Source organism: Chiroxiphia lanceolata, chromosome 3 (assembly GCF_009829145.1).
Source record: "Chiroxiphia lanceolata isolate bChiLan1 chromosome 3, bChiLan1.pri, whole genome shotgun sequence".
Taxonomy (NCBI): Eukaryota; Metazoa; Chordata; class Aves; order Passeriformes; family Pipridae; genus Chiroxiphia; species Chiroxiphia lanceolata.
Genome location: NC_045639.1, coordinates 31,721,052 through 31,790,453, shown reverse-complemented (window position 1 = coordinate 31,790,453; position 69,402 = coordinate 31,721,052). Strand labels below are relative to the sequence as shown.

The 69,402-nt window shown below is 52.2% G+C and overlaps 3 protein-coding genes across 3 annotated transcripts in view; 2 read left to right on the top strand and 1 right to left on the bottom strand.

Moving 5' to 3' along the window:
* Positions 1 to 5,261, bottom strand: part of MRPL14 (mitochondrial ribosomal protein L14) — a 10,434-nt gene extending 5,173 nt beyond the window's left edge. The window contains exon 1 of the mRNA XM_032683268.1: positions 5,198 to 5,261. The gene's annotated coding sequence lies outside the window, so the exon portion shown is untranslated. The remainder of the gene's footprint in view (positions 1 to 5,197) is intronic.
* Positions 5,262 to 34,443: 29,182 nt separating this feature from the next.
* Positions 34,444 to 53,494, top strand: TMEM63B (transmembrane protein 63B). Its single transcript, XM_032682883.1, is given in 23 exon segments — positions 34,444 to 34,616; positions 35,221 to 35,302; positions 40,740 to 40,830; positions 41,631 to 41,668; positions 42,405 to 42,515; positions 42,517 to 42,545; positions 42,816 to 42,867; positions 43,140 to 43,248; positions 43,799 to 43,869; positions 44,649 to 44,729; positions 44,844 to 44,967; positions 45,061 to 45,194; positions 45,339 to 45,476; positions 45,612 to 45,765; positions 46,031 to 46,137; positions 46,877 to 46,963; positions 48,470 to 48,537; positions 48,676 to 48,836; positions 48,998 to 49,103; positions 49,239 to 49,406; positions 49,547 to 49,662; positions 49,890 to 49,970; positions 50,992 to 53,494. Coding segments are annotated over 22 exon segments (2,238 nt in total). The 5' UTR covers positions 34,444 to 34,616; positions 35,221 to 35,267; the 3' UTR covers positions 51,169 to 53,494.
* A 2,695-nt stretch (positions 53,495 to 56,189) lies between these two features.
* On the top strand, positions 56,190 to 69,150 carry CAPN11 (calpain 11). Its single transcript, XM_032683345.1, is given in 25 exon segments — positions 56,190 to 56,266; positions 59,234 to 59,340; positions 59,343 to 59,515; positions 60,108 to 60,207; positions 61,507 to 61,625; positions 61,766 to 61,899; positions 62,070 to 62,095; positions 62,098 to 62,237; positions 62,641 to 62,728; positions 62,814 to 62,898; positions 63,115 to 63,189; positions 63,601 to 63,761; positions 63,841 to 64,010; positions 64,217 to 64,228; positions 64,491 to 64,589; positions 64,591 to 64,703; positions 64,830 to 64,869; positions 65,136 to 65,201; positions 65,550 to 65,607; positions 65,705 to 65,769; positions 66,643 to 66,711; positions 66,842 to 66,920; positions 67,375 to 67,491; positions 67,567 to 67,625; positions 67,875 to 69,150. Coding segments are annotated over 24 exon segments (2,145 nt in total). The 5' UTR covers positions 56,190 to 56,266; positions 59,234 to 59,270; the 3' UTR covers positions 67,902 to 69,150.
* Positions 69,151 to 69,402: the final 252 nt, after the last annotated feature.

Genomic DNA, 69,402 nt, shown 5'->3' with positions numbered 1-69,402 from the left:
GTCAAAGGGACAGCAACATCAGGACCAGCATAGCCAGATATGCTAAAGGCACATCTAAAATGTCCTAAAGTGCTGCTTAAACTCTGAACTCGCTCCTGGGTGGAGTCACTGGTTTTTTCTACCCTATGGCAGCAGTGAAGGTTTGAAGTTACAAAACTACCAGCAGAAGCATCAAGAGCATTAAGTGTCTAAGGACTGTTTATTTTTCCTGATGACTCAGTACCCCTTTCTTAGCTAAGAATTATTTCTCGGCACGTTAGGATGTGTCACAAGTTAAGAAACTTCACATGATTGATTATTTGGTATGAAGCATCCTGTTAGGAACTTAGTAAACAAGGGGGATGCTTCCAATTAGCAGGAAGGTTCAGGGTGGAGGGAAGAGAAAAATGCATCTGTGGCATGGAGTACAGCATTCAAAGGTGCAAGTGGGTCCACAAAGAATGAGTCATAACTTCAGCTATCATAACATGCCAGTTTCCTTTCTAGAACCGAACAGCCAATAGTTTGGGTCTGTCTCCAGGTGCTCCTCAACCAGACCCAGTCCCAACTTGCTCCCTCTTGTGGCTGTGACCTTGATCTCCCCTGCCCTCAGTTTTCCCCTCTGTGAAGTGGCTAATTACTAAATAACTAAACTCTAAAGGGCACAGAGGCCCTTCACTCTGTCACACTCGGTGCTGCCACACGAACACTCCGAGGTGGTGCCAAAATTAAAGAGCCTCTATAAATTGATGACAGCCATCGGCCCCAGCGCTCCTGGCACTTTTCTCCTTCCCAGTGCACGTTGCCTCACACCAGTAGGCCTTAAAAAGGCTCAGAGGCTGCACTTAGCACAGGCACGGGGAATGCATGTGACTCGAGTATGCTTCTGAAGGTGGCTCTCCCCAGGTTTCAGTGCTCAGGGGTGTATGGGAAGAGTAACACCTTAACCTTCAAGCACAGGAAGATTTGCAAGAATTCCCAGTAGTCTTGCCTGGGAGTATTGCCCTGTCAGTATTGCTCAAGTGACACAGGAATGCAGCCCACAACACCCTGGGACAGGCAAAACACCACCACTACTTAGTACTTAGTCACCAATACATCCCAGACCAAGGATTTATCTTGGAAGAGACTTTTGGAGGTCACCTAGTCCAATCTCCTGCTCAAGCAGGATTAATTCCCAAGTTGTTCATGCTAGGCAAAAGCAGTATTTAAATGGACACTATCCTCAAATGAGAGGCCTAACACAAAGATTGATATAATATTGACCACTCATAGCTGCACCAAAGCAGTGATAAAGAACTGTGCAGAGAAATCTCCCAGTTCCTACCCTGCTGCAGTGGCTCTATCTCATAGTTAGACTAATTTTTTTAAATCAGCATCACAGAGACACTCGGCACCTCTCCATATATCTGTTAAAAGTTAGCACAGACCTCAGACAAAAGCTCAGAGTAAGATTCAGAAAGGGGTGAAGAATTTCTTAATCAAATATTCACTAAAATGACCCAATTTCTACTTCATTGAATAAGTCTGAGTACACAATAACCTGCTGCAGTAAACACTCTCCTCTCAAGGGCCCTTCAGTCTTACCGCATTAAATGCAACAGACTGACATCAAATTCCAATACTGCACAACAAAGAACTCTTCACCAGTTATAAACCTCTGGAAGTTATTTATCCACTGCACCATTTTGAAGTGCTAAAGCTATCACCTTCACTATTTTTTCTTCATATTAAAGAGCTAACTTATATTTACTGCAATTTTTAGTTGTTTTTGAATGGAGAAATTCTGGAAAACTTCATCCCAGCTAACAGAATTGGGCCACATACAGTATTTTCGTCAAATGTGTGCAAACACATGAGTAGATGACCTCAGGGAACTGATATAAAGCAAGGGCATCTTCCAGATAAGGAGAGCAGGATTACATACTCACTTTGAATGAACATCAGGGCACATAGTACAAAGAAAGGAAGACCTGTGTCCCCCCATCACACATTTCCAGCACCTCCCTTATGCTGGCTTTAGCACTTATGTAAATCAGACAGTTTTCAGCTAGATCAGTTCCCTGATCCAACTCAACCTGCAGCCACGTGAATGCTGGGGGCAAAACACAAGACTGGGACTTCTCCTTTCACTGCCAACCCAGGCTTATGTGGTGACAGTATCTCCAAAGAAACACAAGGAGATCTGGACAAGAAAAGGATCTCTTTCATTACAGCACAAACAACAACGTGCTTCACAAGAATGGTCTGCATGAATCTGCGCTACTAACACGCCATGGGAGCACTGAAAAGGTCTGTGTCTGAGCACTCAAGAGGCCAGTGCAACAGCTCTGACCAAGGTCTTATCAGTGGTGCATATCCTAAAAAACATTCCTACCTTGCCTGCATCCTAGGGTGAAGGTAATTTTAAAGAGTGCTGTTGCCTAGCAATCGAGTATTACTTTCCTTTTTAATCACAAGTTTGGAAACTGACACCTGCTCCCTATATTCCCAAGACCTGTAGTTCCATAACCATTCAGCTATTTCTTTTCCTTCTTTCTGCTAGTAACTCATCCACAAAAATAGGCCCCGTGGAAAACCAACGGATGTTGCAAAGCAAATGCTGAGGCCTACTACCCAAAAGTCTGCTGCCAAATACACAAAATAAACTAGGGAAAAATATTCTTCACTTTAATAGTAGTAGCTTGATCTGCACAAACAGTGGAGACCAACATCACCTTTATCCTTCTAAAAGACCAAAACAGACATGCTCCAGGCACCATAAAGATTTGAACTGCATCTGTCATCCATCATTAAAACACAGGAAATAAACCCAAGACAGTACATGCAATGCAAATACCTAAACCCCTACTCTGCCACTGCAGGTTTATTTATAGACCAGCTGCCAGGGTGAACTACAAATGTGAACTATGGGACTCAATCCATTCACAGCTCTCCTCATAAAGGAAACAATGTGATTAAGGGCTGTGTGTTAAAAATACACAAGCTATTCATTACCAAGACATAACTGGCTTTACATTAATGACAGACAAGTAGGCCAGGATTCACAAAGAGGAATTAAGTCTTTTTTAACTCTATTTATGAATAGGATTAGCTATTAAACAGGATATTTATTGATCCAAGCTACCAACAGAAACTCATTATAGCTACATGTGTTAACAATTTGGAAGCAAAACAAACCTCATTTTCCAGACCACAATCAGGAATGGCAGATAAAAAGAGATCTGAATACCTTTAAAAGAAAACTTACTTTTGATATTTTAAGTATCCAGAAGTCCCAACTTTTGTAAAGTAATTATAGCACTTACTGTTTTAGTATTCAAACACCTAAAGCCATTCTATATATTCATATTCACAGCACTGTACTAAAATAGGGAGGGATTATTCCCAGTGCACCATCACAAAATTAAGTTACGGAGAGGACAACTGCCTGTGTGAAGTCAAAGGAAATGAGCTGCAGAGCAGGTGCTGGGTTAACCCCAGAGGCTCTGCTCAGGTGTGATCTGTGGGGCTCAAGGTGAAGCCCAGAAAGGTCCCTCTCTGCCTTTGGAATTACATATGAATTCAGAGAACTAGCCACACTCCCATACCTTAATGCTGCCCACAAATGTATCTTTACTAGTTTTAGAAGTACTGAGGTCTCAAGAACAGGACAATGGTGGAAAGCCACAAGCTCAGATTCTGTTCCCGGCCCTGACCTGCGTGACCAGGAACCAATCAGCAAGGTGCCCAGATAGCAGTAACCACGCTGGGGGGAGCTGGGGCAGGAAGAATGACACAAACAAGAAGGAAGGGAAGGTGGGCAGCTGTGGCTCAACCATAAAAAAAAAGTCAAGAACCACTGACCTAGGCTAGCTGTTCACAGAACAAAGAGCAGCAGTGGCTCTGGGCCTTCCTGATAAAGCTACACCAGAAAAGCATGCCTAATAATGACAGAGTTCAGGCTTAAGAGGAATCTGATCTGGAGACAAAGGCATGTTTGCATCACAAGGCAGCAAAGAGCTACCTGCAGCTTTGCTGGCACAAGCCTTGTTTCTCACTCAGAGACTTCCCTAAACGTGAGAAACTTCCCTAAACTCGGTTTCTCTCCTTCCAAACAAGACCCTCCCAGGTTCTCCAGAGCCCCTGGAGAACTCTCGAACCAGGTAAGTGAGGACAGCTCAGATGAGCATCTCTCTACTGCTGTTAAAAGGCTGGCTGCCCACCTGCTTTTACTACAGAATTATTCACACTTTTAAGAAATCCGTCACACATTCTTCTCCCTCAAATTGCCTCCCCTTACTCACAGGACCCCCAAAGGAGCTTTCTGGAGAACAACCAGCAAAGCACAGAGTAGTGCCCACACTTCCCGAGTCCCCATGACACAACGCGAGTAAATGCCACACTTGTCAGGACACAGGAATTTCGGTCCTAACTTTGCTGCATGACTACTCGTACCCACACAAGCCTAACTCCAGCAGTGCAGCCCCACATGAATTCTGAGCAAAGAAACTCTACTCTCTGAAGGACAAACGAGCGGGAGTTTCAGAATGGGGTTTTCCTCCTCCCTCCCCCAGGCCATACTGCTAGGGCGTGGACTGCAGCCCAAGGGAGCACAAGGTGCTGCTCTCAGTCACGCCGTCTGCAGAGTGCAAGCGACACAAGGGCTCCAGGCTCGGCACAGCCCAGGCTCCGGCTCCCAGCTGCTTTCGCGCGGTGTCACCACTCTGCTGCGTCACGTGCCACTCAAACTTGCCCCGTGCATCTTCGGGGATAGTTTCTCAATCCCTTCAGAGCAGCAGCCCACGCTTAGGGTTTACACGTTCCAGGCCCTGTGCACAAAGCATCGGGGACACCCCGCAAGAGGCTCCCTACGAAGGGCGGGCGGCAGGGCCGGGACGCGGGGGCACGTAGGGCCCGGCCAGCCCCGGCGCCGCAGAGCATACAGGCGAGCATGGCCGCGGCATAGCCCCAGCGCCCGGGGGCTGAGAGGGGCTGTCCGCGCCCCGAGAGGCGCGACCGCAGGGCCGGGTGAGGGCCCGTCGCCAGCGCCGGAGGAAGACCAGCGCGCCGGGCCAGGCGGGCCCAGCATTGCCCCGTCGCTGGGCCCTCCCTTCTCCCGGGTACCGGCCCTGCCAGGCGCTACAGCACCGCAGCGCGCTGCGCTGCGCTTCGCTCCCACCGTCCCGTCCCGTCCCGTCCCGTCCCGTCCCGTCGTTCCCGGGGTCACCGCGCGCACCTCCGACGGGAGCGCGCGCCCCGCCGCCGACCGCAGCCCGCCGCGCGCACGCGCGGCCCCGCCCCCCGCGGCGCTGCAGGGCCGGCGGCTGCGGGTCCCGCCCCCGCCGGGGCCCCGCCCCCGCCGAGCGCAGCCGAGCCCCGCCGGACCGAGCCGAGGCGAGCCCCGTCGGACCCAGCCTAGCGCAGCCGGGCAGTCGCCGCTCGCTGCCGAGCGCGGCGGGGGGCAGCGCGGTACCGCAGCGCCCAGCCCAGGGGGAGCCCGTCCGCGCCTGACACGGCCGCTGGTAAGCGAGCGGGGACCTGCGGCACGGCGGGGGGGCGCGGCGGCCGCGGCTCCTCTAGGCCCGGCGGGTGCTTGCCGGCGGGGGCCGGGGGGGCGGTCGTGGCGCCGAGGCCGGGCCGGGCCCCGGAGCCGATGCGCGGAGCCCTTGTCGGGGGCGGCGGGGCGGGGGGCGCCGCTGCCATCTTGGGGCGGAGCGGGGCGGGGGGCGCGCCCGGTGCGGCGCCCGTGCGGCGGCCTGGCCTCCCCCGCCCGTCCCCCAGGGCTCGCTGGGGCTTCTTTCCGCCTCACAGGAGCCCGTCCTTTGCCGTCCCTCTGCTCCGCGGCTGCTGGGTACCGTGGTTTGAGCACCCCGGGGGTCACCGGCCCCCTTCCCGCGGGGCGGCACCGGCCCCGTCTCGCCTGCGCTCGCCGCTTTTGTGCGTGCTCGGGGAGCTGCTGCCCCCCCTCCCTGCCGCTCGTCCGGGCGCCGCTGCCATGGCGAGCGGCAGCGAGGCAGCAGAGATGTGTCGAGGGTTGGAGTGTCGAGCAGGTTTCTGATACCGCCCTGCTTCTTCTACCCTGGAATACTTGGCGAAGGGCTGTCGGATGGGGTTCGTGTCCCTGGCCAGGTAGCCAAGCAGCCCCTTTCTGCTCTTGTCTCGATTGCCAGCCCCTCCCCATCAGCAAACCGTGTTTTTATCTCCTGTCCTAGAGTGCGCCCTGTATGTAGCTACCTGCTGGAGAAGGCATCACGCCAAAAATCTGCAAGGTGGCTGCAGTCAACCTGGTGTCCGTAGAAGGTTTGGTAGCTCTCAGCTGGATGGAGACCATGTGTTTTGGGGTTCTGAGCACCTCTCTCCCTTGCTCTCCCCTTGAAAGTAAAGTAGGAGTTAGCAGGAAAAGGCCTATCAGTGTGTGTTCAGGGTGGCTAATTTAGTTGTGCATAGTCCTCGAGGACTCCCCTCTCTCCTGGATTTGTCTGTTTCTATGAAAGTGTCCTGCTCCATCACGTCATGCTCTGGACTAAGCACACATGGAAAGCCAGGGGTTGCGGGGCAGGAGCATCCCATTAGCAGCAGTCCCATTAGCAAAGCCACTGAAGGGTTGCATGGCACAAGTGCTTCTTGGATGATCCTGCAGATGCCCTACTTGAGTGTGGGACAGAGCCTTTGCAAGTGTATTGCAGGAACCAGTACCCTTCCCTTCCAAACACTCGTGCTGTATGGTCCCTAATAGCTTTATATTCTCTTAAGGCTTCTGAGAGAGTGGAAAGCCAACCACTCGGCTCCTAACTGACTCCAGGAGGACTCTGTTCAGGCCAGAAATAGCAAAGCATTAAGGACTACTTCTAATGACTGCAATTAGCTGGTGTCTACCTAGGAAAGGCCTTTTTCCTCTCGAGCTTTTTAGTAGTAGGAATACACTATCTTTATGGGGAGAGAAGTCCATTCTACAGTCTTCGCCTGGATACCATAAGAGCAAAATAAACATGAAAGAAGATGCCTTTGAGGGGGTTGGGAAGAGGCTCTGGTTTGGCTCATAAGTATGTTTTGTTGCGCTAAGTTTGCTCTATTTTTGTCTGTTCCTGTCTTCAATAACCTTGGAAGGAACTGAAGCTACTGTATTTTCTGAGGGTGTCGGTTTTCTTGTCCAGAAGACATTGCCGTGAGGCTTTGCAATGCTCCGTTTTGTTGCCCTTTGACCAGAGTGTGGTGCGACTATCCTAAACTGTCCTGGAGCCATGAGTTGAGCCAAGAAAAGAAAAATACCGAGTGTGCTTTGCTTCTTGTTTGTTTGAGTTTCTAAATTTTTTTGTTTCTGGGTTTTTAAAATATCCTTGGTTATATTTTTTAGCTTTCTTCAGCAATAGAGTGGGTTAGGAACTTGCTCTGAGGCTTTTCTCATACTGTTTTTGTAAAAAAAAAAAATTTTTCATGAAATTATTTCATTCTTGGAACTAGAACTGTCAGAAAATCCCAGGTAGCATAAGGTTTGCAGTAAAAGCCTGAGAGCTGGCAGTGCCAAGGCCCTGCTTTTTGTCTGCGGCTAATTACACTTTCCCTGAGCCTCCTGTCATGGTGAGCCTTGCAGCGTCCTGCCAGCGGCTCCTCTGACACCCTCCTGTCCATACTGAGGGGCAATGCCGGCCTGCATCCTTCCTATAAGTGCCCCATCCTGGCAGCCAGGGTGAGGCTGTATGCTGAAGTCCCAAGGACTCCGTGGGCAGCACCGCCCGCTCCCAGGAAAGGCAGCTGCGACCTGCATTGTGTCTGACGTGAAGCGAGGGAGGAGGCCCCGCATGTAGGATATTCCGTGTGCGCTGCTAATTGCAGACAGTGCTGGTTATGGATACTGTGCATGATTTGCATATCAAAGCATCTGAGAGCTCTGCCATGGGTAGGGATGGGCAAGGATGATAAGGATTGCTGGAAGCTGGGCCATATCTTCCCTGAGGCTTTTCGTGGTAGGCTGAAGACGAACAGAATGTTTGGAAAATGAAGTTTGTCTCCATGTCCTTGAGTGACAGCACCGTAAAGGCTTTTTTAATCTAGGTGCTCCTTTTCAGGGGTTGGGAACCAAGCAGTTCTTGGTGGCAGGGTACTCTGCTTCCTGCTCCTCCTGCCACTGAGAGCTTGCTGGGCAGCCCACAGTGTTGAGCCTGGGAGCCGTCCCCTCTCCCGGTGGGTCCTGCAGCAACTGGCCGGTGTGCCAAGCCCGCTGCCTCTTCTCCACACTGCCTTTCACACAAGGAGGCAGAGGCCCAGCTTGGAGCTTTGAAGCAAAGGAGCAGGTTTGTTACTGGCTGAACTGGCTCTGCAGGGTCCCAGGCCTTGCGTGGTGGCTCAAGAGGCATTGAAGGGGGGACAGGGAGCGGCAGAGCCCCGAATGGGCCATGGCTTCTGAGATGCTGCGTGAGTCAGAGGAAGGTTTGCCTATGTCTGGTCTCAACACAGCTGTCTGCTGTTCCTCCTTATTCTGGAAATGAACCTGGGGAGCTTGGAGCTTTCTTGTAGGCTGAACTGCAAACTGAAATGCAGATTTCCAGGAAGGGAGAGGGGTGGGAGGGAGTCCCTGCATCCCTCGGCCACTTTGATCTTAGCAAGTTCTGATGCTCTAGCTCTGAAGGACCACACTGTGGGGCAGCTGGCCTCTCTGAAGGTAGCTCTACGTTCATTGTGGGAGTGCCTGCTGCCTGGAACTGCAGCCCTTGCCCTGTCTCCTGTGCCTTGTGCAGCTCAGGCTGTTGCTGGGAAGGACTGCTCACCTCTCTATCCATATGGGGACTTGATTTGTGCAGGAGCTGCCTTGAGCATGGCCTTCTTGGGAGTCAGGTCTCTGCCTGCAGCCTTCATCCTGTCAGCAGCCCTCTGGTTTGTTCAGGGTAATGAGTTAGGGGGCAGGCCTGATGCATTGCCTAGAAAGTTGGTTAAAAGGAGAAAAACAAAAATCAGGAAAGGAAAAAGAAACACACGTGTGTACGCACTCTGCAACAGAGAGAGGGTGAGATGCGTGAAGTCAGTGCCGAGCTTGTAGAGCAAAGGCTTACAGTATGAAATGGCTTTTCTCTGAGTCTGCAGGCCTGTGGTTGGCACTGCCTTCTCTCTTCATGTCCTTCCAGCATGAAGCTGGGTGTCTGCCCTCTGCTCCAAATACAGATTAGCTGCAGGAAGCCTAGGACTCGCTTGCTCGTGAGATGCCTGTGAGAGTTGCTTGTGAGATGCAGAACCCTTCCCTCCATGTTTTTCTGCACAGCGCTTGCTGACCATTACAGGGTTATCTTTGCATGCTCCCTATGTGTTCCCAGCACAGTGCTAAGCAGTGCTGGAAAGGCTTCTGTTTTCCCCATGGCTCTTGCATGTTGGTGTTGCCTGCCTGCCATTCTTCCTCTTGTTTTCAAGTCCCTTCCTCCCCTCCTTCATAAAGCCAGGCCAGGGAGTGGAAAAGCTTTCCCGGTATCTCAGTGCTCTTCTCAGGCCAAACTCTTAGAGTGGCTACACAGCTTACATGAGCAAGATAGGGCTATGCTGGCATAGCCCACTGCATCTTTTGAGCAAAATCTCCTGTTCTTGATGTACTTTGGTATAATTGTTGATGCCAGCAGCCTTTGCCCTCATGGTTATTGTGCTGGGAAGAGAGAGAGGTCTTGTTTTATGCATGCTGTTTTTCCCCAGAGAAATTAGCAGTTGGTAGTACAGGTCTGGCTTAAAGCAAGGTTTCAAAGATTCTCATTTGTGTTGGCTGTTTGTGCTATTGCATTAAAGAAAAGGGCTGGATCTCTTAAGGGACTGTGTTTGAAAGGTGACACATTGCATCAGCACAAGAGAAAGCGGTCACAGGCAGGATTCATGCTGCTTGTTTTCAGTATGTTCTGCAGTTGATTTCCTGAACCACCACAGCCATCGTACCTCTGAGCAGCAAGCTGAAAAACCTCCCTACCTTTCTCTGTCTGGAAGAGCGGCTACTGCAGACCTTTCCTGTCCTTCTGTTCCCTCTCACCTCCTAGAAGGACTGTATGCTGCCAGAGCTACTTGTATCCCTTCCTTGGATGTGCTCATTCCCTCTGCACCCCTGTAGTTCTGTGTGCAGAGCAGTTGCTTGCTCTGACACCCTCTTCCCTTTCCCCTAGGGCTGTCATCACTGGTTTCTGTGCAGGTCTCTGTTCCCAGCTCAGTGCAGAGCATCATTGTGCAGACACCCAACTGCCACCAGTAATGTGACCTCTGGCTCTGTCACGCCAACAAGGAGATCATGTGGTATTGCCTGTGGGGAGATGTGCGCTCTCCTGTTGACCAGCATGGAAGAACTGCTCTGACAGGCTCCCTTAAATCATCCAACTGTCTCCTGATGTGTTGCTGACATGGGTCAGGGGGAAGAATGCTACTCTTACAAGTGCAGTTTCGCGTGAGAGTGCATTTAGTAGGAGAGTTGTGTGTTGGCCTGGCCCTGCTTTTGCCAGTTAAACAGTGGCTTTTAGTAGACTGTTGCGAGTCCCTTCAAAGTGGGGGGATGAATCTTGGCATGATCTTGTACTTAGAGGAAACTCAGATGGCAGCAGGCCTTGTCTTCTGCTTGAAATGATTATCAACATCTGATGTCTTCTGCTGGAGGGTAGAGAGTACTTGGCAGTGAACCAGACTGGGGATGGTCTCTGCAGATGGCTTCAGGATACTTGGGCTCTTGAGCCAAAAATTTAATGTCTTTGGGGGTCCCAAGGAAGATCTTAAAAGGGATTCATCCCTCTGCTCTGTGTGCTAATGGTCTGTACTACCTTTGTGTGAAGCCTTTGAGCTCTCGAGGCTCTCAGGTGATGCTGGTAAAGCTGACATCTTCTCCAGGATGACTGTGTATGCAAGTTGGTGATTTTGCTGGGCTTTAAGTCTATGCTTGAGGCATAGACCTGGAAGTGAATTATTGTGTGTCTGCTGAACTGCGATAGCTGCCCAGGGACTTGCTATTACTCACAATGCAAAAAAGGCAATCTTGAGTTGGCGTTAGTCACAAAGTTATAAATCTGAGAGGAAGGAACTGGGTTTGCAGTGGATGCAAAACTCAGTGTGAACTCCCAGCTAGGGCAGAAGGAGCTTATGCAGCTATTGGGTAGAAGAAGGAATTAGCTCCTGGCTACATGGAAAAGAGGAACAAATAAAATGTGAGAACTGTCTTCACCTTGCAAAGAAGATCGGGATGACATGTTAATTTTAAAAGTAAATCCAAGCACAAATCAGAACAGGTGACGAGACCATTTTGGTAAATTAGATGTGGTCATGTGGGCAAAGCCTTATGAAATTTCCCTGAAAGTACTTATAGACTAAGGCAACTTTTACACAGTAAGCAGCCATCTGAGACACCATTTAGTAAAGGGAGGTTCTGAGGTTTGATGCAGGGGAAAGAATTGGACTACATCCAGCCTGTCTAAATAATCTAGCATAAACAGTTAAGTAGTTAGTGTTTCTTCTGTTAAGGAGGTGGGAGAATATGCTGCTTAAAAATCCACCAGCATGCATTCGTCTGGAATGTACTGTATCAGGTCGGTCAACTCCCTTGCCTGAGAGGATGGCCTGCCTCGTAGGTGAGCGGGGGCGATGGATGTAATAGATCTTGAATTAAGTCAGTCTGTGTCACTGCCCCAAGTGTCAGACTTATAAACAGAGGAGGAAGAGGTAGGAGGTGGGAAGCATCCCTTATGTGGGCCTTCATCTACTTGCAAAGCTGTACTCAGAAAGGTTCCTATCTGATAAGGAGACCCTGGCTAGGCAGGGTAGGGGAAGATGATGTTATTGCCAAAGTTTGGGAGTAGGGTGAATTAGTGCTTTTTTGGGGAGCAGAAAAACACGAGGAAAGCCTTGTGCCAGGCCATGTGAGGAGTGACCTCTAAGGTGCAGGAAGCAATTAGTGCTCTCCTTTACACAGATGAGGTGTTGCTGAAGGGCCAGACTCAGAAGTAGTGCAACTCTTGGAGAAGGATGTGTGCAAACAACAGAGTATCCAGCAAAGCAACAAATTTGCTTTAGAAGTCTTTAGAAGTATGTTGCGGGAGGACGGATGAGAATAACTAGGGCTGTGTAGCCTGAGGAAGAAAAGGTGAAAGAGGGAACTTCCTGGTCTTGAAGAATGTACAGCAATGTACTTTTGTAGAAGTCTGTAGTTGTGATGAAGACAGGGTAGGAATTCACTTTACCTATAATGAGGGAGTCCAAACTTAATGGTTTTCTGTAATATCAGTTGGGATACTGAAGCAGAAATTGAGACTATCTTGAAGGGTTTTTAGTGGAGTTGAGGGGGTGTGTTTGTTTTGGAACAAATTAGCTAAAAGTCTGTAGATATGGATGACTTGCAACTGACTGTGCCTCAAGCGAAGAATCTTGTCAGATGACCTGTTAAGGATCCTTCAAGCCTGGCAATTGTATGAAACGTTTTACACCTGGAAAAGCAGCAGTGAGTAGCCCTAAGAATGAGACTTTACTGCTGTAGGTGATGCTGGGGAGACTGATACTAAAATATGCTGTCTAAATCCAGTGTCAGTGCTCAGAATAGGCTGCTGAAAAATTGAAGAGAATGCAGAAAGGAGTTACAAGATAATCTGAGGCTGGAGAGATAGCTTTGTCATGGGAATCGTAAGGAGATCAATCTGTTTATCTAATCAAGGAAAAGATTAAGGTGAGACTTGGTTATCCTACATAAGCATAACATACCTTATGACTGTGTATCATAGCTTGGTAGGGTAGAAATGACAGACCGTGTACAGTGGCAAAAAAACCCCGTGGTGAGATGCTAGAACTGCAGTCATCTTCAGAGCCATGCAGCCAGCTCTGCCTTCTCCCTTTGCACATGTGGAGATCCATGTCTTTGCCTGTTAATTTTTTAGTGCACCTCTGTTCTCTGGGCTTCTTGTTCTTGCTTGTTGTTCCTGTCATAGTATCTGTCTAAAGTCTTTCTTTGAGACCCTTCTACCTTATGAGGAGACATCTCCAGTAAAAGAAAGCACTCACTTGGCCCCAGCTAATGTAGGGTGCTGCCCTGACAAACGTACGTCCACTCTCTGTGTATGTGCCTCTGGAATTGTTCCCTGCCTCTCCTTGCCCCAGCCTGTTATCTGCTTCCAAATGATTGATAGCATCCCTTCTTCTGTGGTGCATGCCTTCTTTGCCAAACCGGTACCTGGGAGCAGCTAGCACCTAACACCCATCCAAACTCAGCACCCTGTCTGGTGAAAATGATGAATGAAACCAAACGTCACCCTTGCCTCTGGTTCCTGCCAGCCTGTATTGCAGTGCTCTGTCACATAGAGCTGCTGGTTTATTTAGGGTCATTATGCCTGTTTGCAGTCCAGGAGATGACATTTCTTCCGTAGTCCAGTGCAGAGACCTCAAGAGGGAGACTGGGTGAGATGCCGGAGCAGATGGCTCACTAAAATCTTGCTACATCCATGATTTCCCTTTCACCCACTAACGTTGTAATGCTGTTAAAAATAAAAATGATCCAGTGTGCCTGACAGGATGTATCTCTCCTGCTGCCTAGTGCTTCTGGAATCTTACGCTCTCTGTCTTCATGTTTTATTACCGCCTGGGGTAGGAGGGGAATTTCAAAGCTAGTAGATAGATCCTGACTATGGTTTCAAGTCGGGGAAAGCAAATGCTTTGATGTGCTTTAAGGAAGAAGGTGGGGGGGAGGAACCCAGCGTTTTACTTCTTTATTTTGTTTTCTTTAATGCTGTGTTCAGTTTGATGAGAGCAGAGCTCTGGTTTGCAGGGAATAACCCCAGTAAGCCTTTGTGTTTTCCTCTGGGGAGTTGAATGCTACAGAGTGGAACAGCTGGAGTTGTTCCAGAAGGGTCTTGTGGAGTAGGAGCCATAGTTCAGCTTTCCTCTTATGGGTAAGGGGTGAGGAATGCACCTTGGCAAGTAAAAGGCATAAAAAATGTGGTGTGGTGGCAGTACTTGAGCATGGGCTGGGTCTTGTCTCTAAGGTGCTTTAGGTGCCTCCTTTAAAACACCTGCAGCTTCTGGCCTACTTGATGCGTAGGACTGCCTGTTTTGATTGCTCTGCTGATACATTATTTTAGCAAAAAATGCTCCTGCTTCTAATGTCTGGTTTTATTCCACCACCTCAAAACACTGAGAAGTAGTTTTGCCAGTATAACTGCACCTCCATCTGCAGACTTATGCCTGTGGAGACATGTTGATTGCTTGGGTCTTTGTGTCTGACACAGCTGTGCTTGCAGATGTCTCTGGGGTTGGCTGGGTACAAAAGATCAAACAGGATCTCTAGCTGGAGCTTGGAAATCTAGGGAAGAGAAGAGATGGGGCAATCAAAGTAGAGGAGGTATGCGGTTTTATTGAGCCTGTTTTCAAAATACATGGGAGCGACTGATGTGTGGATAGAAAAGCACTGCTGGAAATGTGTGGCTGGTAAATAGAGCCTCCCGGCTGTTTCCATCCTGTCAGTCACCCTGATCAACCTCTAATTGCCTCCCAGCCCACTCCAACATTTCAGAGCATCCCTTCACTTGGAATGTACATTTCTGATAGTGAAGCCCGCCCTTCCTACAAGCTCCTCCTTGCTGAGCTGGCTCTGGAGACTCCAAGCAGAGCTCTGGGGCAACACTCTCTCTTCCTACCCCAGTGCCAGGGCTTGGTAGCCTTGATATTCCTGCTCTGCCTACCTGCTTAGATAGGTGTACATTTTCATACCCTTTTTGCCTGCAGGAGCCATGTGCCAGGCAGATTTCAGGATCAAACAGGGTTTGAAACTCAAATATGGTTGGAGGGGGTGGTTTGAGTTTGGGCTTTTTTGGTTTCTTGGCTTGTTTTTTTTATCTGCCCCTTCTTCTTAAGGTAGGGGATGGGGTGGGACAGGAACAGCTATCCCATCCCTTGCTAAGCAGGCAGGCAAGAAGGTCCAGGAGGAGGGCCTGCTGCTGCATAAAATCATAGAATATGCTGAGGGACCCATCAGGATCATAGAGTCCAACTCCTGGCCCTACACAGGACACCCCAAGAATCACACTATGTGTTTGAGAGTGTTGTCCAAACTTGAACTCAGACGGGCTTGGTGCTATGTGGGAAGAACCTCCTACTCCTTCCCCAGCACTGTGGTGCTAAAGCAAATAACAGAGGGAATAACCAAGATGTGGTTTCTACTCTCCTAATCTGATGGTTGTGGATATAGGGGGAAAAGAAAAATTGTCAGGCATATGTGCTGCCCATGTTGGGATCCCTCAGAGGGCTGGGGACTGGCCTGGCGCTAATGTGAACTTGAACCCTACCTCTCCTGGTGGGAAAGAACTAAAGGAGAAGGCGTGACAGTGGAGACAAGCAACAGGTAGCAGGAGGAGACATGTAATAGCTGCACCATGTGTACAATGAAAAGTCCATGGATGGGGAGCAGCAGCTGGGTGCACTGAGCACCCTGCAGCCCCACTGCTCCTTGCAGATACGCAAAAGGTGAATGCTGCCTGCAGGCAGGAGGGGCTGTGCCAGGGCTGGCAGGGAGTCCTGTGACTCAGGCCACAGGTGGATGGGGAGTGTTTTATTCTTCTCATTCTTTGAGTCAAACTTACTGCTAAGTGCCACTGCCCCCTCCCACTTTACCTGGTCCTGAAGAGTCTAAGTGCTGACCTTGGATGGAAGATTAAACTAGCAGTGGCAAAACTTTGTAAGGTGTGCTGCTACCTGCCTGGGCACCTCCCTGGGTGCTTGGAGATGACCGAGCTGGCGGAGGCAGCCTGAAGCTTGTGCTCTTGCAATTACCCTGGCAAGCAACTGGGAAATAATCCCAAACCATCTTTGGTTATAATCCTGTGGCTACTTACAAGACAGGTGTTGCTTATCTAGGAGTTTGGTAAGTCCAGAAGCCGCTACAGAAGAAGTGGTAGCAGGATAGCGAGAGTCCCCTGGCACTTTCCTGGACCTTGCCAGTGGGAGCAGAAGTCTATAGCTCCAGGATGTACCCTTAACTCCTTGAAAATCAACAGGGATTTCAGCTGACTGTAGGTGGGGGTGCAAGCAGCAAGAAATACTTGTGTGCTGCTAGTGTATCTCATCTGGAAAGTGGAGTGTCTTTCCAATGCCTGGAAAATAAGTACGTGATCTCCCTGGGAGAGGTTGTATGTGGTTCTGATGGACAGAGGCATGGACCAGCATGCCCACAGTCATGCAGCTGTGTGGGATGCAGAACACAGCCAGGTTCTCCTGTGTCATGGATCCACTCTTCTTCACTGCTGCTCTCTAAAGCAGAGTGCTGCCACCTCACCCTCTGTCTCGGGGTGGTGGGGATGCCAGAGGCAGGCTGAATGCGTGGTCATGAGCAGTGGGGAGTGACTCAGTGCTGGGGGTGGGTGAATCGGTGCTGGGAGGAGTGAGTGGGCTGGGGCATGGGTGGGGATGGCCGGGAATGTGTGGGAAGCTGAGAGTGGGGACCCAGCAGCAGGTAGTGAGGTGACCCAGGAGGATGAATAAGAGCAAAGGATTATCCTAGGCATGGGCAATGCTGCTGGTGCCTTCACCTCTTGCAGTGGATGGAGTGCAGAAGCCTGTACCCCCACTGAGCCCATGGCTTGTTGGTGAGGAGGAGCCATGCTGAAGGGTTGATGGCACATGAGGGCAAGCTGAGTGAATGGCTTATAGCCAAAACTTGTTATGCAGTTGACCAGCAGTTCCTGGGCCCTATGTGTGACAATGCCCCGTGCTCCTGCAGCTGAGGTGGTGTGCTCCAGGCATGCCTCTGAACTCCAGGCCTTGGCTGAACATGCACCAGAGCTCAGCTGAGGCTTTCTGGTAAAGTCCCTGACACCAGCCCTCCCTTGTCCGTTAGGAAAGGTTAAAAACTCAGAAACTGATCCAGCCCCTTAATGTAAATGTGCATCCTAGTCAGCCCATTTGGGGCTGGTAAGTGCAATGGCATAGGAGATAGATCTGGGAAATGACAGAGGGGAATGGAGCCAGGCAGTCCATTACCAGTTTGGTAGGATGGAAGAGGTGTTGGCTATTTGAGGACAGGAAAGCAATAACTTTCTTAAAGATGGAGGGGAAAATGTGAAACACTAAAAATTTTCCTGGCATCAGGAGATGGCTGGATGCAGCTGCAAGGGAAAAATGGAAAATGCGGTGATGGCTCTGGGAGGAGCCAGGATTGGTACTGTTTGTTTCACCTGGAAGGACTTCAAGACTGATCTGCCACCATATGGTTGTGCAGTTCAATAACATCTAGTGGGGTCTCTTCCTAGCCACCCAGGACACGGGAGAAAGTCTACAAAATTTAAGGAGCCTTAGAGGCACTCGTTTCTTGCCTGCTGTTGCTCAGGAGCGTATTCTTGGACAGTATCCCAAACATGAGACAGTGCCTTGGGGAGCTGGAGTTATAATCCCTCTCCTCCTCCTACCCCACTTTGAGACACATAGCAAACTTTGTAGTGCTCATCTCTGCCAACTGCTGAAGGCTGGCATCACTAATGCCTCAGCAGTCAGGTGTCCTTGCATTATACAGCCCTGCTAATCTAACTCTTCCAAGGGGCACTGAGCAAATGGAATGACAGAGTGACCATCCAGAGCTGAGGTGGGTGAGGGTAAGCAGTGGGGGCTGCCTCCCCACCCACCTGTCAGAAGACAGCTGGCTGGCAGGGTCATGGTTCCCTTGGAGATGCATATTGCCTGAAGAAGCTCTGTCAAAGCACTTTAGCAACCAGCAGTGCTTTGAGCTGCTGGAAGAGGGGCACAGGAGCTGTCAAGAGGTTTTCAGAGACTTCATGTTGAATTGGTACTTCAACACCTGCTGGCACTTGGTGCTTCCCAAGCACAGAGCAGGCGGCAAGGAGATGTTGGCACGGTCATTTGTGCTGGATCTGATCTCATCCTTTCACAGGAAGATAGTCCTAGAGCTTAAGAGTCTGATGTTAAAAAAGGTTAAGTGTGCCCTTGAGTTTCCTTGCATTGGTGAGAGAGCTACAGGTGGTCAGCCATGCTGCAGCACCCAGCCCTTAGTGACCCTCCCATGGTCCCATCATCTTCCCATGACAGAAGAAAGTTCCCTTGCTCATGCTCCATTGAGTCATCTCATCCTCCACTTCCAAGGAGAGAGTGCTTGGTGTTGGTAAACAGCATGTTATAAATAGGCAACTGATGCTATATTGGAAGGAGTTTTCTCTACTGGTGAGCACAGGCTTAGAAGGACTGTGCCTGGAAGCTCTGAGCTCAGCTGAGGCATGCAGGGGCACTGATGACCCCTCATCGAGGGGCTGCTGTGTGTGTGGCTGAGGGGATGCTTCCTGAGCTTCAGCTTTGTTTCCCTGGCCCTGGGAAACCATCCACAGCTTCCCACCCCTACCAGCCCTGCTGGGCCTCTCACTATAAGGATGTTGAGGTGTTGGAGCATGTCCAGAGAAGGGCAATGGAACTGGTGAAGGGTCCAGAGCACGGATCTTTTGAAGTGTGGTTGAGGGAGCTGATGGTGTTTTAGACTGGAGAAACAGAGGCTCAAGACACCTGAACCTTCCTGAAAGAAGTTTGTAGCCAGGTAGGGGTCAGTCTCTTCTCCCAAGTAAGAAGTGATAGGACAAGAGGAATTGTCTTTAAGTTGTGCCAGAGGAGATTTAGGTTAGATATTAGGAAGAATTTCTTTGTTAAAAGAGTGGCCAGACATTGGAACAAGCTGCCCATAGGTGAAATCACTGTCCCTAGAAGTATTCAAAAAACGTGTGAACATGGCACCAGGTTTAATGGTGAACACAGCAGTGCTGGGTTGATGGGTGGACCCAATGATCTTACAGGTGTTTTCCAACATTAATGATTCTGTGAATCTGTGATGTGTGGATGGGGTATTGGAAGAGCCTAGAAAGCAGGTAGGATTCAGGAGGAAGGAGTGAGGTGCACATGGCTGTGTTGGGCTACAGTTATCCTTGAGGGTCTGCAAGTGTTTCATGTAGTGACAAATGTACTGCCACTGGCAAGCAGTGGGGTAAAACTTGGGGCTTGATAGATGTCATCTTCCTCCTGTTGAGATGGTCCTTGACTTGGGAGAAGGTGTAATAGCCAGCATCTGTGTGACTCTCAAGATGAGCAGATAACTGCCCTGGGATGCTTTCCAGTGCCCACCGGGCTGCTGGGTGGAAGGCACCAAGCAAGGGATCTCTCTTCCATTGCTGTCAAGTCACACACACACATCCCTATGCCTGTGCCACTTGGAGAGCAAGCACTGACCCTAAAACACTGCTGGGGCTGTGGATTTCTGATGAGCTGCAGTAAATGAGTCACACACACACGCCCTGTGTATGTGCATGAGGTGGAGCCCAGCAGAGCTGCATGTGGCAGAGCTGATCTCAGAGCTCTCGTCACTGACTCTGACAGGACGTGTGTCCCTGCCACCAGACCCAGCAGTCAGTTCCCAGCGGCCATGCCTGGTGGCTGGCAGCACTGCATCAATGGAGACCTGATTTCCGTATTTAGGGATTCTTGGAGTCTTTAACTGGGATGCCAGTCAAGTGGCGTAAGCAGAGGGCAGGGTACCAGTTGTGAAATTCCAGCCTCCTCACTCACAGGGCTGTAGCAGGATTGCTGTGGCAAGCCTTGGGCATAAACAGGTGGGCAGGGCAGCAGCAGTGGTGCTGGCTGCCCGGGAGGAGAGGTTGGAAGAGGTGCTGCTCTCCTGCATACCTGTACTTTCCCCTTTCAGGCCCTGGAGGACTAAGTGTGGCTGTCAGGTTTGTTCTGGGGGCAGCCACGTGCCTTCCCCTCTGGATGCTGGTCTGGAAGGTATGTTCAAAGCCCCAGCAGTGTAGGGTGCAGGCAGGATGTACCCACTGCAGGAGGCTGTGATTCAAGGAGCAGCTGTGAGTTGGTATGCCTGGGTGATTTTAGGCAAGGGACAGCTGACTTTGCAGCCTTCCTCCCTATTAAACAGGAGGGTGACTGGGGAAAAGAACAGCTGGGCTTGCCAGGGAGCTCTCGGGGGGGCGGCGGTGGTGGTGGCTTGCAAAGGGCAGACTGAATCTAAAAGCTCCCCAGTTTGAGGAGTGGAGTCTGCTGCTCAAGTAAGCGGTGTTGTCTGCATTGTCTGGGCTCTGTTTTAAGCCATGTTACACCTAAATCTGCCTAGGGCTTTCCTGTGAAGTATTGATCTACCTCTTCTGAGGTGATTGGGACATGTTGGAAGAGCCAGGCAAAAGGCATCCCAGGAATAGCCTGACTGGCATGTGAAATGAGGCAGTATGACTGCACTTTATCCATTGATAAAAAGCAAAATGCCATGTGAGAGACTTCTGCCTCATCTGTAGTGTGTAGCACATCTTTTTGTGCCCTGATCTGAAAAGTGAATGTTAGGAAGTCTCTCCTCCTTAATACATTAATGGAGTTTGCCTCTGCCTTTGGTATCTGTAGATTGCCTGCTCCATTAGAAGTGTAGGAGACTCTGGATCATACAGCTGCTTGGGTAACTCTGAGGGAACTTGAGTGCTTTAGTGCAGGAGACCTTTCCAAAATACTCTGTAACAAAAATGGAGACACAAAGGCTTTGTTGATTGTGTTTGTTTCCCAAGAGCCAGGCAAGCCCTGATGCTGATGATGAGTTGCAAGTCTGGCAACAAGATTCAGGTGTGTCCCTCTCTGTAAAAATGAGACAAGTGTGATGTTTTAATGTTTGTTGATATAAATGGGAAAACTGAAGTTCACCATATAACAGTTGGCACTTGTCAAACTACTATGTTTATTTGAAAATTAAAAAAAAACCTAGCTTTCTCCTCTCTCTGTGGACAGTTTGGGCACCATGGGAAGCAGCTGTGCCGGAAGGAAATGGGAAGCAAGAGGACGAGATAGGATGACAGGGTGTTGGGGTTTAGATATTTGGCCACGATGTGACTGAAAGAGAACCCTTTGGCCTCTCAGGCTCAGAATGCAAAGAGGTTGTGCTGCAGAGCAAGGAGACTGCAGTACCATTGTCCCTCTGGCTCCAGCCATATCTATGCTTCAGATGTTTGGGCAAAATATGGCTAGAAAGATGCTGAGCACACAGACATTAGCTGTAGAGGTGTGCTTGGAAAAGTTACAGGTGTACAGGGTTTAGCTTGAGGAGAGTGAAGGCAGGAGCAAGGAATCTTCTGTCCCCTTCATGAGAAGGGAGAGAAGTATTTTTGGAGGAGCAGCAAGAAGAAGAAATAATGAAATTTGGAAGCAGAACTGGGAGGAATGGTATGCCTTTCCAGCCTACCAAAATCATTTCCCCAGGAAGGGAAGAAAGCTTTCTGGTCTAGGATCATTTATTTAATCAGTTGCTATGATGTGTATGACAGGAACCTATTTCTCATCATCAAAGAAAATTTTTGATTAAGATACTTGGTCTTTGCTGCCCCTACCCTGAGACACTCAGCTGGGGCTGGGTTGGTGACTGGTGCACATAGCCAGAGTTCAGAGAATAGTCTTGAAAAAGATCTGGTGCTTGAAGTAGAGCACAGTGCTCAAGTCTGTCCCTTTTTGGGTAAACACTTTAATTTAGCCATGTACTTATGTTACAATGGGTTCAGTGAAGGTGTTCCAATAAAAGTATGTACTTAGGAGCTTTCCTGAGCAGGGGTCATTTCTTTTATATGAAGATTCTTTAAGGAATATCTTAAAAAGCTGCCAAAGATAGATTTGCACTGGGAGAAATACTAAGTGTTAACCTCATCTGGGATATTAATTAGTAATTTATCTCAGACTGCCATAATCTACTAATTGTTTTTATGCTCTTGCTCCTGTGGTATGTTTGGGAAGGCCAGGCAAATTTCATGCCTATAAGGAAAATTCTGGAGGAACTGCTTGTTGTTCTGTTGTGTTGTATCAGAGGCCTCAGCCACAGCTTTCGGTGGCTTGTCTTTTTGTGCAATACATGTGCTATGTTGTCTTGATCATCAAATGAGGTATGGAGCAGCATGTTCACTCATGCGAACCACCAAAAATCAGTTTTGTTGTTTCAAGGTACCCTGATTGCCTTTGGGGTCTGCTGGCTCCTTTTTATTTGGATGTACTGCCCCTCCTGCCTGTCTCTGTGATGCTGCACTTCAAATCAGTCCATACAGGCAGATTTCCCTTCCATAGAAGATGAACAGCCAGGAATGTGGTTCCTTGGTAGAAATCTGTGGCATGCTTCAGTGCATCCTGCCTATGTTTTGCTGTCTGCTGGTACCTGGGGAAGGTTCAGGGTTGTACAAGGTGACCTTCAAACTTCAAGGCTTCACGCAAGGTCAGAGATGAGATTCACATCAGGCTTGGGGAACCTGAACCCACCACACTGTTTTCTTTTGGCATTAGAAGACATCTGGAAGCACAAAGAGGGCTTTAGGAAGGAAAAGTGGTCTCAGGAAACATGGCCAGAATAAGGGATGGGTCTTGGCTCTCACTGATACATGAGGATTGAGGCTGAAGGTTTAGCCTGGCAGCGGAGGTGGCGGGATGGGAATAGCATAGGTTTTCTGAGCATGTCCCTCTCAGGGCTGCTGCTACGGCTCCCAGCAGGCTGTTCCCCACTGATTTGCACTCTGTTTAGCGCGGTGCTTTCCATGGAAAGCAGCCTTCAGATGTGCAGGCTGCTTTACAGTAGCTCCAGGCCACGATGTTTAGCTGCTCCTGAGTGTTCTCCAGACTCAAGCCCATAGAAAGCACCTGCTTCTGTTTTCCTTTCAGCACAACAGCCTGGAGCAGCAGAGCCCAGGAAATGCTGTGGCCACCTGGCAGGCATGCCTGAGGGGGCCGTCAGGTATCTGTCTGGTCTTCTGTGTGATGCTGGTGTGTCTGGTCTGGAGGGCCATTCATGGCCTCACCTCCAGAAGCCCTTGGTGCACAGTGTTTGGTGTGCTCCATGTTGGTTTTGAGGTGACCTCCCAGCCATCTGCTTCTTATCAAGTTAGGATTTTGGTGGTCTTAGTAGACATGAGCACCCTGGCTTGAGCTGGGGCTGCAGGCAAGAGGAACCCAGGTTACTAACTGTAGGTCTTCAGTGGACTCTCATAGGCTTGATGTTTGCTCTTGTGGAGCTGTGCTCCATGGATAAACAGTGACTCAGAGCAGCTTCATCCAGTTAAAGTACTCTTTCTTTGTTTGTCCTGATGTTGAGATAGAGTCTGGATGACTTGAGGCTCGCACTGCCATATCTTGCCAAAAATTCAGTGTCCTCCTCCAAGCCCAAACAGCCACTTTATCTCGCACACCTTTATCTGCGGGTCTGGGAGCCGGCCTGCTTGCCTTGAAGTACCACTTCAGTGTTCCTGGTCTCTGCTGAATGCCTCTGTGCCCAGTGTCGGACCGGCGCTTTGTTCCCTGTGTTCCCAAGCCAGGCCCAGCTCCTTGCCAAGCCCTATGGATTGGAGAGAAACCACTGAAAAGAAGAGCTCGGTCAGCATCTCTCAAGTGCTGGTGGCTGGCTGAGAGCCTGGCATCCCCAGCCTGGTGCGTGCCAGTGCCTCCTGCCTGCGGACCCCAGCCCTGTCAGTCAGAAGCAGGCAGAGCTGCCCTGAAAACTCAGAGGTAGATGTTCAACTCTCATTTTTCCCAGCAGGTAAAGGTTATTGGGCAGATGTATCTAGATCACTTTGGCAGCATCAGAGCAAATATCCCGCAGAAGAAGAACTGGGACATCTCTGGGCCTTGATGTGCTAGTGAAATCCAGCAGATCTCTCTGTGGCATGGGGCTTCAGGGCAAGGACTGTTTAATCTCCATCTCACTCTGCTGTGACCTTTGTTATTTATTCAGGGCCCAGCAGGAGCTCAACATTGGTCTCCAGCAACATCTGTCTCTTAATGGCGTTCAGTAGGTGCTGGAACAAAGTGCATTAGGGGAACTCTGTGGTTAGACCCTCAAGGTTTTTCCAGTGTCACAGTGTCCTAGTTTGGACATGCTTGGGGCCAAGGTTGCCCTGCTGCACTTTGTTGTACTGGGTGCCGTGCCAACCTTGTGTGTACTGCCCTGGTGCTGTGCCATGGGTTGGGCTGTACTGTTGTTGCTGGAGCTCTGACTGCTGTTGTGATTTCCCCAGCAGATGCAGAAAGCAAATTCCTAGATGTTCTCCCATAACTGTCCTGGTTTGCTGGCCGTATCCAGACCTCTTGCTGTGAGTGCGCTTTGCTGATGTCTGCTGTTCTTGAGGAACAATTGAAGACTTTCCTCCTCCTGCTGCAGCTGCCAAATCTCTTTACAACTCAGCATGATGTTGTAAAGGGAGCTCAATTCTGCTTGCCGCAGGGCTATGATTACCTTGACCTTTGGTGCTTGGCTGTGCTGTGGGTCCTTTGTAGACCAGGGTTGCAATGCAAGCACTACCTTAGGAATGCTATAAGGATGGTGAGAAAAGGTGAGAACATCTCCAGCCTGCAAATTGCAAACACTTGAGGCTGCAATCTGCTTAAGGACCTTGGAAAAGAGTCAGCCTTTATTTGTTATAGGAAGGGTGCAGGTACCAGGATTTGGAGTAGATGTTCCTGTTGTTGTAGGAGCAACACGGAGGCTGTTCCTACTGAAGGTCATGCAGCACCCTGGCAGCACCCTGGCAGCACCCTGGCAGCACCCTGGCAGCACCCTGGCAGCACCCTGGCAGCACCCTGGCAGCACCCTGGCAGCACCCTGGCAGCTTGTCCCTCAGTGCCCAAAAGGGAAGGGGTTTCCCTCTAGGCTTCCTGGTTTGCATCCTGGATGTTGCTGCTGGATGAGGGAGCCAGGCTGGCGGGCCCTTCCTTGCTAGTGCCAAGCTTCCTCACCTGATGTGTAGGAGGGTTTTTGTGTGTGCCTCTAAACACCATCTCCAGGGATGCTACTTTTAAGCACATGCACCCACTTTTTGCCACTGTTCCTGGATTGGTGCAGGGTTTCAATTTTTGCATGTCCATATAGAGCACTTGCTAAAAGAAGGGACATGAAGCTTTTCTGAAGTAGCATCCAAGAGAGGTAATGCCCTAATCCTGTGTGGTGTTGTCAGTGCTTGGGGCAGGAGGACTAGGCAAGAGAGAAGTTTACCCCCAGTAACCGCAGAGTGCTCAAGCAGTTTGCATACTGCAGAGTAAGGAGTAGGGGTGCTTCCAGGGCTGATGCATTGCCACCCCTGGGGGGGAGCCAGCTGTGGAGCCCTGAGAGGTGACTTGGGCTACTCTGAGAGGTGCTCCTTGCCAGTACTTGGTGACTTGCATCACCAAACAATTTCCTGGGTGGGAAGTGCTGAGCATACTGCATAGGTAAGTGATTGTAATTTTGCCAAGTGAACAAAATTCTTCTGGTTTTGAATGTTGTGCTGCAAAGAGGTAAAGACTTCTGTCATGTAGAAGTGAGGAGGAGAAAACAGTCAATGTGACCTTGAGAGACTAGCTAAAACCTGGTTTTATGAGAGACACGCACATATGTTTCACTCAAGAGGAAAAGCTGGGTGCAGATGAGAATACCCAGTCTGCAACTGGTAGGGGACAGATATAAGGCTTGAGGGAAGACAAGTATGTTAATACTCCCCTATGCACAATAGGATTAAGATCAGAGATAAATAAGAAGCCTTAAGATGAGGTAACTTTTTGATAAACAAAAGGAAAAGGAATAAGAGGTGCAGAGGTCCTGCTCAAAATATGTGCCTGTGCAAAAGGGACAAAGATGGCATTTGTTCACTTGAGAAATGGGGGAGGCATGAAAAAATTCGGAGTAAATAAGATCACCAGGGAGATTGGTTCATGTTTCAGCCAAGCCAGATGTCATGCACCTGAACAGCTCTCCTTAACAGTGCTTGAAAGCCAAAGTGATATTTGTGCAGTAAAGATCTGGTATGAATACTCACTCTCACCTAAAAAAGTGAAGTATGAGAGAGCCAGCCTGGGGCAGGCCCACAGATATTTTGTAGGGAAAGTGCAAACCATGTGCAGGTAGTGTAAGTGATAATAATAGACATGCAGGAGACAACTAAGAAGGCAACCTCTGAGGAACACTCCTTGTGCTACTGAAATCCATAAACTAGAAGCTGAAAACCACTGGTGTAGACAGATGGTGAAGTCTCCATCCTTGAGTTTGCTAAAAGTCCATTGGGAGTTGGTGGAGTTGCTGCTACTGGGGTGTTGGGTGATAAGTGAGGAAGCCCTGTTTTCTGGGGCTTACTCCCAGCCATGTGACTTGGTTGCCATATACAGAATATACAACGTGAAGTCCAGCATGTCAGTCTTACTGCTCAAATTATTTATTGCATTTGCTGGATCACTGTCAGCATATGCCTACAGGAAACAAGGAAAGCCAAACAGTAAGCAGTATTTCTTTATAAAGTACAAGCTGGCAGACAATCTTGGTTTCTTTCTGAAAGATTTACAGCCCAGGAGCTTGAAGGGAAAGTGACAGGTAGATATATTTGGAACTAAAGTGTTTGATTTGGTGACTCATGAAATCTAACACTCAAAATTCAATGTAAATCACAGTGACTGTGACTGCCATGCAGGCTGAGAGCTGATTGATGTGGAGAACTGTTTGATAGGTTTGGGTTTTTCTCTTGATGGCAGAGGAAGAGATGAGTTCTTACCATGGACTAGGATGGGACACATGGAGAGGTCCCTATGGGACATCACTGGGGGTGTCCATATGGCATCCCTAGTGGTAGGCAGACAACATGGGACCAGGAACCTCTCCTTCATGGTGCAGAAATGCCATGGCTGTGTTGGTTCCTTGCAGCCCAGTGGAGACAGTTGGGCTGCCTTCTTGGCAGCAGAGCTGCAGCGTGGTGTTGTGTGGGTGCCACTGTTCCACCAAACCTCCCTGGAGGGGAAGGGGACACCATCAGCCCTTCCCTGATGGCCAGACAGGGACAGAGACCCCTTGCCCAGGAGCACCCAGTCCAAAGGGATTTGAAAATTGAGGCAGGAGGGCAGCAGTGTGCAATGTGGGAGCAAAACACCAAATTGCCCTTAGGCTGAGGACAGATTAGCCAGCTGAGATGAGAAGAGCATGAACCACAGTGTACTAGGGTTTCAGGCCATGGTACAGCCCTTCTTGGCATTGTACATTATGTTCAGGGCACCATACGACTTGAAAGCACTACCAGCAGATTGGAGGGAGTTCCTGTAAAAAACAGGCATAAAAAAAAGTAGCTATTTGGAGCTAAATCCGTATCACTTGGCAAGGTAGACAGTTTCCAGTGGGCGAAGGCATCATGAAGGGTTTTGCTGATGTTCAAAGGCAAAGGCAGGGCTTTGTGATTGATTATCCTGAGTGATTTTAAAAGGGGCAGAGTTGTGAAATCAATGGTTCCCTGACCTTTATAAAACTTAGCGTTCAAAAGTTCTTCTTAATGAAAAGCATGAATGAGAAAATAAACTTCCAAGGGATAAGAAGTGTTACATGGCCTGGTCAAAGGAGGACTGTCAAGATGAAGTTCTGGAAATAAAATGGCTTGGTTTCACCTGAAACTTGAAGATTTGCCTAATACTTGGATTCCCCAACTTGTGGATTGGTTTTTCCCGGGGAGGGGAGTTCTTCAAACAAAGGAGCATCTCTGTACTGAGCCCCAGGAAGTAAGCAAGGGACTCCAAAGTAGGTGTCCCTCCAGGATCACCCTCTTAGCAGGTTCAGGATGAAATGTAAAGAGAAGTTCTCTTCCTCCTTTCAGGTAGGGAAGCCATGCTTCGGTCCTGTTTTACTCTTGAAGTTTTCTGTGGAGGTCTCTGCATTTAGGAGAAACTAAAGCCCAGATTTCTCATGGATCCAAATGTTCCCTGCTGTAACAGTCTACTAGCATCCCTGCCAGGGACCATCACAGCAGAGTCACTTGTGTGGTCTGCAGTGCTTGCAGTTGTGGTGGGAGCAGGACCAGGGGTTCCCGAGCAGCGGGATGTACACAACCAGCAGTGCAGGACTGCCACGAGGCGGTGCTCCGAGCAGCGCGGGGCTGGCTGGCCGTGATAGTGACACCTGCCAACACCAGGGCTGGGAGCTGATATGCACAAAAGAAAGGTGTAATGCTCTTTGCTTGTAGATATTTGAGGCCTGGTGCAAAGCCAGATGGAAGGACTTTGTACCCAGGGCAAGGGTGCACTTAATTTTTGCTTTGAAGAAGCCAAGCCTGCCAGATCAAAGCTTTGGAGGCCTGATGTCTGGTTGGCTAGCTCATACAGACAGTAAAGTATGCAGGGAGCTTTGTATGTTGACTGGAGGAGATGGAAAGGAGGCAGAGAGACATAGGACTTTGGCAGGCCCTCTTCCTTCCTGGTCACACAGGACTGATCCTTATTGTATGCTTGTCAGTGCTTTGCCCAGGCTTGTTGGAAATGCACCGGTAGCACATTTGCTTCTTCCCTCGGCCTGCAGATGGTGTTCCTCCTTGCTGCACCCATCACATCAGCACTTCTCCAGCCCTCAGCTGCTTGGAAGCCCCATGCCAGGTCTAAAGCATGGCACAGGGCAGTTTTCCCACTGCTGTGTCTGCAGCAAGAGTGCTATTTTCCTCCTTTTTTTAACTGCTGTACTTTTAGAAAGGCTTTCAGCTAATTTGCAAGCCCCCTTCTCCCCATCTCTCCAGAGGCCATTCCCTGCTTGCTTGCAAAGAGTCAGTCTTCCTGTGGTCTGTTTGTGGCTGCAAACAGTTTGTACAGAGTTCTACTGGACTGTGACATTGAGGGGCGGGTAACTGAGGTGGCTTTTTGGGGGTTGAAAAGGCTCCATCAGCCTTGGGTGTCAGGTGCTACGTGAGGGTCCCCAAGTGCCCAGTGCAGACAGGTCTGTGCTGCCCTGGCAGGTAGGGGCTCAGGGTGCCACATCCTCTGGGCTCAGGTCCCCTGGGTCACAGTAGGGGTTACTTATGGTGCTTGGGAGACCAAGAGGACCCTAGAGGAGCAGGTCTGCAAGGTACTGGCCATGCCTGCAGCACCCTCTGGGATTGAGAACCAAAACACACCTTACATCCCTGAATGCCATGCCCCAGAGATTTAGCAAGTTTTGAGTTGCTTTTTTTAAATCTGGAAATCTCTGGTATTGTAACCTCAGACCTGCTGGTATCTGGTTGCCCCTCTCTGCACCTCCAGCCTGCTGTGAGACTGTCACATTCTGATAAAGAAATGCTCTCTACCAGAGCACAATCTCGCTTTTCTAATTACAGATGGAGTTATTAACATTTACTGGTGAGAAAACACAGGAACGTAGCTTTTGTGCTTACGTCGTTCCGGCCACAAGCTCAGGCATATGCTTTATTGATTTATATTTTCCTGCAAGTGTCTCTCAGGTCACCTCCTCACGTCTGGCTGACATCAGTGGTGTGGCTGGAACACAAATAGACACAGATAGGCACCTGCCCATGTCAGTGCATCTGTCTGCCAGTGAGCTGGCTGCCTGGCTTCTGCATCAAGAGATATGCTTTCTTTTTCTTCTTTCCCCCTGGTGCCAGGGGTTTGGCAGAGGACTGGAGTGCTGAGTGTGAGAGGCCGAGACTCCAGGGTGAGCTGGTGAGGAGAGTTGGAAATGCTCCATTCAGGGGGGCCTGCAGTGCTCTTTTTATTGTGTGCCCTGGCTACACTGTGACACAGCAGAGTTAAGTGAGGCAGCCTCCTCAACAGGCTGGTCTGCTGCCCTGCAAGAGCCCCTCAGACCTCTGCTGCGTGTCACCTCCTGCCCAGACTGCAGGATGACTCCATAAGCATCCTGATACCCACTCTGCAGGCTGAGTCACAGCAGTAAAGGACCAAGGCATGTAATCCTGGTCTTCCCAGCCTCACTCCGCCTTCTTCCCTCTTTATCTTTGCAATGGATGGATGGAAACGTGGAGGCTTGCTTGGCTGCTTGGATGGGTGCTCATCCAAGAGGAAAACCCAGTGATTTATGCTGACCTGCAAGCCAAGGACAAAGGCAAGGAGGAGAGGCCCTGCCCTGCTGAGGCCACCAAGCCCTCGAGAGCAGTGGTTCCCAGGGCTTTCTTTGCACAGGGCTTAGCAGGCAGGAGCTGGGGCTGCAGCACCTGGTGGGATGTGCTCTAGGTACTTCACCTAGGAAGCAGGATGCCTCTGCTAGGTGTGGGTAAAAACGTGGGACAGTGAGGACATGCTGGTCCTGTTGGGGATGTAGGGGCTATGGTGCAGGGCAGGGAGCAGGCTTCTCTAGGGACGAGAAGGGATGGAGTCCAATATTGCTGAATAAAGAGCTGAAAATGCCTCTTGGCAAATTGTCTTTGCTGTTCATGCTGTTTGAGGAAGTCAGCATTAAATGTTCAGAGTGCAGGAAGGGAAGACCTTAGGCTCACATGGGACTTAGTTTGATGTCCTGCTATTGCTGCTTCTTTGGCTCCAATATCTGCTGTGGTGAGAAGCTGCACTTATGGTCAGGAAAGGGCTTGGACACCTTGAGCTGGTTCCCACTGCAGCAGCTTCACAGCAGCTTCCCACCAGCTCCCTGTGACGTGGCTCTGAATGCTTAGGAGCTCATGCTGATGTTAGCATCTCAGCCCACGCTGATCCAAGCTTGCCCTGACCTCTATAGCCTTTGAGGGGAAGGAGGGGACCAGGAAAGGCACCTTTAACCATGGCCCAGTGCAGCACTGATTTGTGTTGTCACAGGGGCTTCCTTACCTGTGGTGGCAGCATAAAGTGTAAGGAAACATGCAGGGACCTTCCCTAGAAGCAGGCAGTGGGATCTGAACAGAAAGCTTTGCAAAACCTGCCTTTGGTGGAGGCAGGGATCAGGTGTGCATTTGGGGAGGGGAGTAGCTGTTGCTTGAGAAATCCCCATCTCCTCTGCCGCTGCAGAGAGATTTCCTTTTGTAACTGGGAAGTATGCTGCTGCACCACAGACTGTGCTTGCTGCAAGTGCCGCCTTTCCTCCCTGCCTGTGCTTTGCCTAAAACACTGGCACCCAACATCAGCTGCCTCCAGGACCCAGCCCTGTGCACCTTGCAGCACAGGACACATTGCAGGGTGCCCTACCTGTTGAGGGTGGAGGCAGAGCGTCCTCCTGGAGTGAGTATCTGAGACCAAAGTGCAAACCGAGTGCAAGGACGGAGGTATTGCCAGGCCCATGGGTTGCAACCGTGCCTGGGAAAAGCAAAGCAGCCAGTCTCCTGCTCAGCTGAAAGGCTCTTGGGAAAGGCCTTTGGTGAAGGATGATAGATAGGCACTGTTGATCGAGACTTCAGTTTGTTACCAAAGTAGTCTTTCTTGGTTGTCTAATTGCTGTTGCAGTCACAGAATAACCCTGGTGGGGTCTGACCTAAAGTGATGTGATGGCAGGTCACCTCTAGCCTGTTGCCAGATGTTACTGCAGCTGACGGAGCTGGAAAGAGCAGAAGTGCTCTGAAACATTTCCTGGGAGCTTTTCCAGTCTCCATGGGAAGCCCCTTGTGCTTACCAGCTAGGTGGGAGGTTGCATACCTAAGGATGGTGCTGACTGCTACTGTGCCACTGACTGGGCTGATGGAAGGGCATATGCCACATCTTTTCCCATTACTGGGTGTTTCTGGTGGGTTACTGGAGAGGCTAGGAAGGTTTACCTCCAGTCCATCCTCCAGGCTTCAGGGAAAAATATGTCTCTGGGACCTGCCTCTGTGAAATGTGGCTTAAATTACCCATAGGCTTGCAAAATTTATCTTCACATGTAAATGGTTTGTATAAATCATGTTTATGATAGGGTTGTGGGCAATGTAAGCATACGAGCCTGTTTTCTTTTTAAGAAAGACAACCAGAAAATGGGGCTATAAAACATGCAGAAATGAGGTGAATAGTTGGGTGTCTGCAGAGAAAATCATTAGTTCCCTGATCTGTTGCAAGTCTTTCAGTACTGTGGTAAAATTAATAGGTAGTATTCAGCAAACTTGTGTAACTTGCTTGGATGTTCAGAAAACCTCTGAAATTTCTCACAAAAGACTGTAAGAAAACTGCCACTGGAGGAGATGTAGAGTTCTGGATCAAAAACTGGCTGAGGTCCCAAGAAACGAAGCCAAGGAGTGAATGAGCAATTTCAGTATGACAAGAGCAGAGGGATGAGGTCCTTCGCCTATTAATGATTCAGAAGAGGTAATATGCAGCCAAGATACCCAAAAATCTGCTGATACCCTGGAGTCATTCAGATTTGTCAAAATGAAGCGACTCCAGAGTGACACCATGTGAAGCAAAGTGGTGTGAGAAGATGACAAACATGCAAACCAGGTGTATTGGAAGGAATTATTTGCTCTGGAACTTGCTGGCTTCTAATTTACTGTGGCTACTCAGGGCAGCAGGATTGCAGGCTGGTTACAAAGAATGCTTTTTCCCTCAGTATGCAAAAGATGCCATCAGAGAAGTAATCATGCTCAGCCACACGAAGAGTAGCGCATAGGAGAGATGCTGAGAGCATCAGGATGCTGTTCAGGCAGTCAGGTCGTTTCTGTACCCAGGATGTTATTGCGGTTCTGGTCACCTTTCTGTAGGGTCAGAAGAGAAGGTATATTGAGGATATGTGGTGAGAGTGGTTAGGCTAAAGACATCTTGTGTCCTGGGAAGGAGAAGGCACTTAGGAGTGAGTAGGTTAGGAAAAAGCAAATGCTTTTCTTCTTTGCCTTTTCTCACTATGCAAGGAAGAACTGAAGGCTGTGGTGTTGCAGTGGACTATAGTCCTTTTATTCACCCAGTCTGGAACTCATTGCTGCAAATACTATTTCCAGCCTAAAAGTTTACAAGATTCCCCAAAAGAGGATGAGAGGTATTTCTCTTTCAGTAAGTCCATCTAGTATGTACTGAGGAGTGTAACCATGTCATGCTCCACAATGAGTGACTTTCCTTTGAGTCTTATCCCACCATTTTTTCCCATCCCTCCCTGGAGCTTCCAAGTTAATTGCAGGACAAGGTGAATTATCCTCCCCTGGCTTCCCAGTTTGTTCCCAATGTGATATCATGGCTTGGTTTTTTCTCCTGCTTTTCAACGCCCTTGTTTTGCTCTGGGCAGCCCTGCTCCAGCTCTGTACCTGTGAATTATCTCTTAACAGGCTGCTTGTGGCTTTTCCAGTTTGGCTGCCCCCCTCTCAATGCCTGTACCCAGATGGGCTTTTGCTCCTCAGTCTGCCTTTTGTTCATCGGTGGCTTCAGCTGGTTTGCAGCTGTGCATCCATACCAGCTGAGCTGGGAGGGATCACTTTGAAGCCAAGCTCTCTAGGTCACCGCAAGCAAATAGTTTTGTGGTCATTATCCCGCTAGCATTGTGCTGTGATGCTGATAAATCTCTGCAGCCGTGGCAGGAGATTGCCAGGATATACCCGTGAGCTGGAGCTGCACCCTCTCTGCTAATGTCACCATCCAATGCAGAGCTTGAAGGGCAGGGCTGGTGGGATGAGAGGCTGAAACCAGCGCAGGGCAGTGATGGTGGTAGCTTTCTTATCCTTTGGGCAAGTGATGGCTCTTTTGCCCAGCCCACCAGGATGACAATTTCTGGGCAAGAAACCCCTGAACATTGCCCAGAATGCTACTGTGCTACCCAGCCTTTCTGCACTGTTCATAGTAGTAGTGAAGGATTTGGGGTGGTTTGTGCATGCTAGATAAGAGGAATGGCTTAGGGATCAGCAGCCTGAGTAGATCTTCCTGTTATCACTGTTCCTTTTTAGAGCTGATGGGATTTTTCTTTCCCCTGTTCCACAGAGTGGTTGTGTTTCTGCTATTAGTGTGTCCTTTTAAGAGACCATCTCCAATGATGTTCAATTTGCATTTATCCATTCCTAGCATGGTCTTCTCTGTTGTTTCCCATGGAGTTGCTCTGTACAGGAGGAGGATCTCCCCATGTCCAAGCAGTGATGCTGACACTGCATGCCACTGTGGGCCTTGTAACAGTTTGGGGAGGCACTGAAATAAATAAAATATTTGACCAGTAAATAGTGGAGGCCTAAGCCTCCTCTCTGCCCTGTGTGGTTCCATCTAAATGCATCCAAATCAGATGATGGAAAGAAACCAAGCAGGGGGTGGGACCAAACCCCTGATGGGTACCCTGGGAGCTGAGGCTGAGGCCTCAGTAAGCAGAGGGTGAATGATTCAGCCTAATAAAGCTAATGGCTTTATGCAGGCAGGCAACAGGAAAATTGTGGGATCATGATGCAGCAGCTGTCCCATAGCAGTTTGTTTCCATCATTTCAGACGTGATTTCATGCTCCACCAACCCCACCCTTTTGTTCTTTCCTGTACCTAATATTCTCCCTGCTGAGAGCGGGGAGATGAGACACTGTGTTCTCAGGAAGAAGAGTAGTCTTTGGGGAAAGAGGTGCACCTGTATGGCATGAGAGCGGGCAAACAAGGAAGGGAGCTCTGTGGCTGTGCGTGGTGGGACCACAGCTGCTGAAGAACTTGTGGTCTTTAGTGCTCCCAGACTCAGCAGGCTTCTCCAGATGACCTGTCCCTGGACACTGGTCCCAGGAAAATCCTGTAGCGCAGAGAAGCCGGAGCTAGTGGGCAGGTTGGCCCCCTAATTCCAGCAGGGCTACATTGTCATCCAGCTGGCACTGGATGGTCGCGTCTAACCAACTGTTATCTCTCCTTTTCCTCAGGGAAGAACGATGAAGCTGTAGAGATGCTTCCTACGTCATTGCCACCCTGGGCTCAACAGGGGCCACCTGCAAAGCCTCCACCATGCAACAACACCAACAGCACCAAGGACTATTGCTACAGTGCCCGCATCCGCAGCACTGTCCTGCGGGACTGCCCTTCGGCGGGGTGCCACCGTCCTAGCCCTTGACTTTATGTGCTTTCTTGTAAGTCGTGCCTGCTGTTTCTTCAGCAGCTTCTCCCCTAATTAACCAAGAACGGATGACTGTGGTCAGATGGTTAGAATTGAGGGCCCCAAATGCCATCTCTGACTTTGCTGATGGATAACTTTCTGTTGCCCTGATCATGTACCTAGCCACTGTGGGCTAGCCACTATTGACATAACCCAATGCAACCACATGAGCCTCATGGAAGGTGTGGCAGCCCTATAGGAAGTGGGCCAGTCCTACATCCCAAACTCCCACCTTATGGTGCCAAATTCCTGCAACTTTACCAACCCCAAAGGCTTTGCTTGTTCCTCCTTAGAAACTGTGGGACCAAAGATGCTGTAGCCATAATTTCAACTCCTAGAGACCTCAGGCCGTTGATCTGTGAGGCTACCTTAGTTACTGTGTGTTGCATCCTGCACCTCTGCCTCTACAACCATCCAAGATAGTCTGATTAACAGTCCTGGGGAACTTGTGCTGTCCTGCAGTCTCAGTGTGCTGTTAGCTGAGGACTCTGTCCCTCCTGTTCCCGTGCTCTGCGTGCAGAGGCAAGACAGAGTTGGACAATGCCTTTTCTCACAGCTTCTCTTTTGGTCTCTTCCAGGTACTGTTGTTTGTCTTTTCAATTTTGCGGTAAAGTTGCTTGGGACTATGGACGCCTGGCCCTGGGTGACAGATGCTGACAGGTATGCATGGGAAAGGGGCAGGGAAATAAGGTATGAGTGGTACCCTTCTTTTCCACAAGGCAGAAGAGAGAGATCCCATTGTGTGTGCCTGTGCAGCTGAGGAGGAAAAGGCAAACGTGCCGGTTGCATCCCCTGAGCTACTGGACAGGAAAAAATTCCCTGCTTACTGGCTTTTTTTCTTACAGCATCCTTCTCCCAACACATGGAGTGGTCCCCACTGGCTCCATATCACCTATGTCCCCTACAGTGACAGAAGTGTGCAGGGCCCCTTACAGAAGAACAGCAGATGGAAGGAGGATAGAGGAACATGAAGTCAACAGGAAGGGTGAGGGCTGCCACAGTGAAGGCTTTGTTAAGCCTCTGAAGGTGTCTTTGTGACTCTGCTGCGTGCAGTTCTTGTTAAGAGCACTTGAAAGTGGTGTGCTGTATTTTCAAGTGCAGTATTGCTGTGCTGACGTGAGTTTAGCTCGCATCCCAAGTGCTGAGGAATGGGTTTGGATGTGGATCCTTCCCGCCTGGTGCATTTGCGGGCTCCAGTATCTGTCAGGAAAAACCAGGGCCCATTGTGGATGGCAGCTCCATAGCAGAGTGAGATGCAGTTCTAGTCTTTGCTGTCAGCAGCAGGAAGGACAGTGATTATTTTGTTCCAGTGCAGAAGTAAGGAACTTTCCTTGACTGAGCTAGAGGGGTTGTGCATGTAGTCCAGCTTTCTCCAGGGGAGAGATTTGCTGTGCCTGTGGTGCTTTGTGACATGCTGGAGGCAAAGTGTGGCTTCTGAAGGCTGGCTATGGTAGGTTTTTCCTTCATCTTAATCAGCTCCGTGAACTCATTTTGCCCAAAGGCTCGGATGGGGCTGAGCTCTAGCCACTTTGGTTCCTTTGACAATACCAGATCAAGTAAGCTGCTCTTCAGCACTCCCATGCACAGCAGTGGAAAGAGTAAGAGTAATTTTTTTTCCACCATTGACAGCAGGAACTCCTCCTGGTTTAGATAAGTGGCCCTCAATAGGGTTAGATAGCAGCTGTAGCTGTGTCCTTGTGGCTCTTCTGTCCTTCCTCTCCTGGCCTGGTTGGGGAAATCAGCCTTGCAGAGGCAGTGCAGGGAAAATGAGGAGAAAGGGATAAGCCATATAAGACCTCACATGCAGAGGGCAGCCACTTCTCAGGGTTTTAAACAATCTGGACCCAGGTGCTGACTGGTAGCTACAGGGGCTGCACAGCTCTGGCCTCCAGTGAGGAAAGAGGGCTGGACTTTCTTGGAGGCAATGCTTGAGCACCTTGGGTGTAAGGGAATGGGAAGCCAGTGGCTGTAGGCAGAAAGGCAGAGGGGTGCCAGCTGTTTGGAGAGGGAGAGCCGATAAGCACAGGGGGATGGGACAGCATGACCATGGTAAGGGCTGTGGATCAACAGGACCGGGATTCCAGGGAGAAGCCCCTGCTGCTTGGCCCATCCATGGGGTAGGATGAGAATTTTGGGAGAGTGGGATGCAAATGGGTTGGTTGCCCTGGATGGAAGAAGACACGGATGGGGAACTCAGGCAGCAGCCAGGCAGTCCAGACAGGTTCTCTCCTATGCCCTCAGGAGCTCCCTGCGATGTCCATGGTGTGGAGCCAGGCCACCTTCCCAGTGAAGCCAGCTTCCCCTTAGCTGGCAGCAAACCATTCTGCCCTGGGCCCAGTGGGGGCTCTGGATCCAGAGGCATTGCTGGGCTCTGGAAGGAGGATCTTCTCCAGCCTGCCACTGGCAAGGTTTCTTTCTTCAGGATTATATGGAGCTGTGTTGGGTGCATAGCTCCCTATGAAAGAGGAAACCCAGCACCCTACCTCCCTGGTTGTAACCTCTCCCTTTCTGTTTCTGTGCCCCCAGGCGCCGACGCTGGGAGACGGAAGAGAGGAGCGGGAATAGTATGTGTTTTTTTCAGGGTCTCAGTTCTTCTCTCTTTCTTACTCACAACCTCTCTCCTTTTCTCTTGCAGTTTTCTGTCTTGCTCTGAACTAATCTAAATGGCTGGAAGTTTGGGCATGGATTTGTGCCTCTTGGTGGATTTGTGCTTTTCTCTTTCCCTCCCCTTTGTGTCATCCACTGCCACAGCTGAATGCACCTGGTTTTCCCCTTAAATGCTCCCTGAGGACAGCAGTACCAACGAGCTCCTAGTCCTGGCCTGGGCAGAGGGTGCCTATCGCACACCCTGCTCTATCTGCCTGTGTCCAGCTATCCTGCCTTATGATGGAAGAAAACAAACCTGATTATCTGAGCCCACAGCATGCTCAGGTCACCCAGGTGCAGGGGAGGCTCCTTTGCCTGGTCCCTCTTGTGCCAGGATGCCACAAGGCTGTTCCCATGCCAGCTGCAAGGATAGCTGGGTACACCAGAGAGGATCTGGCAAGATTTCTCTGGCTTTTTAACCCTTGAGGCTCATGGGACTAGGGCAATTGTTGGCCCTTGTCCCTTGCCACCCTACCCCTGTGCCCAGCAAGGCAGCACCTTTGATTTTTCTCTCTTCCCCTGCAGAATAAACTTCCTGAGAGCATCCTTCAGCACCTTGGCCCGTCATTGCCCATAAGCCCTGCCATGGACTGTCCCTCCCTGCTTTTATCTCTTTCTTGCTGCTTTCAGCCTGAGAAAGAGCATTGTCCATGCCTTACTTACGGCTGGATGGTTACATGCTGCAGAGGAGGTGACCAGCTGGCAGTGCAGAGCCTGCAGTGGTTGCTCCAGCCACGCTGATTTGTGTCTGAGGCCAGGGCAGCAAGCTGCAGCCTCACTTCTCACTTGCAAAGCCTCACCACTTGCAAAGCAGGGGCCTGCTACGCCTTAAGAGGATACAAGAATGCTCTTATTTTTGTAGGTGCTCCTTGCGCTCGGTACGCAGAGCAATTGAAATTGTGAAAATGGAACTGACGGTAGCTGTGGTACATGGCACAGAGGGGACATCTCGCTCATGCCTTGAGTGCTTAACTTAGTGGGTTGGCCCTGCATCAGATGTGTCTGGCAACTTCTTACTGCTAACACATTGTGAGGGGAGATGGGCAGAGCCATCATGCATGAGGCTTTTTGGGGGCCCCACTTCAGTTGTCATCATGAGTGCTTGTCTCTTTCCAGGGGGACTGCTTCTTCCTGCTCCTCTTCTTCATCTTGAGCTGCTGGAACAAATCTGCTGACACACACACCATACATACCACCCCCAAACCTATTGCTTGAGTTGGGATAGCGTTGGTAGCCAGAAGCTTTCAAAAACCTGTGAAGCTCAGTGAGGAGCCTCATTCTGGCTGTGCTCCTCCAAGGTTGATGGCACCTTCCCATCCCAGCTGTTCTCCGCTGGGGTGCAGTGACAGGTGGTTAGGAACACACTATGTCACCTGATGCTCCCAGGCCTTGAATGTACATCGCTCTTTGTGGGGAAGGGCATCCTCCTCTGATGTTCCCTTTTCATGAGAACCAGCAAGTACCCTTGTCCTGCCACTTGCCAGAGCTTGCAGTAGCCATCGACAGTCTTAAGTGGTGACTCAGTCTGCACTGGGAGGTTGTAGCAAACTATACCTGCACCTCTGTGTGTGAGGGAAGTGATCACAGAGCCCTGAGAGGCTTGCCACCCATGCAGCCACCTTCAGCCTCACACTGCGGCAAGCCCTTTCCATGGCATGCCTGGCCTCCCCTCTGAGAGCCTGTGATTCCCTTGGTCTGAGGATGTTCATGCCTCAGACACTGTACTACTCCTTCCCTGGGCAGGTCTGCACCGAACTCAGGACATCGTGCAGGGTCCACCTTAAACTTGTGATTTAGGGCAGGTCTTGTTTCCACCCACTCGCGTTAAAAAGTCTTCATCCAGATGCAGGAGATCCGTCTTCAGCGTTCCATCCTGGGAAGGTTTGGCATCCTCTGTCTCCTCAGCACTGCAGGTCATCATGATTATTGTCTCAGCATCCCCCTGCACGGAGCTGAGTTATCCTGGTCGTTTCATAACATTGCACTCCTCTCAGTTGTTCCCTCCAGTGCAACTTCTGCTCTGCCCTCTGCCTTTTCAGTACTGAGAAGCCAAAAGCACACAGTGTCATCACACAATGTCATCTTGCTGGGCTCTCCCTCGGGCTGTGCACAGCAGCAATTCACCCTCACTCCATGTGCCCAGCTGCAAGGCATTTCAGTTTAAAGGGCTGAAGGTCTGAGAGCTGGGTTGAAGCTCACTCTGTCCCTCCAGCAGAGCAGGGTGTTGGGCTCTGGCAGTTGCAAGGTTGCACACTGCTGTCTAGTCTGCACTGCTGTAGTCCCCTGACTTCAGCTAATCTCCTTTTCCTCTCTCTTGTTACTTCCAGCTAGGGACTCAGCAGGTGCTGCTTGCTCTGAAGGAGGCTACATGTCCCATCCTCTTTCCTCAACAGATTCACAAGGGTCTCTGCTTGTTCTCCTTCCCTTAGTATCGTCTACCTCATATCTAGCACTTGTCTCTCAGCAGCTGCACTTCTTGGTGTTCTTGTCCATCTGATCCTCCTTGAGCCTGTACTGATTACAGGGAGACCATGTTTTCATTTGATTTTTTTTGCTTTGTTTCTAGCCTTCATGTCACGCCAATCTCTTATGGCACCTCTGAGGTCCCAGCCTGCTGTTGTCATTTTGCGAGTGCTATTTAATTGAGGTCTCGGGACCATTTCTTGCTCCTCTGTCAGCTTCCCTCTGCCTCCATTTGTAGAGAGGGCTATTGTCAGTCTTGGATGCTTCTGCTGCAGGTTTTTCATCTAGGTCTCTGCCTCTGCCCACAGTAAAGTGGTCTGGGATATTCACCCTTTTGCCCATCCTGTCCTTTAGCATGTGGGCATTCACTTCTAGCTGTCTGCCCCGCTCCTACTCAAAGGATTTCCAGGCAGGAGGCTCAGCTGAAGCTGTGGAGCAGGTTCGTGCTGAGCCTGGCTCCAGGCAGCTGCATTCTTCCTCACTGCACTGAGCACTAAGGGTGAGGAGAACGGGTGTAGCAGGACGCAGCCCACCAGACTCCCACCCTTCCACTTCCTGAAGGCAGTGAGGCCCTCCAGGACAGGAGCCACTGTCAGTGCCTCTCTGGCCATGCCAGAGGGCTGCAGCACCCTCTGGTTCTCCCTTCCTCTCCTTTGTCTAAATCCTGTGTTAAACAGACCTCATCTCTCCTCTGTGGCACCCTCTGCCAGCTTCTCCTTGCAGGGGCTGCCACATAACGTGGGTGCCTCTCAGAAAGGTGCTGAAAAATAGATCCATGGCCAAGCCCGTGGGGTTTGTCAGTCTCCTCATGCCATCTGAGGAGGGGTCTCGTTTACCAATACCTCTGCTCTCTGATCTTGTCTCTCTTCATCTCACCTGGTGCAAACTGATCTGAATTAACCTCTCGTCTCCTGGGTGCTCTTGGTTCCTGGCCAGGCTGCCTCCTCACATTCTAACTTTCTCCCTCGCCTCCCACTTGTCATTTTAGCGTAGCCTCCGCCCTGCATTCTGACAACCATGACCGCTACGAGCGCCTCACCTCCGTCTCCAGCTCTGTGGAATTCGACCAGAGGGACAATGTGAGTAGCAGCAAGAGTCAGACGCTTTACCTTTGAGTGGCCAGGAGCCCACAGCTTGGCTGAACAAAGGGCTCTTCAGAAGAACCACTTTTTGCCCATTCCTGGGCCTTAAGTCTCACACCTTGTAGTGTGTGAGTATGGTGTGCAGCTCAAGGCTACATAACTATGCAGCTTCTAGATGTTTGCTTAAATAAATAGGCTGTACATCCCTGTGACTTAACAGACACTTGTCCAGCCTATAATCTCAGCATTACAAACACTACTTACTTGACAGCTTCTCCTCACACTGCAGTCTACCTCTACTGCAGCTTTCCTTGCTAAAGGGGAAGGCACAGTTCAGATAACAGGGGTGTGATGGATGGGGGGTAAAGCTCCCCTAGGTGTCCTTTGAGGAGCAGTGCCTTGGCCCAGCCTGCCTTACTAGTCCCTGCAGAGCTTCTCTTGTCCAGGATGATGACTAAAGTACCTGTATGGTAAATTTTCTGGGTGTCCCTAGGCAGTGAAGAGCTCCCATGTTAGCCAGGAGCGTATGGGTTGCCTGGGAGGTTGAACTGCCAGTTGGTAGGGGACAACCACACGGCATAGTCCAACCTGTGCTGTGCTCCATGGAGTAGCACTGTCACCTCCTTCACCTTGGCCCATCTGTGGCTCTGCACATCTGTGTGCTCGTGGTCTGTCCCCTTGAGCCAAGTCAGTGAGAGTGCAAGGACACCAGCCTAGTCACCAGAGCCTTTGAAGGAGGGACCTGGGATAAGGGAACACAGAGTGATGTGAGACTGTCCTGTCTTCTTTTTGCACAGGGTTTCTGCTCCTGGCTAACAGCCATCTTCAGGATAAAGTAAGTGCCCTAGGACCTTCCTGAGGGACCGATGTGGGGAAGGAGGGGCATTGTGGGATTGTTGGGCCACCCAGTGCAGTACAGCTGAGTGAAGTCACTGCCCTTCCTGCAGCCCCCTCTCTGGAAGAATACAAGCAAAGATGGGACTAGATGAGGAGTCTTAAAGGCAAAATAAGGTCACAGAGTGAATGATAGAAGAGCACCCAGCCGAGGGCTCCTCCACCTCAGTCCCATCTCAGAAACACTGTTCACTGCTCTGCAGAGATTCTCCTGTCCCTGGGACTCCTGCTAGGGGCACTCCTCTGGGGAATGGCTATGAGGAGGGGACAGCAGAATGCAGGAAGATGCCCTCAGCATAATGATGCTCAGAAGTAGTCTCCTAAGCATTTCCTGGCTTCAGAGTGCTCTGGGATAGCATCAGCCATCCTATATCTTAGCAGAGAAGACAAGGCCCACCTAAGAGTATAAGGTGGGGTTTGTGTGTGTCCAGCTACCTGTCCTGGGGAACAGAGGGCAGAACCATGGGGTGTGGGCCTGAGTAAGCATTGCACAGGCAGGTTTCTGCCCAGGCTGGTTCAAGGCTGAGTGCTGGGCTCCCTACCCTGGAGCCTAGTTACAGCTCTGTAAGGCAGAACCAGGGGTGCTGTGTGGGCTTAAATCAGGAGGGGAGCAGGCCTTTTCCCCAGCACTTGAGGGAATGTAGAAAATTGCTTGACAGCCTTTCTCTCTCTGGCAGGGATGACGAGATCCGGGACAAATGCGGGGTTGATGCAGTGCACTACCTGTCCTTCCAGAGGCACATCATCGGGCTGCTGGTGGTCGTGGGTGTGCTCTCTGTGGGCATCGTGACCTGTCAACTTCTCAGGGGACCTGCTAGGTGAGAGCAAAGAGCCTTTGGCTTGGCTGGGGGAGCTGCTTTCAATACCACGTTCCAGACAGCTGGGTAGCAGTGGAGAGCAGGATAGGACTAACACAGACAAACCATGACTGCTGCCTCACTTTGAGTGTAGAGCAGCCACGGGGTCATCCCAGGCAGCTTTGGTTTTGAAGTATTCTGCAGGTGAGATTCCTGCCATAGTTCATCCCAGTGGTGCTCTGTGCCATTCCATATAACTGAACGTGCTTGTGTCTGGCTCTTTCTCCCTAGAAAACAACGCCTACAGCTTTGGGAGGACAACAATTGCTAACCTGAATTCTAGGTATGTATAGGCAGGGGTAGGATGGATAACTGAGGTTGTCAGGGGGTGTTTTGTAAAGGTTCATGTGCTGCAGAGCCTCACCTCCTTGAAGGCTGCATTTCTGTCCTTGCTGTGAGGCTACTATCCCTGCTCCACTTTCTAAGCTGAGCTCCTGGAATCTGGTTGTAAGGCATGTGTGTGCTCGTGGCTCCAGTGCCTTCAGGGCCTGACCAGCCACACACAGACTTGTAGTCACAACCCTGCATTTACCTTTGTGGTCTCCCTTCTAACAGGAATCACCTGCTGTGGTTGCACACCATCTTTGCCTTCCTGTACCTGCTGCTGACAGTGATCAGCATGCGCCGGCACACCTCCAAGATGCGCTACAAAGAGGATGACTTGGTGAGCAGGATCTGGCCACTCTCTCAGGCACATTTTCCTATGCCCTCTGGTCAAGTCAGGTAGCCTTGGAGAGAGTGCTGAGCACCTCATTTCCCACAGTAATTTGGGACTGTCATGTTTTGGCTGTTCTTTTATTCTACCTAGCCAAAGGCAGATTGCCTCCAGAGAAGCAGCTCTGACTGCCTGTGGGGAAACAGGAGAGGCCTGCACTGGGTAAATATATGGAAGGACCCCATTCTTCCTCAAGAGTGCTGCAGTGGCTTTTGCCTTCTTCATTTCTTAAGGGTAGCCCTGTTTCTGTTCAGGCAGCTGTAGTATAAGTCCCTAGCCTCTCAATCTGCGGTGCACCAGGATACAGGATCACTACAGCTAGTGGAAGCATAGAAGAGGGGGAGTCCTGGTTGCCAGAAGTGATGAGGCTGCCCTTTTTCATCACTCACTCAGGTTTTGGGAGAGGGTTTGCTGCAGTCTGGTCTTTTACACCATCCACACCTACCTGCCTCCTTTCTTTCTTTTTTTTTCTTTCTTTCCTTTCTTTTCTTACTTCCAGGTTAAGCGAACTCTCTTCATCAATGGGATCTCAAAATACGCTGAGCCAGAGAAGATCAAGAAGCATTTTGAGTGAGTTTCACTGTGTCCCCAGAGACTGCTCCATAACAGGGAGTAGTAGTGCTAGTTTTACCTGGAATAGCAATAATAGAGAACACTAGGCAAAATTGGCGAATGCCTTTATTTTGGGCCTCTTGCTGTTATTTTTCTGCTAAATTTTTACCTGAATGTGCAGTATCCTTGGTTTTGTGCCTTGGGATATGCCCAGCTATCTCTTGCAGAGCCATAGGGGGTCAGTGTAGTAAGCAGTGGACAGGGCATGTCCTGAGATGTGGCCTAGTTCAGAGATGAGACACAGGCAGGAGGCGCTCAAGCAGTTCCTATGGGATGTTGTGCTGCTGCCCTGATCACAGTCCCTGTAGAAGGTATATAATTTTAACAAAAAAATTAAGTTCCTCTTCTGTCAGAATCTCAATGAACTCTCAGGGCCATGTTTAGAAGCACCATGGGTAGAAGAGAATTGCCTTTAACCTTTGTGAACCATTCTGCCTCTTTCTGACCCCAAGCCTGTGAAAGCAGAGAGGGAGTGTAGGGTCAGAGAGGCTCTGTGCTGCTACAGAGCAAAAGTCCAGAGAGGCTCCTTGTGCCAAAGGCCAGAGGATTTAGCGTTTGCCCCACGTGTTGCTTCTGCTATAAGGGTAGAGAGCCTGCAGGCTCTCCTGCAAACTCTTGGTATGTGTCATGACACTCAGCCCAGGACACTCTTCTTGGGGCAGGAGAGAAGTCCTGGATTTGCTTGAGAGTATGGCCTTTGGAGCCAGGTGTGATTAACTGGTGCTCCTCATCCACAGGGAGGCCTATGCCAACTGCACTGTCCTGGAGGCCCGTCCCTGCTACGATGTGGCCCGACTGATGTTCCTGGATGCAGAGAGGTAACTCCTAGTTTGGGAAAGAAGGCAGAGTGGGCTAATGTTGCTGGCTCCCTCACAAGTCTGGTGCCACAGAGCTTTTCTGAGCCTTCCTTCCCTTCCACTCTCCTGTTTCAGGAAGAAAGCTGAGCGCGGGCGAATCTACTTCACCAACCTGAAGAGCAAGACCAGCCACACAAGCATGATCAACCCCAAGCCCTGCGGCCACCTGTGCTGCTGTGTCATTAGGGGCTGCGAGGAGGTAGGGGAAAGCTGGAGGTGTTGAGCAGGTGGAGCACATGGTGGCTTTGGTTGCCCGGATCATCTCCCCTCTGACCTCTGTCCTCCTGCTCAGGTGGAGGCCATCGAGTACTATACCAAGCTGGAGGAGAAGCTCAAAGACGATTACAAGCGGGAGAAGGAGAAAGTGAATGAAAAGCCTCTGGGGATGGCCTTTGTCACCTTCCACAACGAGACTATCACAGCCATGTGAGTGCAAAGGGTGCTGCCCTCGCCAAGAAGGTGACCTTTCCCAGCCATTGCCTTAAATCAGAAGAATGCCAGCACTAAGGCACCCCTCAGCCTGTGCCTGCCAGCCATTTGCATCAGCATGTCCTTCTTTCTCTTCTTCAGAATCCTCAAAGATTTCAATGCTTGTAAGTGCCAGGGCTGTGCGTGCCGTGGGGAGCCCAGGGCCTCCTCCTGCAGTGAGTCCCTCCATGTCTCCAACTGGACTGTCAGCTATGCCCCTGACCCACAGAACATCTACTGGTGAGCAGCTCTGTAGGGCTGACTGGGAGGGGGAAAGCCTTGGGCTGGCACCCCAAGTGCTGTTCAGACAGGCTAGGCTGTGGCATGGTATTCTACCCTGTGCAGCCATCTTGATGCCCTCCTTCTCCTTCCCAGGGAACACCTCTCCGTCCAGGGCTTCGTATGGTGGATCCGCTGCTTCGTGATTAATGTGATCCTCTTCATCTTACTCTTCTTCCTCACCACCCCTGCTATCATCATCACCACTATGGACAAATTCAATGTCACCAAGCCCGTGGAGTACCTCAATGTAAGGACTTCGGAAATGTGTACAGGATGGTTAGCATAGGAACCACCTCAAGGCACAACATCCCCCGCAGGGCTGATAGGCAGAGAGATTGTCAGCGTTCCCCATATTCTGTTGGCCTGACCATGAGGGAGGTGCCAAGCCTGCCCATGGTGCAGTGGCAGCCGCAGTGCTGGGGACTTGGCATTAGCAAAGGCAGCTGTACCTGTGGCTGGCACAAGAGCTGCAGCACCATGTAACACTGATTTCTTCTCTGCCTTGTTTGCAGAATCCAATCATCACCCAGTTCTTCCCCACCCTGCTGCTGTGGTGTTTCTCGGCTCTTCTGCCCACCATTGTATACTACTCTGCCTTCTTTGAAGCACACTGGACCAGGTAAGGACAGCCAGCACCTGTTCTTAGTCATACCAGCAAGCTGCCTGGTTGCTAGACACTTCTCACTGATGTAAAGCTCCTTGGTGCATCCTTCTGCTTGAACTTCTCTTCTGTGATTCTGTCTTCCACACCTGGGGACTGCTGTGGACAGCTATTCTGCCAGTCTTTAGCTGCTGTTGTGCAGCATGGTTGTCTGAGCAGACATAGGTCTACAAGAGAAAAAGCTGGGAAGAGTTGGGGCTGGTCACTGTGAGAAATGCTAGTAGAGAAGTCTTGGCTCAGGTGAGCAGGCAGGGGTGGCGTGCCTGTACCCATGTGTAAGTCATAGCTTTTCCAAGGGAAAATTGTTTCAACTGCTCCAGCTTCTGGCTACAGGGAAGGTATTCAAAGTGCAGATCACTAGAAATGAGCTGCTTGTGAGGCATATTCCCCACAGGACATGCAATGTAAGCTTTGTTTTCTGACCTCTGTTGCAGAGACTGATGGGGAGGTTGTCACCAGCTCTGAGGATTGCAGGTCAAGGGAGATGATTGCACAGCCTGTGAGACAAGGGGGAACTGGGACTTGGTAACAGATTTCAAACATGCCATAGGGAAAGGGGACATAATCATGTACCAGTAGTGGACAGGATGGGAATCAGATTAGAGATGGGGAAGTACTGATGAAATCCCATAGGAGCACAGCTCATGGGGCTGGTGGGGTGACAGTGAAAGGCTAATGGCTTCCTCTCTACCCTCAGGTCTGGAGAGAATAGGACAACCATGCACAAGTGTTACACCTTCCTCATCTTCATGGTCTTGCTGTTGCCGTCGCTGGGCCTGAGCAGGTAGGGGTGCTGGGAAGGCAAATGCAGAGACCTGGAGCGTGGGGAGGGTTGAGATGCACCCTTGCTTTTCTCCTGTTATATGCATTACATTCTTTCCTCACTGCACTGGTGCCCTGGCCACCATCCCCTTGGGAAAATGTGTTTGATTCTGGTCGGGGAGCACAGGCCAGACCATACATGTCTGGGTCTCCAGGACCTTACTGACTCAATCTGCAGATGCAGTGACGTGTGCCATGGTGTTACAAATAATGCAGCAAAAGTTGGCATGGCTGGTGGATGCATATGAAAAGTCCACTCAGGGTCTGCTGGTGAAGGAGGTGCTCCCCACTTCTGTGCTCAGTGTGCACTCTGAATTTTGCACAAAGCTACTGAATTCTCTATTTGAGCCAGAACTTGAATAGGTTGCACTGCCTGCCTGGGTGAGATAGTGGGTGTGCAGCACTGCTCATCTGTTTGGATGTGAGCCCCAAATCTCCTGCACAGTTTATAGAATTGCCGAAACTGCATCACGTGCCAGCCATTGGGTGGGCTTGCAGCACTGAACAGGGGCCAAGTAGGGGAACAGCGCGAGGAAGAAAAAACTGAGGAGTGGATGCAGGACAGGAAACTCTCACTTTCATAGTTTGTTCCTTACACACTGTGGGTGTAAAGCCCCAGGTCAAGCCACACTCTTCCCAGGTGACTTACTTACATTTAGACTCCAAGAGATTACACTCAACAGAACTCTTGCAGAGCCTTTAGTTCTTTAACACCTTGAATTCACATAAAGAGATACTACGTGCATTTCCTGAGAGACTTTTAATTTAGTGAGAAAACAGGCATTTTGGCAAAAGGTTTACAGGAGTAGCATACAACCAAGGAGAAGAATTTCACTCAAGCATCCAGCACACTACAACCACAACTTAAGTAAAATATAACCCATCAGTTTCAAGTTGCATGTAACCTTATAACTTAGGCAGGTTGGAAGATTTGCATTTTGACCATTAAAGAGACTGCTGGCCCTTCTGAGGAGTCAATCCCCCTGCTGTTGCCTCTGGAACTCTATATTCCACCAGTGCCAGAGGATGGGATGGTTTTATATCAAAAAATCAGAATTTAGGAAAATGGGATTTGTTTCTCCTAAGGGAAATCTACCTTTAATCTCTTATTGGAGGGTATTTTGTACCTAACCACATTCTTCTGTAGAGTCAGTCACCTGTTCCTTGCATGGATGTTGTACCCAAACAGAGAAGAGAGGAACATATTGATAGGATCAGGGCAAAGGGATAAGAACACACAAGCAGGAAGCTTTACATCCCTTTTTGAGTGCTACACTGTTTGGCTTTGTTTTGTTTTCCAGTGTCTGATTTACATAATTTCTGGTGACACGTCCCAAGAGGGAACAAAACAGTTTATGGTCAGAGCTTTCCATCCTTCTAGAGCAGCTTCCACATGTTTGCCATGTACATGTCTGTCTATTGCTGCTTCTGATGGTCCCTCTTTTCTTTTTGCCCTCCTATCCGACAGCTTGGATGTGTTTTTCCGCTGGTTGTTTGACAAAAAGTTCCTCGCTGAAGCCGCCGTGCGATTTGAGTAAGTGGAGTTGAGCAGAAAGACTTTCTTTACAAGGGGGAATGGTTCTTGTTGGCACCCGAAGGTACTGGGGGCTCCCAGCTGCTACCCTGCAAGGAGGGAGCTCCTCTTGTAGCCTGCTCTTGCTGCACCTCCCCAGGGTGTGTTCCTGCCAGACAATGGGGCTTTCTTTGTCAACTATGTCATCGCCTCTGCCTTCATCGGGAATGCCATGGATCTGCTGCGCATCCCTGGTTTGCTCATGTACATGATACGCCTCTGCCTGGCCCGCTCGGCGGCCGAGCGGAGGAACGTCAAACGAGTATGTACGGGGCTGAGGGGATGGGGTGTGGCCTGCACCCAGGGGGGACTGCTGCAGTGGACCCTGATGGGGCTCGCCCAGTGGTGTGTAGAACTGGGTGTGTTACACATACCCACTCAGCTCCCAGGGTCCTGCTGATGGGTCTCCATTCCCTCTTGCAGCACCAAGCCTATGAGTTCCAGTTTGGAGCTGCTTACGCCTGGATGATGTGCGTCTTCACTGTGGTCATGACATACAGCATCACCTGCCCCATTATCGTCCCTTTTGGTAAATGATACCACTCTGCCTCCTTGTGTCAGAGACAGAGAGGAGGCAGGAAGGCTGATGTGGGGGAGATAGACTCTCTCAGTCTAGGAAAGAAGCTGATTCCCCACTCTGCTGGCATCCTTCCCTTTCTCCTAGGGCTCATGTACATGCTGCTTAAGCACCTGGTGGACCGATACAACCTGTACTATGCTTACCTGCCTGCCAAGCTAGACAAGAAGATCCATTCAGGGGCTGTGAATCAGGTAGTGGCAGCCCCCATCCTCTGCCTCTTCTGGCTTCTTTTCTTCTCCACCGTGCGCATAGGTGAGCACTGGGCTGGGATGCCAGCCCTTGGCCTCCTAAAGAGCCACTTCCCTAGCCAGGCTCTGGTCCTGGCACCCCCCAGCCACGGAGCACAGTCACAATCCCTCTGACACCACCACTTCGGTTTTCCTTTGTCCCAGGGTTCCTGGCCCCCACTTCCATGTTCACCTTTGTGGTCCTCGTGATCACCATTGTGATCTGTCTGTGTCACGTCTGCTTTGGGCACTTCAAATACCTCAGCGCTCACAACTACAAGGTGAGGCAGAATGCTGGGTGTGGGACCCTCCTTCTTGAGAGGGCAGCTCAGCCTTAAAACAGCAGGGGCTCTGAGGGTGTCCCAGCCTACCCTTCAGCAGAGCCTTTCAACCCTGGCATCACAGAGGGCACAGTCACAAGGCTGTCCCTGCTGCCTGTGTGCTGCTCCTGAGGGGGGCAGCAAGCGTGTTGCCCTGGCAGTCTCTCAGTTTCTCCTTTCCTCTCCAGATTGACCACACAGAGGTGGATGCCATGGACAACAGGCAGAACGGGAGACCTGCTACTAATCTGCCAGCTCCTAAGTCAGCTGTGAGTCACTGTCCCCATCTCCATCCCCTGGCACATTCCTTACCTGGGTTTGGAAAGGGGGAGGTAACTCCCTGTCCAGGTACCTCACTCCTCACTTCTCATTTTTCTGAATCAGCGCTTGGATCCTCCCAGTGAGGGTGGGAGGCAAGTGTTGGGCATTGTGCCCCTCACTTGCTCTGGGTGATGAAGTGTAACCCCCCCCCACACCCCCTTTCCCACTGCTCCTCAGATGCTGTGCGTTTACTTTCTGCCTCTCTCTCGGCTGTGACAGTGAATCCAGCTGGGTCAGTCTCCCTTCTCATTCTGCATCTTTGCACGCTTGCTCGCCAGCAACGGCCGTCCCCACCAGGCTGGTCCTAGTGCCAGCGCAAAGGCGTCTCCATGGGCATTGCCTTGAAGGCCGTGGAAGTGCTTTGGGGACTCTCCTCTCCCCTGTCCAACTCTCCAAGATCCCAGAGGAGTTTTCCGAACTTCTCCTTGGCTCACTGGCTCATTCCAACTGCTTCCTTCCACAAGGTTTTTGCAGTTGGGGTCTATACAGAGCTGCAGAGATGGGGTAAAGCAGACCCTCTGCTTCCTCGGGAGAGCAGGGCTGGGGTGTGCACACGTAATCCAGGCTTCTTCCTAATCTCCATATACCTAAGGGCAGCAACATATCACCAAAAGGAGAATCCCTATAGGAGGGATTCTGAGGCAGAGCCTCAGAAGAACATGTCTGCTGGCAGAAAAGGCAGTACAGTTTTCCATGTGGGCTCCAAAGAGCCCAGCCCAGGTTCCCTGTCCCAGAATTCTGGGGTTTGGCACATCCAGTGTTGCAGAGCCAAGCCAGCCCCATTCTTACCCCCTCTCCTCTTACATCCCATTTAGTCTGGACCCTTCCTCATCCCCAGCGTATCACTAAGCTCAGCCTCGTGCATGGTGCTTTGTGTGTTGTGCTCTGCTGCCAGGAGGAGCTCCCTAGACTGACCTGTGTTTCTGCTCTCTCCCCACCCTTCTCCTGCTCCATGCCGGACCCTGACAGAAGTACATCGCCCAAGTGCTGCAGGACTCCTCGCCAGAAGGTGAAGCAACAGAGTCGGAGGAGCAGGGATCGGAGCAGGGATCGCAGGATGAGGAGCTCATCAATGCCGATGGCATGAACGACACAGATTTCCAGTCGTGTGAGGACAGCCTGATAGAGAATGAGATCCACCAGTAGGGACCTCAAAGGGTGGGAGGGGAAGGAGGCCCAGGAGCAGGGCAGGCTGTGCACATGGAGACCTGGGGAGAGGCACCTGAGGGTGCTGGCCGCTGCCCTTGCACGCCTGCCCCCCAGGGACACTGCCTTCAGTGAGGGCAGGGGCCCTGCTGCGAGCTCTCCATCTCCCTGCCCCTCCACCCCTCTGCCAGCCTGGCTGCTCAGCAGGCATGCTCTTTACTAGCTACCTTCTTCAACATGTCCCTGGACCCCAGAATCCTGGGGGCTTGAGAGGAAGGGGAATGAGACCCCCACAGTGCTGCCCTGGACCTGGAAGGCTGGGTGCTTTGTGGGAAGGGGCATAAGGGGAACATTTGGGGTCTTCTTAGCAGGCCACTTTGTCGCCTGCCGTCCTGGTGAGAAACACTAATAATTTATTAGATTTGCAGGAAAGTGATAAACAAAAAACTTTAATCAGTGTATTGGAAACCCCACCTAGGGAAGGGGGTGGCTTTTGTTGCACCTTCTCCCTGTGCTTGTGTGTGCCCTTTCTCAACCCCTTGCAGTATCCACTTGGTGGGGCATGCCAGGAGCTGGTCCAGGCATGGGGTTGTTACAGACTTCTCCCTCACCACAGGGATGGTAATAGCCTGGCTTCATGGTCAAGGGTGACATCATCCCAGGTAAGGGATGCAGGGTTGGCATGAGTTAGGCATCCCCCCACAGGATGAGGGGTGCTGAGGGCATTTCTTATGGGCAGCAGGAGGCGCAGGCAGCTCTCCCCCAGGTCCTGTCCTCCTCCCCCAGGTGCACAGGCAGGGGATTGCAGCATCATGTTAAATGGCATTTTTCTTTGCACATTTTACTCCTCTTTCAAAGAAATCAACCTGACCCCCATGTGGTACTGCAGCCTCCCTTTGCTGCCCTGTGTCTGCACAGCAGGGTCAGGCTTGGGGTGGAGGGGCTGTGATGGGGGTCTCCTGGGTGCTAGGGAGAGGGAGAAAGGGTCTCAGACTGCAGACCCTCAACACGCTGTGAGGTCAGCACTGCCTGGTTGTCATAGGGCCCCATGGGCTGCCTTCCTTGAGCTGCTGCAGGGTCTTCCCCAGCTGAGGTGGTCAAAGAGGGAGGGAGCCCTGGGAAAGCAGCCCTTGGGAGCCCTCTCCAACCAAGACCACCATCTTCAGGAGCACAAAAGCCTCATTGGGCTGCTGACTTTCTTCACCTGCCCTGACTGGTGTAGGCTCTCCTGCCGTCACCCAGCCAGAGAGGGGGGCTGTTCCTCTCCTACCTCTGCCCTTGCCCCCTCCCTGTTGATAGCTTTGTCCCAGAGGCAGGCAGAGAACAGGATGGATGGGAGAGGTGGACTGGAGCCCCTGGCACCTGCAGGGAGGACTGACCCTGTTTAAAGGCTCTTTGTGAGGTCTTTTGTGGTCAGGATCAGTTGCCCTCAACTGTCCCCCTTCCCCTTGTGTAAAATGTAAAGGAAAATAATAAATCCCCCTGCTATTTAGCTATTTTATTTCCCTCAACCCTGCCACCATCCTGTTTGGTGCTCATTGCAGACACTATCACCTCCCTTTGCCTGTCATCTGTGGGTGCTGCACCAGCTCGCTGCGGCAGTACCCTCCAGGGCTTCATGAGGCTGGGTGAAAGTGGACAGTCATTTACTTTTTCTATCACCCATGCTGGCCCTGGAGCTCCAAGCACTTTAATAGGCCTGAACAAGTGAAATGTCAGCCCTGCCCACCTCAGCTGCCAGGAAGGGTGGTCACATCCCATGGCTTTTTTCCCTCCTTGCCCCACTAGAGGAAGGGAGCCAGACACACAGAGAGCATGTGGGGGCTGTTACAAGGAGGATGTAGCTGACTTTCCTGTATGCCTCCTCTATAAGAATCCCAGGTCCAGAGGAAAGGGGATGGAGGGGAGGAGATGTGGGTCTTCAGTGCATGGGGAGGGCAGGCCACCCCAGCTCCTAGGGCTCAGCTGGGGCTGGAGCACACGTGGGTGCGAAGGAGCATGGTGAGAGTCGCCCATCCCCTCCAGCTATTGGCTAGGAATGAAATGAGCATGTGAGCTGATTACTCGCGGTCCACTCTCAGGCTGGGGCAGGGGGGATGTTGATCCTGCTTCCCTGTTCTTGCACCCACCTAGCCCTTGCCTCTGGTCCAGCAGGTGGGCTGGGATGCTCTGGTCTCTGTAGGTACGGCTATGGCCCGGGGCTGCCTCTGCGCCTGTCGGGGCTCTGCCCGTGCAGAGCTGTGTGTTCTGAGTGGCACTGTCTGTGTAGAGATGTGTATAATACCCTGTATATATTTGTGTACAAAAGAAAAAAGGAAAAAAAGGAGCTATTGTTCTTGAAGTCTTTTCTTTGTGGAACGGGTTGGGGGCTGGGACCTGGGAGGAGAGGACCCCAGCTGCAGCAGGGCTGCAGGAGCATGTGTGTTGCAAAAGGAGTGGGGGATCATGTGTGAGCACAAGCGCTGCCCTGCTGCCAAGAATTCAGCCCTGGATCACAGGCACTCCTGGCACAAGTGAGCTTTTCCTCTGGCTTGCAGAGGCATCACTGCGAAAAGCAGGTAGATGGGGAGCTGCATGCACTGAGGCTGGGAGGGGGGGGAAGATGATTTGGGAATGGTGTGGTAGGGGAGTTTTGCTGGTAGCTTCAATAGCAAATGTCAGCCCACCTCTACAGTCCCAGTAGCAAGTTCCATGTCTGCTCCTGCCATATCCATTCAGAAACTTAGACACCTGGTTTGGGTGGACAGCTAAGGCCTCTGGAGCACAGCTTGGCTGGGAGCACTTTCCTGACATGTGATGCTGCTTGTAGGTCAGCCATCCCGAGTGCTGGGCCAGCCCCCAGAATGCTCCCTGCTGCTCTCTCTGCAGGCTGGATCCAGCATGCTTCCCGGGCAGCTGCTGCATGCTCATTACATTGTGTACAGTGGCTGTTGCTCGGAGGACAGCACAATGGAGAGGCCAGGCCTGGGGCGGGCTGCTGAGAGATGGACAAGTGACCCCAGCTCTGTTCTCACCTTGCTGTGTTCAAGCCCCATAGCTTCATGTGCCAGTGGCGCAGCATCAGCAGGGGACAAAAGACTCTCCTCCTGGCAGCCCACAGCCAAAGGATAGGGAAGAGGCAATGCCTAAGAACAAAGAGAGCTGAAGACTGAAAGACAAACTGTGCCTGCTGCCAAGTCCCTGCAGCCATTGCTGCAAAGGGAAGTTTGAGGGAAGGAAACAATGAAATTGCACAGGTATTTGTGCAGGTGTTTTACGGAAACTGCTCCCAAGCACAGAGGGCAGGATGCAGGACAGCCTTTGTGACAGGATTATGTAGGAGCTGTCTCCTGCTCCAGGAATCAGCTGTGAAAGCAGCTTTGGAGGCCACTGAGGGGTAATAAGGGCAGGAGATAAACAGGAGAACGGGGTCACAACAAGGAGGGGCAGTGTCCTGGGTGGAGCTGAGTAGGCACAGTGGTCAGCAGTGGTCCAGGCCAGAGAAAAGCTGGAAGAACTGTTTGGGCACAAGTCCAAAGGAGGAACAAGCACAGGCAATGTGCTTGTTCCTGCTCCAGCCTCTTGCTCCTTGTCTGAAAGCACGGTGCTGCCTGCAGCTCCGTGCAGAGCTGGAGGGTGACCCCAGCAAGGAACCCCCTATATCCCAGCCTGCAGGCACTGACACAGCTGCCTTTGGCTGAGGAGGAGAGGGAGCAGCCCCTGCAACAACCCAGAGCAGGGCACCCAGAGCCTCTTTTACACCAGGGCAGGCAGAATAACCTGCCTGTGACAGGCTCTCCTAGGTAGGGGGATGGGACAGCGCAGCTCTGGTGGGTGCTGGCCAGGACTGCAGTGGTCCCTTTTGGATGTGGCAGCAGGACCATACTACAGCCAGTTTTATATGTCCTGGTTGCCTTTCCCACAGGCAAGGGACACAGCTCCTATACCCGTGTGCAACCTGCTCCCTGCTTAGCAAGGATTTACCCCCTGGAGCAAGGCACAGTGAGTTAGGAAGCAGGTGCTGTGTGAAGCCTGGGCTCCCACAGGCTCAGTGCCAGCTGCTGCAGTGAGGCTGTACGGGCACGGCCTCCCCAGCTGCAAGTGGGCACCAGAGGAGAAGGAGCCCCATGGTTGCTGGGATCATCCTGTCCAGCCCTGACAGCAGAAGGATGGCAGTGCAGAGCTTCTTTCCTTGGGATGAGGTTGAGCTGAGCTGGTCAGGCCAGGCCAGGCCATGCTAGACATGCTGTGCTGAGCCACACCAGGCAGAGCTGTGCCATGCCATGCCAGAGAAAGCCATGTTGCACCACACAGGGCTGCAGAGTGCTGTGCCAAGCCCTGCTGTGGCCATGCCCACTGGCTACAGCACCACCCAGCATTGCTGCACCATGAGTCACAGAGGGCACGCAGGGGCAGCCCCTCTGCGGGAAGCCACAGGACAGGGGGACCTCCCTGCTGGCACCTGGCAACAGGTGGGGGGATGGTACCAGCCATGACTGGCATGGCTGGTGGGGAAGCCAGGGCAGCTGGTGTCAGGGTTGCCAGCCATGAGTCCCTGGGCTTGTAAGGGTGAGGTGGTGCAGGCACAGCCTTCCCAGACATAAGGGAAGAAGAGGGACCGAACACTGTGTGAAACCCACTGGGACCACCATAGTCAGCCATGGCACCAGAAGGTCAATAAGCCCTAGGACAAGGTGCAGTAAAGAGCTCACCCAACTAAGCTGAGTTGCCAGCAGTGTGGGGCAGTCACCCCCAAACCCATTCCTACGGGAAAGTTGCTTCCTCTTCTCCTTCCAGGCGCGGTTTCCGTGTGCACCGAACACTTTAGTCTGAATGGTGGAAGAAGCGGGCCCATCCCGGCGGTACCCTTCCATCCCCGGAGCTGGGAGAGGGTGACAACAGACAGAACCGCACCAGCAGCCCCGATAAATCCCCTTCTAGTGTCTGTGAGCTGTCACTGCTCCTTTAATTCCCCCTCCCACCGCCCTCCCGGCTTTGCTCGCACATCCTGCCCACCGAAACTCCACCTTCCGCGGGGCCGTACCGAGCCAGGCTGGGCTGGGCTGGGCTGGGCCGGGCCGAAGCGGGCAGGGCGGTGGCGGTGGCGGCGGCAGCTTCCGTAAGTCCCCCCCCCCATCCTCACCCTTATCCGACCCTGGCCCAGGGTTAAGTACCCGGGGCTCTCCCCACGGCCGGGCAGGTGGGGCTCCTCCGAACGCCCCGCGCGGGGTGGAACCCTGCCCGTCCGGCGACTGGCCTCTCCCCCTCCCCCGGCTGCTTCCTCTGTTCTCTAAGCTTCTCCAGGCTTGCCTGTCCCATCCCCTTTCTGTCCGTGGGGATTTTTACATTAGATGACGCATCCGCAGAGACCCAGTGGCTTCCCAGTCAGGGCGGCGAGTAAACTGGGTACCGCGGCCATCCAGGATGCGCTGCCGACCCCAAAGCCAACGCCGCATCTCTTTGAAGGGGTGCGGGAACATAAAGGGAAGCTTGTGGGAAATTAGGATCTTTGTGTTCCGGAGAGCTGCTTGAGCCGTGTGGGACCCTGTGGGCGGCAGTGGCTTCTTGCCCCGAGCTGAGTATGCGGCAGGATACTGTGTGTCAGGGCTGGCTTGAGGAAGGGAACTTCCCGCTTCCTCTGATCTGCAAGAGCAGCTGACAAAACAGAGGTCTGCAGAGATTTTTGGCTGGACTTCAGCAGTGATTTTGCGCAGGGGTTTTGCATTATGCGCTAAGGTACATGAGGTATTGAGACCCTGCAGGTACCAGTGTATCTTTCTGCTCCCAGCTGGGAGGGATCAGAAGTACCTCCAGTACTGGAAAGCATCCTATTGTAGTTGGATGTCGCCTGCTGTGGAAAACTGCCCTGGGGGCTTGGCTTTTCTCATCACCCCTTCCCCTCCACGGAGGTCCTGCAGTGTCCATCAGCATCATCCTGGGGAGGTGTCAGCACCCGATCCTGTCATTTAAGGCCCCATGTGGTTCCTCTCCCATTCTGGGTTCTGAAATGCTTTTCCTTGCTCTGCGCTTGCGTGACCTCCGTCTGCCGCTGAGCACAGCCTTCCGAGTATTTTGAGCCACAGATCTAAGAATAACTTGTACAGTGCCCGTGTCGGCACACAGCTCCCTATGTCCGCAGCCATGGCCCGTCCTGGTAGGTAGGGTGGGAGAGGGTGGGAGAGGGTGCAGGGAGTCTGTCAGGGGCTGCGGGCAGGGGAAGTTCCCTGGCCCTCAGCAGGCTATGTTGTGAGTGCCGGGGAGGTGGCGAGGTGGGAACTGGAGGCAGTGCGGGTGCCTGCACTTGGGTTTCCTCCTCCTGCAGCCATTCCTGGGCTTTGGGCAGCACCTGGGACTGGAGAAGCTATTCCACCAGCTCTGCAGGCAATGAGTGCCTTGCTGCTGGAGAGACTGCCAGGGTGTTTGGCTGCAGAGCAGGAGCTGGAGGGAGGAGCTCCATTGATTTGGGCCCACTGTAGAGGAGAGAAGGGCTGGCGCTGCCTTGGAGAAGGATAGTGGGTTTAGAGCATCCCAGGGCAGACGGAATGATGGGGAAGACTAGATTTTTCTTCTGAAAAGCTTCTGGCTAGGGCAGCCCCATGAGTTAGGAGCCAGAGTTATGCCCTATGCATGTGCCAAGAGCTTTTCACTGTTCCCTGCCTTCCCTTAGCTATCATCGCACTTCAGGACAAGGAAAACCACTTCTTCAGAGCAAGGCTGTGCCCCACTCCCCTGGGACTGGGTGCTAGGGAGGCTGCTGGCCAGCCCTGGCATCTGAGCTGGCTGCTCTGAGTGGGTTGCTGGCTCCAGGGTTATTTACCCAAGGACTGCTCCACTCCCTCACAGGGAGAAACCTCTGAAGCATTCGGCACCAGCCCTGCCAAGCAGGAGCTGAGATGGCTGGGGAGTGTGGCACATTGAGCTGCAGATGCAGGTGGGCTGATGGTGGTGGCACCTTCCCCATGGCCCTGCTGCAGGTGACACTGCTTGCATGGGGGCTTGGACCAGACGGCCCCTGGAGGCCCCTTCCATCCTGGGCGGTGCAGTGGGTGGAACGCCGGCTGCTGTCATGGTGCCTGGACAGGGCTGATGGCAGCTGGGCGCTGGGAGGGGAGTTGGGACTTGCCGCCACAGCGGTGGGGCAGGGCTGCAGGGCCAGACATGCCTGGCAGCTGTGTCATTGCTGGTTTGAAGCGCCTGGCCGTGAGCTACTGGTTAAACCCCCGGGGAGGAAGGCCAGGGCAGGGAGCGGTGTGGGGGCTCTGCGGTGTTGCCCTGCCCCAGTCTCCTGCTGCCCGGGTGCCTCGCTGCATCTCACATCCCGGTGTCTTCCAGCAGGCTGCTCCGCTGGCCCTCGACGAGCCTTGAATCATCCTGCCTGCGTGTGTGTGTGCCGGGAAGGGCCGTCCCACCTCTTCCTTCCCTGTTCTCCTCCGGCCCCATAGATAGAGCTATCTGCGCCCCGCTGGGCTCCTCCCTAGCCGGCCCTATTGACTCAGTGCTCAGGCAGCTGGGGCGGGTTTCGAAGGAGAGGGAGAGGCGCCCGGGGCTGGGAGAAGCTGCGGGCGGCTGCTTACGCCCTCCCGGGTGAGGAGGAGCCGGGACTAGGGAAGGACCCGGAAAGCTGCGCCGGGAGGAGAGGCTGACGGGGGCGGGAAGAGCCTGAAATTCCTCCGGGTTCAGTCTTTTGGGCTCAGCAGCAGGGACGGGACAGGACGGGAGATCCGTGACCTAGCTGCTGGTGGGCTACTTCCTCCTAGCCAGCCCTCAACACCGCTCTGCTTCCTTGGCGTCCCCTAAAGACAGCAGGACTGTGATGGCCAGGCTGGAGGACAGGGCTCAAAACGGGACTGCTTTAGGGAATGGGGTCGGGGGAGGTTTCCCTGGTGCGTGTGCCCACCCTGGGGTGCTCTGTGTGCCACTGGGCTCACTGACCCAGGGCACTGGTGATGGAGAAGGTCCCTGCTGTGAGGCTAGTGGGGAACTGGGGATCCAGCCTTCAAGCCTGGCTCTGTGAGATGGCTGATGTGCCCAGGGAGTGCAGGGTACCAGGCTCTGCCTCAGCCTGGCCATGCCCGTTCTGTTGCAGGGAGTGGAGCTGAAGGCAGTGCTGCAGGTGCCTGGCCATGATGCCCTTTGGAGGGATGGCTGCCCGTCTACAGAGAGACCGCCTGAGAGCTGAGGGGCTTGGCCAGCACACAACGCCATCAAGTACCTCAACCAGGACTATGAGGCCCTCAAGCAGCAATGCATTGAGAGCGGCACCCTCTTCAGGGATCCCCAGTTCCCAGCTGGCCCCACTGCCCTTGGATTCAAGGAGCTGGGGCCTCATTCCAGCAAGACACGGGGGGTGGAGTGGAAGCGTCCATCGGTAAGTTCTGGGCTTGCTTCTCAGGCTGGCTGGCATCTCTGCCCTGCATGTCTGCACTGACATGGTGTGCTGATCTGCAGCCTGGCCCTGGCTGGCTCCCCTTAGTGCTCAAAGTGCCTGGAGTGCTGCATAGCTTCCCTTCCTAAGCTCCCAGAGCAATGCCCTGTGGGTGTCTGCTCAGAAAAGCATTGTGCCTAGCAGGCCCAGCTTCCTCTGCACAGCAGACTGCGGGCTCAAAATAGGTGGGCTCTGTTGTTGCTTCTAGGTGTCATGGCATGGATGTGTCACCCTCAGTGACTGGGGCTTTTGAGAGCATATATCCCCTGGTGCCATGAGTGCAAGGGGAACATCATTTGTTTATCCAGCCTTGTCTTCCCATGGCTACAGTAGAAGATCTTGCCTTGCCTTACCATGATGGCCTTGGAATTGCAGTCAAGCAGCCTTCCCTAGTAGAGGGCATATGGGGTGCCATGGTATATGGCAGGGACCATATACCATTTCTCCCGAGTCAGAGCTGCAGTGGGTGCCAGCCCTGCTGAAGCCCAGACCCTTCCGAACTCCAGCACCAGCATCTGATCCTGTTCTTCTGCAGGAATTAGTGGATGACCCTCAGTTCATCGTTGGTGGTGCAACCCGGACGGACATCTGCCAGGGGCTCTGGGTGAGTGTTTGAGCTCTGTCCCTGGACCTTGGTCTGGGAGAGTAGTGACTGGGGAGGGTTGAATGGCTGGCTCAACTTTCCATTTAGTGCACTGGAAAATGGAAGGTGTGGGACATCCTGTGCCTCCTGCTGGCTCCAGGTTAAGGCTCCACGAAAATGGGTAGATGTCTGCACAGCTTGACCATGCCGAGGTCAGGCAAGATGATGGGTGGATCCATGCCTGACATGTGCTGACAACAATGCCAGGAGCTGCTCCAAAGAGCTCCCTGCTTTGGTAAATGATGAGGGATGGCAGCTGGATGGCAGTAACAAATTGAGGTGAGGATGTGGTGGTTGTGACAAAGTGGTTGCAAAGCAATGCAGTCTGGCAGAAGGGAATTGAGAGCTATTGAGTACAAGTGATGATTTGTCCACACTCCAGGGGTGGACTCCAGGGGTGTCTCTCAAGGCAAAGGCACTGAGACAAGGAGAGAAATGTTAATGGGCTATGTAGGCTGACAGAGTGGTCATTGGAAACAGATCTTGGTACCACCGAGAGTGTTGTCCTGATTGGGATCACTTGATTAGCAGTATCATATACCTAAGTACATAGCATGCTGGTTTCAGGGCTGACCTTTTAATGCATACAGTAATTAGGACAAATTTGAGGTGGTAACAGCCCAGAGCCCAGAGCACTGTGGTAGTGTTCAACTGGTCATTAAAAAATTTGAAACTCCATTTTGTCAAACCACAGCCCAGTTACAGGTTATCCAGGCTCAAGGCTAAGGTGTGAAAGGCTTCAAAGGCAAAAGAGAACTAGGAATCAAGGGAAAGAATTTAAAGTGTAGTGCTGGCCTGGAGCAGCACTTGTGGTTAAGAGCACTTGGAAGGAAAAGGGCGGTGGCATTGCTTGCAATTGAGAAGCTTAGACAGCAGCATTAACCCTCTTGCTTGATAAAATGGTTTTTTAAATGCAAAGTGTAATTCCACTGCAGAATTTGCTGTCTGAGATATGGAGGGCAGTCATATGAATGAGTTCCAGGAGGGTCTAGATATATGGCTGCAGGAAGAGGCTGTTGGGGCTGACTATGTGGTGTTCTGGACACAGGCTCCAGGTCAGGGAAGATTGTCCATGTTGCCTTTAGCTAATACTCTCTGAGGGCAGGATGAGCAAGCCTGCCTCTGTGTGCTCTGTTTGCTGGACCCTCTCTGGTTTTCCCACTTACTTTTTGATCTGGGGAACTCCAAACATTTGCAAGGAGAGCACAACATGGGCTCCTAAACATCCATTGCCTACTCTCCCAGATAGAGAGGTGATGGGTGCTCACACTGGCTTCCTCTCCTTCCCCAGGTGACTGCTGGCTGCTGGCTGCCATTGGCTCCCTCACGCTCAATGAGGAGCTTCTGCACCGCGTGGTGCCCCATGGACAGAGCTTCCAGGAGGACTATGCTGGCATCTTCCACTTCCAGGTGGGCTGGGGGCTCCTGGCCCCCCACAGCTGGTGGGCTGGAGTGGAAGGGAGGTGGTGGGTTGAGGGCATCCCTGTGGGATAGGGATGAGCAAGCCATGTGATGCTCCGAGCTCACCCCACTCTCTCCTCACCCTCCAGATCTGGCAATTTGGTGAGTGGGTGGATGTGGTGGTGGATGACCAGCTGCCCACCAAGGATGGAGAGCTCCTGTTTGTCCACTCAGCGGAGTGCACCGAGTTCTGGAGTGCTCTGCTGGAGAAGGCCTATGCCAAGTGGGTACCCCTGTGGTGGGCATGTGGGCAGGGGGGGACAGGGCAACTCACTGTGCAGGGCACGGGGAAGGGAGTCTTTTCTGTTGCTGGCCCTGCTTGTGCTGGGTGCCTGGGGAGCAGCAGCAGCATGCTGCCTCCTTGTCTCCTCACGTGCCCCTGTCACCGCTCAGGCTGAACGGCTGCTACGAGTCACTCTCAGGGGCAGCACCACCGAAGGCTTCGAGGACTTCACAGGCGGCGTGGCAGAGATGTACGACCTGAAGCGACCGCCGCGCAACATGGGCCACATCATCCGCAAGGCGCTGGAGAGGGGATCCCTGCTGGGCTGCTCCATCGACGTAAGTGATGCGCTGGGATGAGCTGGGGTTCTGCCACTGCAGCGGCCAAAGTGAGGCCTCACAGCCCAAGGTTGTATCAGCAGTCCCCTCGCTGGGAGGTTACTTCTTCCCCGTCTTAGCAGAGCACCCTTTCCAGAGCCAGTGTGGCAGCCCTGGGGCACAGCATGTGGTGCTGCAGCCCAGTTGCTGTTAACGGGCTCCTTGGGTGGTTCCCTGATGGATCTTCAGGATCCTCTGGCAGGGAAACTTCTTTAAATTGTCCTCAGCCAGAAGTCCTTGAGCACAGGGAGCTGCTACCTGCTACTTCTCCTTGCAAGGGGAATTCTCCACAGAGTGGAGGGAAGGGGTAGGGATAGGACTACATTATTTATCGTGTTGACTTGAGCTTGCACATTCTCCTCAGATCACCAGCGCCTTCGACATGGAGGCCGTGACCTTCAAGAAGCTGGTGAAGGGCCACGCCTATTCTGTCACAGCCTTCAGAGACGTGAGTTAGCTAGATTAGACTTTAATAGTGATAACGTAGCCTGAACAGTGGAATGGGCTCAACCTCCTGTGTCTCGTGTCTGGCAGGTGACTACCGGGGTCAGCAGGAACAACTCATCCGCATCAGGAATCCCTGGGGTCAGGTGGAGTGGACTGGAGGCCTGGAGTACGATGGGTAAGCAGGACAGAAGGGGTGCCAATCTTCCATTGGCAGGCCGCAAGCCCTGTGCACCAGAGCAATTCAGCGCGTGGCACTGCACTGCTGAGGGGAACTTGGCAGCGTGCATGTACCCTTCGCATTGGAAAGGGGAGAAGTTAAGGGTCAGCTCCAAAGTGCTCTCAATTCACCTTGAGGAATCTTCATCTAATTTTCTCTCTCCTGCTATTCCAGCTCCTCTGAATGGAACAACATTGACCCTGATGAAAGGGAAGAGCTGCAGCTGAAGATGGAGGATGGAGAGTTCTGGTGAGTGCCGGGACAAAGTGCTTCTCTATTTCAGCAGCCAGCCTGGGAAGGAGCAGAGGAGTGGGGAAGAGATCCTGCGGTCATGCTTCACCTGAAGCGAATGACCTGCCTTTATGAGCTGGCTTTCCAGCACTGGAGAGCTTGCCAGTGTTTTCTCATCTGATCTAGTTAATAATTTTCCTCCTTTCAAGGAAATTCAGCCCATCTAAATGCAATATAAACATCTAGGAAGGGTAAACATCCCTTCTTTCCTAAACCCAGCAGAAGGCTTTAAATAAGCTATCACTGTTTAGGGTAAAAGATCTTACTGTCACTTAATTCTCCCAAAATCTTGGCTGGGTCCAGGGCTGCTTGTGCTGTCCTCCCTCCCACAGCAGTGCCCTGGCCTCATCCCCTACCTGCCTCCTGCAGGATGTCTTTCCGGGACTTCATGAGGGAGTTCTCCAGGCTGGAGATCTGCAACCTGACCCCTGATGCCCTCACCAAGGACGAGCTCAGCAGATGGCACACACAGGTGTTTGAGGGCACGTGGCGCCGGGGAAGCACTGCTGGGGGCTGCAGGAATCACCCAGGTACCTCTGGCCTCCACGTCTCTGCTCTTGGCAGCGTGATGAAGCCAAGTGTCTCATCCACACATCCTCTTCCTGTCAGCCACATTCTGGATCAACCCCCAGTTCAAGATCAAGTTGCTGGAAGAAGATGATGACCCTGGGGATGATGAGGTGGCCTGCAGCTTCCTGGTGGCTCTGATGCAGAAGCACCGGCGGCGGGAGCGGCGGGTGGGAGGCGACATGCACACCATCGGCTTTGCTGTCTATGAGGTAACCCCTGCCAGTCCCAATGCCACTTCCCTGGGACAGGCTCAGCCCTGCCAGTCCCACCTCAACCCCAGTCCTCAAGGAAACCTTTTCCACCTGCCTTGACCAGTCTATGAGTTAATATTCCCTATCCTGTGCTCCCTGCAGCTGTAAGGGATGGGGCAGATACTGGGACTCTGATTTTTTTCCTCCTTTTCTCTCCTCTGCAGGTTCCTGAGGAGGTATGTCCTGAGCTGCTGGAGCCTGCCCCCTCTTGGAGGGGACCCCAAGAGTGGACAGGAATGGGTGGATGCACCCACTGTCATGGGCAGTGGCTAGGGTGCTAGTGGGTGCTGGGCACCTCCATGTGGGAGGGAGGGATGGCTCCTACTGGGATGGGCAGGACAGGGATGTCCTGCCTGACGGGGGCTGGCATTGGTCCCACCGCTCCCCGTGGGTGCTCCCCATGTGGGCTGTGATCCACAAGCGCATTCCTTCCCCCAGGCCCAAGGCACCCAGAACGTGCACTTGAAGAAGGACTTCTTCCTGCGAAACCAGTCACGGGCACGCTCTGAGACCTTCATCAACCTGCGGGAGGTGAGCAAACCAGATCCGTCTGCCCCCCGGCGAGTACATCGTCGTGCCCTCCACCTTCGAGCCACACAAGGAGGCCGACTTCGTCCTGCGGGTCTTCACTGAGAAGCAGTCTGACACAGCGTGAGTCCCTGCCTGGGAGGGGACACCTTGTATCTGACGGGGGGGGGGGGGGGGGGTTTTCCCACGGCAGGCAGCCTGCTGGCTGGGGACCCTGCTCATCGCTTGGTTTTCTCCTTTCTGCCCCAGGGAGTTGGATGAGGAGATCTCAGCAGACCTGGCAGATGAGGTAGGAGCTGCCACTTTGGTTTGGCTGGTGCTGAGGCTCTGGGCTTGGGAGGGGGAGCTGCAGGCAGGAGGTGGCTGTCTGAGTTTGGGATATCATTGTGGCTAGAGAGGGGCTGGCAGGGTCAGGGCAACAGGGATGTGAGGATTAACAAAGATGAGAAGAACAAGGAAGAGTTTCCTTTTCCAGTTGGGGTTTACTGAGCTTGGGAGGCAGGCAGAGCCTGGGTTTGACCACTAACCTCTTCCTTCTGGCCTGTGTCACCCCAGGAGGAAATAACTGAGGATGACATAGAAGATGGCTTCAAGAACATGTTCCAGCAGCTGGCAGGGGAGGTGGGTATGGCTGTGCCAAGCTCTTGGAGGCCCTGGCCTGGGGAGGGGATGAGATGGGATCCCTAGCCATGGGAGTTCCAGCCCAGTCCACGGTCACTCAGTCCCATCCTGCAGACGGGTCCATTTCTGCCACAGCTCAGCCCAGCTGCCCTCAGGGGTGGTGTGACAGGGGCAGATTTGGGGAAGAGGCATCCAGCTGTGACCCAAACTCTTCTGGGCATGCAAGAAATGTAATTGCACCTTCATGTTTTGTGATTAAAGCAGAGATGTTTAGACGGGAGGGGGGGAATGGCCACAAGTGGGGTGGAGAGCAAGCAAGGGGTGATGCTAATTCTGCTCCTGTTACAGGACATGGAAATCAGCGTCTTTGAGCTCCGGACTATTCTGAACAGAGTCATTGCTAGACGTAAGCATTGCCCTTCCCACCTCCTGCTCCCTGTGCCCTGGGCCTGCTCAGCAGGTGGGGTTTTGGTTCTGTGCTCAACCTCCTCCTTCCTCCTCAGACAAAGATCTGAAGACAGATGGGTTCAGTGTGGACTCCTGCCGCAACATGGTCAACCTGATGGATGTATTCTCTTGGTGCTGTGGGCAGGGGCCAACTTCTCTGGTGCTCAGCCTGCTGCTTGCCAGCAGCAAGTCTTCTCTGTGGGAGCTGAGGCTTCGCTCTCCAGCCATACTGAGGCTGTTCAATGGGGGGAAGACAGGAAAGGGTCCTTATGGCTTCAGGGCCACCACACCACCCCTTGGCTTTAGCAGCAGGCTTTTTGGAAAAAAAAAAAAAGGGCCATGAGTTCCCCTGCTTGCTTTGCTCCTGGCTCTGCCACCAGTAGCCCAGCCCAGTCCCACTCATGCCTTCTACTTTCCCTGCCAGGAGGAAGCTCCCTGTGCTTCCCTTCACACAGGCTCCCCAGCCTGATGTGTTATCATGCCACCCAGCCTTTGAGGCACTCCTGGAAGGGAATGAGGACTCTTGGGCTTCTTTCCCCTAAACCGTCCTGTCCAGCTGTTCAGGATGAGAGATATAGAGTGACAGGAGCCATGGCCTGTGTCATGCTTGCACAAGGACATGCAGCTGAGGGGTCAGGCAAGGACAGAGGAGCACCTCCAAGCCCTTCTCCCGCCTGGCCCTACAACAGCCCTTTTGCTGCAGGCCAACCCAGTTTTGCTCCCAGGACAGCATAGTGATGTGCTTCCTATAGCAGCAGCACAGTTGCTCCCAGGGAGTGGTATGACAGGTAGTTCAAGCATTGTCCTTTCCCCGTTGGGTTGCAGGCTCTGATCTTGCCAGTGCTGCAGGACAGAGAGGGGAAGCTGGAGGGAAAATTGGGCAGGCCAAGTGTGGCCAGGCTTTTCTTGCCTCAAGTGGCTGGAATCTGATGGCTTTGTCTTTGCACCAGTCCCTTTGCTCTGGCTGCTTTCTCCTTGACCCTCTGCTCCCCAGAAAGATGGCAGTGCCCGCCTCGGGCTGGTGGAATTCCAGATCCTGTGGAACAAGATACGGAGCTGGCTGGTGAGAAGGAGAGGGGGCATGGTGCACTGCACAGGGGTAGCTCCCCTCCTGGGGCAGCAGGGTGAGGGGACAGCCAGGCTGGAGGCCACAGGAGAGCCTGTTCTTCATGTCCTCTGTGATGCTTTTGCAGACAATCTTCCGCCAGCACGACCTGGATAAGTCTGGCACCATGAGCTCCTATGAGATGCGCATGGCTCTGGAGTCTGCAGGTAGGTCTGGGGAAGGATGGGGCTGGGATGAGGGCTGGGTAAGGGGCTCCTGCTGTCAGAGTCCTGTCCCAAGTAACTGGAGAAGAGTGTAACCAGCCTATACTGCATGCTTGGAACCAACCTGCTGTAGTGAGATGTGGCCCATGTATGCACCAGGCTCTCTCCATCCCAGCTGTGCCAAGTGCTGGAGACTCAGAGTTAGGGACGCATGCAAGGTGGTCCCAGCCTCTGTCCTCCTCTGACCTGCAGAATCCCATCCAGGCGAAGCAGAGGCCTGGGGTGGATCAGTGAGCTAACCAGTCATATGGCTGCAGGGGGAGCATCCCCTCTTCCTGTTGAGGCTGGACACGGTGCCTTTCCTTGGTGGGCTGGTGGACCCTTTGTGTGGGTGCGTGGACTTTGACAATTACACCCTCCTCTCCTGCGGGGGTCCTGACTTCTCTCTGCCTTGCAGGTTTCAAGCTGAACAACAAGCTGCATCAGGTGGTGGTGGCCCGCTATGCAGACGATAACATGGGTGTGGACTTTGACAACTTTGTCTGCTGCCTTGTGAAGTTGGAGGCCATGTTCAGTGAGTGATGGCCCTGGGGCAGGGAGGGCAGGAACAGAGGGATGTGTTGCTCACCTTGCTCTTGTGTCCCTGCAGGGTTCTTCCGCAGTATGGACCCTGATGGCACGGGGACCGCTGTCATGAACCTCGCTGAGGTGAGAGCTCAGCCCAGTGGAAGGTGGGGTGGGAAACAAGGGGACAAGGCATTAGGGTGAATGGGGCACCTGGGGTGGGTGGTAGAAAACCCTCCAGCCCCCTGGGTAGGGCAAGAACCCATAAATGATCAAGATAAGAAAAGGGATTGCTGCAGGCCCTATGTTTCTTGGAGAGCTGTTAAAGCTGGCACTTGAGGGCATGCCAAAAATGCACCAGCCCCTGCTTATCCCTTCTCCTCTCCTTCCCAGTGGCTGCTGCTGACAATGTGTGGCTAGGAGCCATGACAGACCTGCTGCAGCTGGGACACCCCAACGGGCCAGGCCCCCTCCAAGTGCCTCCCCTTGGATCCGTGGACACAGGATACTCTTCCCTTTGCTCCATTCCATGCTGAGCCACCAGCCCTGCCTCCCAGGAAGCCTCACACCACCTTCTCCAGTGGATCAGGGGTCAAGGCAGGCAGGGGATTCCCTTCTCCTCTTCTGGGCTGGGCTTCTTTCCACTCCCCCCTACTCTCCCACCCCAGAACAGGAGGAGTGCAAGCATCATGTGGTTCCTGTGAATCCTTGCCCAGTAGCAGGCTGGGGGAGCAGGGAGAGGCAGGAATTGCATGGAGATGAGGGGGAGGACACTCATATTGCTTGCTCTAGTGCTGTCCCATCCTCTCTGGCACACATTGTCTATCCCTGCACCCACACCTGGGAGCATCAGCAGATACTGTCTTGCTCAGGCAGCAGGTTCCTGGGGGAGCCGTCATGGCCTTCTGGTAGGAGGAGTGGCCATGCTCTATTTCTTGAAGCCCTTGCACTGTACTTACCACCACTAAGCACGACCAAAGCGTGGAGCCCACAGGCTCTTTCTGCGTGGCCTTCAACACATCCCTCCCACCTCCATGCCCCTGCCCATGCCCACCACTGGATCAAATCCTACAACTCAAGCACTGAATGTTTTGGGGCTCCCCCACCATATGAACACGTGCCACCTTGTAGTGCTGCAGCAGAAGCTCCTCTTTTCTACATGGTTACAGCAGCCTGGCCTCCCTTCCCATCCCTGGGAGCTCCTGGGACATCTGCTGCCCTTGGTCATGGCCCACAGCAGGGCTGGGGGGCACAGCACCCAAGAGGAAATGCCTTCCTCCAGAGAGGAGGGGTGGTGGTTTGCGGGGTGGGATCTTCTTCTGCACACACTTGGGTTTTTTCTCCCCAACCCATCATCCTCCCACACTGTTACACTCTCCTCTTCCCTTGGGCTCCTTTGCCTAGTGCAGGTGGACTCCAGTGCCAACATATTTGCACTTCTCTGTGCTCCTCACTCCCCTCACCTTCTGGGGCAATGGGGTGGCTCCAGCTTGGCGGTGGGCGAGGGCCCATCCTTTGCCCTGTAGAGGCAGGCAGGCAGTTAAAGCTTCCCCAGACCCCTGTTGTCACTGGAGGATGCGCCTGCAGCAATAACCACTGCTGCCTGCCCGGCAGCTCTGCTTCCTCACCCCGCTCACTGTGTACTCCAGAAATAAACAGATCTGTTAGATGTGTAGTCCAGGCAGTGACTTGGGGATCACGTCCTCCCTTTGCTCACCATGGTCTGGGCTAGGGGGGATGAGATGCAGAGCCAAGCCCAGGTCATGCTGCTTGCCCAGCCTGGGGCACAGGTGGAGGAGCACTGCCAGGTGTGGGTCTTGCTGTGGGGCTGGAGGGGATCCATATCTCCTAGGACGTTAGAAAAGTCACCTCTTCCTTTGCACGGGCGTCTTAACACTGACACATGGAGCAGCACCACGTA